Source organism: Larus michahellis, chromosome 1, assembly GCF_964199755.1.
Source record: "Larus michahellis chromosome 1, bLarMic1.1, whole genome shotgun sequence".
Classification (NCBI taxonomy): domain Eukaryota; kingdom Metazoa; phylum Chordata; class Aves; order Charadriiformes; family Laridae; genus Larus; species Larus michahellis.
Window position 1 is genome coordinate 57,183,832 of NC_133896.1, and position 68,674 is coordinate 57,252,505.

Here is a 68,674-nt window from a genome sequence, read left to right on the forward strand (position 1 = left end):
GGGGTGGTCAGGCTACAATTTCTGGAACCCTTGAACCAAAAAAGCTCTTCTTTAAGCACTTCCCAGCTGGGGAGGCTGCACCCTGCCCAGAGAGATACCCGCCTGGCCCGGGCAGGGCCCGGCTGGGAGGCCAAGCGGAGCACACCCCTTCCCCCGCCGGTCTGTCGGGAGGTGAAGCCGTGTGTGTTTCGGAAGAGAAGTCGCTGGCGAGCCACATCCTTCCGGAGAGCAGCTCCATCCCGGGGCTAAGCGGGGCGAGGGGAGGGGGGGGGGGCGGGAAAGACGGGACACACACAAAAAAAAACCCTTCCTCAACTCGCTCAGGTGAGGAGTAGCCAGAGGGTCTCCGAAAGCGGGAGAGGCCGGGGAAAGAGGCCGCCTTCGTCCCGCCGGTGAGTGCCACCGCGACCCCCGGGGGCGGGCGGGCAGGGCTGGGCTCTCCATTGCCCGGGGCGGGGGGGGGGGGGGTTGCCAGTTCCCTCCCAGTCGGCTGGAGGAGGGAGGGAGGAAGGGAGGGAAGGTGCAGCGGGGTGGGGAGAGCGCTTCAGACATACCTGCCGGGGCGGCGAGACGGCGGCGGAGCGGGACGCGGAGCGGAGCGGTGGGCAGCCCGGCTGGCGGCGGGGATGGCGGGTAAGGGGCGAGCCCCCGGCCGGCAGCGGGGTTCGGGCGCTTCTCCCCCGGGCCTTGCGGAGCCCTCGGGGGCGGCGCAGCCCCTCTGTGTCCCCTCTCCCGCTCAGGCAGCTGCCGCCGCGCCCGTCGGCATCGCTTCGGGGCGGCCGGGGGCGGGGGTTTCGCCCGGTCTCTAGGGGTGGTGGCGGGATGTTTGCTCCCCTTCTCCTCCTCTTTCCCAGCCGCCTCTTCGGGGCTGGCCTCCCGCTCGCCATTCCTCGAAGAGAGTCTTCGGGCTGGCCGAAAGGGGAAGCGCTGCCTCCCCCCTTGGCCCCCCGGCCTGGAGGGGCCGCGGCGGGCGGGAGGAGGGGGTACCCCGGGCGGGAGGAGGGGTACCGTCTCCCAGACCCCTTCGCTTTCTCTCTCTCTCTCTCTCTGCCGAGAAGCTGGTCTCTGCTTGCACAGCCGGCTTGGGTTTCTTGGAGAAACCCTTTGGTTTAAAGGCATAAATCTGCCACCGAGGAGTGGAGCTCGAAACAGAGCAACTTCTGGGACCTGCTGTTGCATCCTTCTTCTGCATACTTGTGTCCCTGTGGCGAGCGAGCCTGTCCCAAATGAGAAAGATCAGTTTCTGCAAGAAACGCAGTTTGTTTTCTTTATTCAACTTAGGAGGATCCAGATCTGTATCGGTATTTAGGCTCCTAAGCCCTTTGGTGCTGGAAATCAGACACCTGAGTATCTTTTGTGGATTCAACGATTCTCTTTTCCTATTATCCTTCATCCAGCAGACCCTAAGCCTCCCATATTTCTGTTTGGAGGATTAACTTCTTGTGCAGCTGTCTCAGCCATCCTCCTTGCTGTGTTAGTTGGCTGTCTGAAATCGCGTGATATCATTCTCACCAAAAGAAAGAAAAAAATCCAAAACCCAAAGAAAAGAAAAAAGAGCGGGAGATTTCCTTCCCTCTGCCTTCAGGCAGTGTGAACCTCTGCACTGTCCCTGTGGATGTTTGTGTGGCCAGGGTAGGACAGCTGGACTTGATGCCACCACCAGAGCGGCAGGTGATGGTGCACACTGGGGAAGAGAGGTGGCTTCTAGGTCTCAGAAGGCATTTGCTGTGCCTTGCCTTGCCAGCTAAAAGAATTTGTGGTGGCCTGTGAAGCAGATTTTATTTCTCAAGCGAAAATAGATAATGCTAGTTGAGTTGATACACAGCTCCTTGCACGTACCTGCTCCATCACAGCTTGTAGGACTTAATGGAGCAGGTTCACCACTGCTCTCAGGGTTTTCAGTCCATTGGCTTCAGGGCTCACTCTTGCTTTATTTGATTGACAGAGAGATTGCCTTGTTGCTACGTATTTCCAGGGCTCCACAGAGATGTATGGAAGATATGCTTTTGTGACTCCTCTTTGGCTCCAGTACCTGTAGCCAAGGTGCTCCATGGGAAGGTCCCAGGGGAACTATGCTTGGGGCATGCACAGGGCAAATGGATCCCCAGGGAAACCCTCCTCTCCAGCCCCAGTATGAGACCATGTCCCAGGCTGTGAAAATTCTTAGTCCTGAGAATTTCTCGTTGTCAGGGATGGGGAAAAAGGGAAGATGTGTGAGGGTCGGGGGAATTTAAGAGTGCTTCAGGGATGAAGATGACTTCTTGTCTAGACTTCCTACTGTGTATGCTCCTAAGTTCTTTGTGCACCACTGCCTTCTGCCTCCTGCATATCTAAGGCCCTGGGTGGACACTCAAGATCCTGCTGGACTGATTTGTATGTAAAATGGCTTCTGATGTTTCTGAGTCCCATTTGTAAGACTATTGAATCAATTGCAGGCTTATACCTCGACTCATGTTCTCCCGTGCCTGCTCATCTGTGCTTCTCCATCATTCCTCAGATCTCTTTCCTTTTGTCCTCCCAGCCCTGGAGAATGCCTCTCTCCAAGCCTGCAGCCTCTCGGAGCAAGAGGAGGAAGAAGACACCATCTGGGAGAAGATTGAGAGTGCACGGCACCAGCTGACCCGCTCCCTGAACCCTGCGAAGCTCACCCCATACCTGCGCCAGTGCCGCGTGATAGACGAGCAGGATGAGGAGGAGGTGCTGAATTCATGCCGATTCCCTTGCAAAAGCAACCAGACAGGTGGGAGAAAGCATAAAATTGCACTTAGATGGGTCTGGTTTGTGTGGGACAACCTGGTTTTGACACATAGTGAATGTTACCCAGCATGTGGTGTTGTGGCCTCCTGGTCCTTCCTGCTGCAGTGCTACGCCGACTTTGTTGGGTTTTGAGATGCTCTGCAGCCAGACCTCCCTCTCATCCTCTGTGGGCCTCCCCCTGGGAGCACACAGAAGAAGGCAGTGCTCCCACCCCATTCCCTCTTCTGGCCATTCCTGTTCCTGTGGATGGAAGCAGAACTGGTGGAGACGCTATTTCGTATCACAAAGCTGGTCTATGCTGTTTTCTCTCTGTTTTGCAGGGAATTCATCCTAGCTCTTTATCCCTTCTTTCAGGTTACCTGATGGACATCCTCCGGCGCCGTGGGAAGCGAGGCTATGAAGCCTTCCTGGAGGCTTTAGAGTTTTACTACCCAGAGCACTACACCCGGCTGACGGGGAGGGAGCCAGCCCAGCGCTGCTCTATGATCCTGGGTAGGGAGAGGTGCTCCGTTCCCTCTTCAACTGCGGCTTGTGTGGGAAGGGCCAGAAATCTGTCCATGTGCCTGTATAAAGCCCTGGTTCACGCTGCCTGTGCGCAACACAACCCTGTGCTCTGGAACCCCAACAGCTCTGTGCTCTGGAAGGGAGGGGACCGTATGTACATGTGTGATGGACCATGGTGCCATAAGGCTGGGACAAGAAGTGCTGCAAACCCACAGGAGAGCTTGGCCCCCCTTGACGGAAAACAGCATTGGGTTGCTTTTTTTAGGGTTACCTCTGTCTCAGCAGCCAGGACATGATTCTCCTTTGTCTCCCCCCAGATGAGGAAGGCCCTGAGGGACTAACTCAGTTTCTGATGATGGAGGTGAAGAAGGTGAGGGCTCAGCGGAAGGAGCACCTGCTGAAGGAGCACCAGCTCCAGGTGAAAAACCAGGCGTTGGAGCAAGAGCAGGCCCGGATGGAACAGCAGCTGCAGGAGCTCCTGAAGGTGCAGGAGCGTTGCAAGCGGCTGAGGGAGGAGTGGGATACCAACAGCGTGGAGCTGCTGAGGCTGAAGGATGAGAACTACATGATGGCCATGCGCTACGCGCAGCTCTGTGAGGAGAAGAACATGGCCGTGCTGCGGAGCCGGGACCTGCAGCTGGTGGTATGGCCCCAGGGAGCTCAGGGGTGGGCGGTGGGAGGTGGTAGGCGTCTGATGGCCGAGAGGGGATGCATGTGGATGTTCATGCGTGGTGGCCAATGGGCATGAAGGAGCTGATGGCAGGTGGGACAGGTGTCAGGATGTGTGCCCCTGTTCTTGATGGGGAGCGTGCTCTGAGGAGGGCAGAGCATCCAAGCTATGGGCATGGCATGGGAGGCTGGCCACTACCCTGGGACAGCTGGAGTTACATCACCAGCTCCTGCTGCAGCTGGAGATACATTACCTAGAGGAGCCAGAACCAGCTCCTCAGATGAGCTGCCAGGGCGATGACTTCCCCAGCATCCTTCGGCTCTCAGCCTGGCTGTTGGTACCATGAGATGCCCTGTCTTCTCCTGCATCTGCTCGCTGTCCTGCACTGCCTGCTCTGCTGATGGGTGCCGGCACTGTGTCCGGGCAGCACAGGCACGCAGCAGGCAGCTGATTCTATTGAGCTGCGTGTTTGTCTTTTTCACTCCTTCCCTGGGAAAGGGCTTGCGTTTTCCTCTCTTTAGCGAGGATGGTGGCTGTGCAGCCACCTGCATGCGGGGCCCTGGGTGCCTGCGTGTGCTGCCTGGAGCTGCCCAGCCCGCCCTGATGTTCATAGGAGTGTTTTTGCCCAGGCTCTGCCTCCCCCCTCCTTGCCTTTCTCCACCGCCTCCTCGTCTCATGACGTTTGGGAGACTCATGCCGCATACCTGAAGGAATTCATGACACTGCACTCCAGCTGCCAAGCTCTCACCTCCAGCAAACACGCGCCCATTTCCTGCCTGGGCAAGGACAGCCCTACCTTGAACCTATTAATAACCCAGTTTCCTTGGTGCTCTGCTGCCTTCTGGCATTCCCCCCACCAGTCTGGGCCTGGACCTTTCACGCAGCCCAGCGGTTATCTTTCATTCCTCATCCTGCTCTGACAGTCCCGGGATCCTCCCCTACCTTTTATCCGGTATTCCTGCGCCCATGCCAGCTCCCCTGGGCCTCCTCTGAGCAGGAGGCGAAGTGCTTGCGGGTGACTCTGGGGTGGAGAAATCCCTCTGGAAGCAGGGTGGGCCACCAGGTCCCAGCCTGTCTTCTCCTGGCTCCAGGGTCCAGAAGTGACCAGTCCCTGAAAGTCATTCTGGGTCTTTTTGGGCAGATTTGCAGAGGTAATCCAGTTCCCTTGGCAATTTTGGCAGTGCTGTTTAAGTGCTCCGTGGCTTTGATAGGTTTCCTCTGCCCCGTTTGCTTTCAAAGCCTTACCTGGCTGTGAAACTGGTTCTCTGATCAACCTCATCAGTCGTTACAGGTCTGTGAGGACCTCCCTTTCTCCTAAAAGTAACTGAGCTCCCCTGTCTCCAGTGACGTGTTGGTGGAGGAGTGTGAGGGCAGGGCAGGGTGGGATGATGCATCTGTGGTACCCTGCAGCCTCCAGCAGTTTGAGCCGCAAATGCTTCCAAGGCCAGAGGTCACCTCCCCGCACTGGATAGCCTCCAGCGGATTTTTTTGCTGCAAATTTCTCAGCTGTTCTAGGAGCTGGGAAGCCTTTGAGGGACTCACAGCTGCTGGCCCTGGCGGCGCAGCAGAGGTCCCAGGTCCACCCAGGGTCAAGGCCAGCTGCAGTGAGGATGCCCCAAGGTGGCAAGAAAATTGTTGCACCAAGAGAGGATCCTGAGACTGAATGTGCTTACGCAAGAACATCTTCCTCCTCTGCCCTGCAGGCAAAAAGCTTTTGTGTGCAGCTACACTAACCTTGGACCAACAGTAGGATAGTCCTTCAGCTGGTGCCCAGCCCTTGCTTTCCTCGCCTCTGGGCCCTTCTTCTGCCCAGCGTCCTCTCTGCTTCACTCTCCGGCGAAGGCAGAGGTGCAGGGCCTTGTGTGTCACACTGTGTTCCTTCCCTGGGTTGCAGGTGGACCACCTGAAATGCAAAGTGACCAGCCTAGAGGAGGAGTGCAGCCTGCTGCGGAAACAGGCATCTACACCGCCCCAGCGGGAGGCGGAGGAGCGGGGCCACCCCGACACTGTGTCCGAGCTGTGGGCTGAGAACCAGCGGCTCACGGCGTCGCTGCAGGAGCTGCAGGGCATGTTGCAGGTACCTGGCGGGGCATGGCAGGCTCCAGGTCATCTCCTTTCCTGGGGCACCGTCAGTGCTGGTGACATGGGCACTGGAACGATGGGGGAAATCAGTGTCCCGGTCTGGCCTGTCCCTTCCTCTGAGCATATTGCTTGGCTGTGGTGGCTGACATTGCTTCTGGGTCTGGGTAGTGATGGGTCCTTGTTTCCAGCTCTGTGACTCTCGGATATGGTCACAAGTGTGACTTTGTGCCTTGGAGCACCCAGTCGATTAATGCGGAAGTGATGGTGGCAGTTCTGCCAGTCTGCCTGTCACTGCCCTGGTCTGGTGCTCCCTTTGGTACTTGTGGTGCAGTGATGGTACCCTCTTGCCTCCTAGGCGCCCGGCGAGGGCCCAGTGCCAGGCTCTGAGCAGATCCTGCTGGACATCCTGGAACATGACTGGAAGGAAGCCCAAGACGACCGGCAGGATCTCTGCCAGAAACTCAACTCCCTGCAGAACGAACTGCAGTGGGCCGAAGAGCTGAGGGATAAGGTAGAGCATCCATCAATGCCCCTGTCCCCACACACTGACCAGGGCCTGGAAGAGAGGGGAGGGAGGGGGCTGGGAAGCCACAGCGGTCACTTCCAGGAGGGCTAATGCTTGCTGCTTGCTGTTGCCAGTACCTCCAGGAGGTGGAAGATCTGCAGCTGAAATACCGGACGCTGCAGAAAGACTGTGATCTCTACAAGCATCGGATGAACACAGTGCTGCTGCAGCTGGAGGAGATCGAAAAAGAGCGGGACCAGGTAAATTGCTCTCCGCTCTGGCTCTCCACCTCCCAGCAGGACCGGGGCTTTTGTCTCTGCTCTGGATGTCCCCTCCTTCCCCAGTGGATCTTCTCCATCCATGCCAGGGTAGGAGGTGTGGATTAGTAGCGCGGTTCTCTGCCTCTTCTCACTCTCAGCCTGGCTCCTTGCAGGCAATCCAGAGCCGTGATGGGGTGCAGCTACAATACTCCCAAAGCCTGATCGAGAAGGACCAGTACCGCAAACGTGTGCGGGCCCTGGAGGAGGAACGGGACGAGCTCCTAAGCAAACTGAGCCAGGCAGAAGGGCTGAACAGCACGCTGGAGGCACAGCTGGAGCGGTGCCAAGGCAGACGCAGCTTGAGCAAGGTGAGGACGGCTAGAAAGAAGGGGGAACAGAGAAGGCAGAGGGGTCAGGGCTGATTTCTGGGGGACGCAATGGGATGATGGAGTCCCTTCTCGCCCAGATGTGCAGCTCTTCCTACTCCCTCTGCTCCAACGTCAGCAGCACCTGGAGCCTCGTAGACAACCCTACCAGCTTTACGACTGGACTTGTGGATGCACTGGGGGTTTCTGCTATCCCGTTCCCAGGGGATTCGGCCATTCAGAGCATGGTGAGCGCTTGACCATGAGAGGCTGACCCTCAGTAGAGGTCATCGGTGACCCATGCTGCTCTGGAAGGGCACAGAGGCATTGGAGCAGGTTCATCGTGGGGCTGTAACTTGGTGGAAGACTGGGCATGGGGTGGTGTGGAAGGCGGGACAGATCCCAGGCACAAAGCTTTGTTCTCTCAGTTTCTGACAAACCAGACAGTGCTGCACCAAAGTGTGCAGCGCTCAGCTGGGTAGGAAAGAGGGGGAAGCGAAACTGTCTTCATCCCATATGACACCCTAGAAATCAACAGCCTCATGCAAGATGTTATCCTCCCCAAAAAGCTGTTGAATCTTCACATGCTGGGGAAGAAATCCCAGCTTTTTTGAATTCTGTAGCAGCATCGTATTGTTTTTAAGGGAGCCAGGTTCTTTCCTTTGATTCTTTGAACTGTCATTCTAGAGCACCCTAAAATGGGCGGTCCCACAGGTTACTCACACTTCTGGGTGTGTGGTGGCTATAAGTGAGATATGAGGACAAGGTTTCATATTCCCTTCATCTGCTACAACTCCCACAGCTTGTACATTGCAAAAAGATGGGGACGCAGCGTCATGCATCTCCATCCATGCTCTCTCCTTGGGAAAACAAGGTGCCCCTGGGTGTTTGGAGGGAGGTGGTTGGTCCCTGAAGAGCCATGTGGTACCCGAGGAGCTGTTTGCAACCTGGCCTGAAGCGAGGGCGAGGTGGTGCTGGGTGTTGGTGTTAGCAGGTGTCTCTCTCTCACTCTGCCCAAGGAGGTGACTCCTGACAGCGAGAAGGATATCAACCGCCTTTCTACCTTCCCTTTCCCTCCCTGCATCGGCTCCATCCTCCGTCGGCAGCGGGAAGATAGGTGCATGCCCTACAAAAGGTGATTACTGTGTGTTGCTTGAGGCTGTGTGTCCTCTGTGGGGGTTGTGGGGGCCAGGGAGAGCAGGCTGGCAGGGGAGAAGGGAACCTGGAGTGGGGACTGAGAGTGGGAAGGCTGGCTGGGAGCTGCGTGCTGGCTGGGAGGGTGCTTCTGGAGGGTGGGGGAAGGCTGTGGGGACAGGGTTGAGAACGGGACACAAACAGGCTTTGGAAAAGCTGCTGCCTCACAGCTCCCTTTTGTGTCTCCTTTGTAGCTTGTCCTGTGGCTCCTTTAGCAGCATTGAAGATGCAACAGGTACCAGGGTGAGGGCTTTCCCCAAAGGGCTTAGCTAAAAAGAAGTGGTGGCTGTGGGGAGAGGGGTTGGACAACTGACCCTGCCTCATGTCTGTGGTTTGTGCAGCTCATTGTGAGGGTCCTGTGCCCATAGCAGGGTGCTATGGACCCACACATCCCCGTGTGCTTTGCCAGGCACAGTAGCTGGAAAACCAGGCTTTTCCTCTGCAGAGCAGGTCTGTTAAATTCATGGAGAACTTGATGTGGAGTTGGGGGAGTAGGTAACAGAAGAGAGAAATGCCTTTGCCCTGGGGTGTTATTGGGTATTCCCTTCATCTGCTACTACGTGGGTGATGGGTTGTAAATCTCCTAGAGTGGAGCTCCTGGTGCTGGCAGTTTCTGTGGTGGGTGCTGGTGGCTGATCTCCAGGCACATCCAGGTGCTCCTTGCTGCTGCTGCCTTCTGACTGAAATGCTGATGAAAGGAGCGAAGATTTGCTTGTTCTCTGGAGCCATGGGAAACCCTTTCCAGGAGGGTGACCGTTCAAAGCCTCCCTGCAGCCTCAATTTCCCAGTCAGATGCTAGAAAATGCCCAGGAGAGGGTGACAGACCCTTTCCACCCCGAGAACGTGAGCTCCCTGCGGTGCTCGGAGAGGTGACGTGCCCTCTCTCTCCTTCTTGCTCTCTTTCCTAGGCAGTGGTTTTGCTAGTGCCTCGCTTGGGGCCTTCTCCTCTTCTTCCAGCAGCACCTACACCAGGGTGAAGTCGGAGATCTGCTTGTCCACGCTTCCCAGCCGCAAGGAGGTCACTAGAAGGTGACTGCTGCTCTCTGAGCTAGGCGCTCTGAGCCGGCAGCTTGGGGGGACATTTCGTGGTGCTGGGGGACCATGTTTGGGAGACCCTTCTACCTTCCCCCCTTGAGGGCTCTTTCACTAGTGGGAGAGGAGAGAAATGAAGATCTTATAGTCCTTGCTTCCTAGCAGGACTCCATTTTTTTTTTTTTTTTTTTTTTTTTTTTGTGTGTGTGTGCTGTTCCATATGTTATGGCAGGGCTGGGGATGTTTTCCTGGGCTGGAAACACATCTGTCTAGGTAGGGACAGGACCGTGGGAGCCCAGCTTGGCTTTGGTGTTGGGGCTGGTGGGGTGGAATGGGTCGTGGGGGTTCATAAGCTCTGTGTGTGTGCCCTGGTGATGGCTGTGAATCATGAGCTCTGTACCGCAGTGCTCAGCACCATAAACACCCTGTAGCTGGACACAAGGCCTGGGGGACCAGTCCTTAGAAAAGGCAGCAAATTTCAGTTGCTGGACTTGGCGTTTCTCCTTGCCAGGTCACTGGTGGTGCAGCTCACTAGTATGGGTCACCCCAGCAACCCTTCGCCCCAGGAGAAGAGGCTTGGAGCAGACATCTCCATCCTTGGAGGGAACATGACAGGGATTTACGTCCAGTGGGTCAAGCCAGGCTCACGGGTCGAGGATGCAGGACTCCGGGAAGGGTGCCGACTCATTGAGGTGAGTCTGGGAATGGGCTTGCTTTGTGGGTTTGCAAGGCACTTGGCATGACGCAAGGAGTGCGGAGTGATTCCCCAGTGCAAGCTGACCACTACCCAGCTTGAAGTCCACCTCCATTTCTCTTGGTTCGCGGGACTGCTCCCTGCCCAGAGCTTTATGCGGCACAAACACCCATCCAAGTGTCATGGCACCTGAGTGTACCTGTGCATGTAAAAATGCTGTGGCTTTCTGAAACATTTCCTTCAGCTGTGGGAGGGGAGAAACAAAAAGGAGTCACGCAGATTAAGGCAACAGTGGCTATATGTCCCTGGAGTTGTCTGTCACCTTGTAATATGTCAGAACAGTTTGCATCCCGCACGTGTCTGTTGCGAAGCGATCAATTTTGGAGCGAGGTTTCTCAGGCCTTCATGACCCTCTTGAGCTACAGAGAATAATTGCTCTGAAGAAAGCTCCTGGAGGGAGGGAAGGGTGTTTGTTTTGGCAAGAAAGACACCACTTGAAATACGGCTACGCTACTTGAATTAATATCCCACCTGTAACTGAAAATAAACCAGCTCTCCCACCCCCACTCCCACATGCGTTCATGCACGCATGTTTGCTTTCACAGCAGCCCGGCTTCCAGACTGGGTGGTGGCTGGCAGCGGGCGTTTCAGAGGCAGATGAGGGAACCAGAGGCAGACTGAGGATGCCTTGTCCTCGGGTAGAGCTCTCCCTGGACCTGCCTTGCTGTGTGACATCTCTTGTATAACCCTGGTGGGTGAGGGAGCTGCCGGGGGGGGAACCTGCTCTTCCAGCCCCTAGGTCTAATGGCATTGGGTCCTTGCCAGCTGAGAGTGCCGTCGCTGAAGGAAGAGGTGCTTTCCCTAGAGAACTGCACGCGGGAGGTTGCCTACCTGAGCCTGCTGCATTGGGATGAGCCCTCTAGTCTCGTCTTTCAGCTGGACCTGGAAGGTAAGGCCCTGGCAGCTGGGTCTCCTTTGAGCCTGAGCTCTCTGCCTCCCTTTCCAGACCCTCCACCCAGCCCTGGAGGTAAATATCAGTTATTCTCTCTCCTCTCCTGTTTGGTCCTAGGCCACCATTTCTGATACAGGGGTTGGCCGTAGCTCCGGTAGCTTTCCCTGTCTGGTGTGACATGTGCATCCTCTGAGTTACAGGATGGAAGTACAGACCTCCTGTCTGTTTGCCTCCTCTGCATCCCGCACCCCAATCTGTAGCATCATAGCTGTGCTGGAGACCTGTCTATCTTGTTGGTGATGGTTGTCTCCTATGTCCGCACCGGTGACCTATGTTTCCTGCTGCAGGATACCAGCCTCTACGGGAAGCCCTAGAAGAAGGGAAGAAGTTTTCTGGAGACTCATTCTACGTACGCACCAACCTGTCCCTCCTGGAGTCATCAGACCCTTATGCATTGTGCGTCAAGTGTCGGGAGATCCTCCATGTCACAGACACCATGCACAAAGGGCGGCTGGAGTGGTACTGCTCCCGTGTCGATCCCTTGACCATGCGGGACCTGGACAAGGGGACAGTGCCCAACTACAGCAGGTAACCAGGGTGAGGAGGAAGGCAGGGGGGTACCTGAGGTACCAACCCCATTTCTCTGTGGTGAGCATCCCCTAGGAGTCCTGAGGGGTGGGGACTTTCCTCTTGGTAGCGTGGGCTGCCCAAGCCTTGAATGGGGGACCAGTGCAGTAGTGTTTGGGTGCCCTTGAGAGACTGGGAGTTTGAGTGAGGGCTTTGACATGCCCATGCTTCAGCAGGTCTCTCTGGGGTTTGGTGAAGAGGGTCACAGCAGGCTACAGTCCCTGTGGGCTCTAGTGTTGCTTGAGGGCAACCTCTCTGTCTTTTCAGGGCTCACCAGCTTTTGAAGATCCAGGAGAAGGGCCAGATACCTGGGCAGCAGAGGGGCCACAGAAATAATGTAAGCCAAAGAAGCCAGCCAGGAGAGCCGTGTGTGTGTGCCTATGGCCACCCCACCACCTCGGCATGCACTCTGCCCCACTCTGTTGGTAAATCAACACGTATGGAGGTGGCAGCTGGGTTAGCAAGAAGATCAGGGCTTACAGCCCAGGCAGTGTTACTGCTCTGTGGGTGCTTTCCTACCCCCTTCCCACTTCCCAGACTGAACCTGATGGGTGGCAGACACGGCCCCATGCTTTTTGTATGTGTGCTCCATTCCCTTTGCCAGCGGGTGTTCTGTAGCCAGCTCTCTGTGTGTGAAATGGTCTATGTTCTCGGTCTTATTGCCCTCACTTTCTCTTCAGCTAAAGAAACGGGCCTTGGACCAACTGCGCCTGGTGAAATCCAAACCGCAGAGGAGCCCAGAACAGCCCCCTCAGCAGCTGTGGCTGGACCCCTGCTCAGGTGAGCTGTTACCCCTGCACCTGCCCCATCACCCTTGGACACACAGTTGTCTCCTGTGGGCACTGAAGGGACATTGGCATCTGGGATGCCTCAGTCTCTTTGCCCAGGATCCCTCTTATAACCCTGCAAATGCGATTTTGGGAGGCCCATGCTCCTTTTCCTAGGCTTTATGGAGCTTTCCATTGCTTCTGTGATTCTTTGGGTCATGTAACTTTTTGTGGAGAATAAACTAGTGTGTAACTCAAGAGAGTCCCAGGAAATGGGCAAGGGGGGCTACAGCCAGGGTATCTGCCTGTGGGTGAGTGTGGTAACCAGAGTAGGATCTCTCCTGGGACACAGGATGGTTGGTAGGTGCCTCTATGAGTCAGGATGAGGGGACGGTACAGGAAAAACAGGATGGTCTGTGGGCTAGTGGCAGCCTTGTCTCCCATGTTCTCACCTTTCTCTTTCTCTTCTTCATTCCTGTCTTCCAGACCCAGACGTGAGCCTGAAGCCTTACAGCCTGGTGCGCCCTGTGGTGGTCAAGACACCCCGTCCTGTGGTGCTGTCGCCTAACTGCATTGCACCACGGCTCATCAGGAACCTGCTGGACTTGCCCACCTCTCGCCTGGACTTCCACGTGTGCCCAGCAGGTAGGCAGCAATAAGTGGTTGACATGTCCCAGACTGTTGTAGGAGTCTGTGTCTGCGTGAGGTAGAGTACACAAGTCTTCTACTTCCCAGGGCTGTTTTCCCCTTTAATCTCCTTCCACTACTTAGCCATTGGTGGAAAGCCAAGATGTTGCTTGAGGATGTCACTTTTGTGGGGACCTTAGTCAGTCCAATGCAGGGAAGAGGTGCTCTTAGTCCTGGAAGCATGAGACATGGTCTCATGGGACTCTTGGAGAGGACATGAGGTGTCCCTTCAGTGGCTAAGTGTGGGGGTCTCTCAGTCTTCCCAGACAATACCCGTTGACAGGTCACCTTTTTGGGCTGAGTGTCTGCAAGACGTTCCCTCCTATTTTTAACTGTGTTCTATCCTTTTGGCTCACAAGGAAGCCAGCCCGCCCTTCTGGTCTCCTGGGTCATGGGAATTCTCTCTCTTCTCTCTCTTGAGTTGGTGGCGGTGTTGTTGCCTTGCTGCTCTGGATGGCTCTTCCCAGAGATGAAACCTCTGGCTGAGGTGGCACCTGCAGGTTGACTTCATACCAGTTCTTCCTCTTCAGCGACAAGAGGATCCAGCCTTGGTGCTGCTGTTCTCTCCCTTCTGCCAGCAGCGTGAGGCTGACACATCACTGCAGAGGCTGCTGGGGAAAGGGCTTTTTTTCCCCACGGGGAATTTTCATAGAGGAGAACTCCTCCTTCCTCCCTTCCTCCTCCCTTCTCCATCTCTCTCCTTTCCCTGTGTTTAGAATTCTCCCTTTGCCAACTGCAGGACTGAAAAATTAGTTGGTATGTTTTCTGGGGGGGCTGGTGATGGAGGTAGTGAAAGGTCTCTGGTTTGCTGAAGAAAGATGTCTCCACAAAGTTTGGCCGCTGGGCTTCTTATCGGAGTAACTCGGCCGTATATCCTGGCCTGCTGAGCCCCCTGCAGGGTCCCCCTCACATTGCATGGGGGACATGCTTCGAAGCCATTTCTACAGCCAGAGACTTTACACCGAGGGCAAAACTTCTCCCCTGTCAGTTTTGCCTGTTGCGAGGGAAGGAAGGTGATCTGGGCGCCTCGAGCTGTTCCTCTTTGCTTTGCTGTCTGTATTTTCCCTTGGAGAACTCCCAAGCCAGTGCAGTTAGTAGAAGCCAGCTGAGCTTCCACAGGAGCCTGCTGCCCCCAAAGGAAGCAGATGGCTTTGCAGGATCCAGCTCTACCTGGGAAGTACCTGTGCCACCAGGCAGAGGTAGCGGTGGATGCCCAGCCAGCCTGGGGCTTGAGAGAGCTGGAAAGTGCTCTGGATCCAATTCTAAACAGATTTTCTCTTAAATTCATTACTTTCTTTCTACCTTAGGGATGAGCAGCTCCTAAAAGCCTCGTTAGGTTCCCAGCTCATGTTTCAGTGGTAGCATGGGCAGCTGCTTAGGGCTGCAGGTAGAGCCCAGAGCCTGCTTCATCCATGCTGGGCTGCAAAGCCTGTGGCTCCCAAGTGGGGTCTCCGCGTGTGCATTGTCTTGTCTTCTGGTGGGAGTTACTGGGGGCAGCTGGCAGTCATTGCTTCGACCACACTGGCCCTCGCTGTCCTGTCGGCTCTGCCCCCGGTTCTCTGCCTCAGCATCACCTCTCCGCTGCTCTCCTGCCTGACGTTGGCTCGTCTGCTGGGTGCCGTCCTTCTGCGTCCCAGCAGGGGGGGAGGTGGCTCAGGCTGCCACCGACAAAAGGAGGTTCAGCTTGCTCCCCACCTTCTTCCCACTCTCCCGCATCAAGATGCATGCTCCCCTTGCTTCCCCATCCCTGCCGCTCACTGGACCCATCTATGAGCCCGTGCAGCTCACAAAGCCTGCAAAATAAATCACAAACCTGGCAAAATAAAGTGATTATTTTTCTGCCGTACTCTGTTACGGAGGGGGTGAGACAGTCTGGCAGCGGGGCAGGGGGGATAATGGCTGTGAGCTGGCTTAGGCCGCTGTGGTACTGCAACACAAGAGCTGCTCTTGCCCTGCAAGTTGTCTTCAGCTGTGATATCTTGCTTGTTCTGTACACGGAAAGCTGCAGGAGATCCATGCCAACATGTAATGTGGTATAATTAGACTCGCTCTCCAGAATCCATAAACAGCGAACTCGATAAGCATCAGCGCAGCAGCAAACGTGCAGGATCTGCGGCAGAAAATGCGTGTAGGAGAGAGAAGGGGCTGACATCTCCCTATTCGTGTCTCCTCTTGGCTCGCAGAGAAGCTGGCAGAAGGGGATCCCAGCGCTACCCACGTTCAGGAGCACCCTGTGTCTAGAAGTGCCCCCCAAGACCGGAGGGAGAGCGGGCGAATCCGCATGATCCGGGAGGCGATGGAGAAGGTGCTGAGCTGTTTGATGCAGGGAGAGAGGGCCAGGATGGGGCACCCCGTTCAGATTGGAGGAGAGGAGGGGACAGCTGAGCGGGGGAAGAGTGAGGGCAGTGTGGCGATAGAGGAGTTGTTTACTTGGGGGTTGGGTAATTTGGAGGGTGTTTTAGGTCCAGGTGCTGTGGGGTTGTGAGCTCAGGTGAAAGAAATGGCAACTGGGGATCCACTGGGGCGGCAGTGGGAAATTCTGTATGCAGACGTGGCCTCCCTGCTCTCACATTCCTCATCTTCACCAAAGCAGCAACAGCTTTGCTCAGGGCACACAGAAATGTGGGACTGTGGGTGACAAAGATGACAAAGGGGATGTGACGCTGGGCTGTGGCTGAGCAAGGGGTCTGGTGGGCTTGGGGACTGGGTTGGCAGTGATGGAGTGGGTGACCCCTCTCTTTAATTCTCCCCTTCCCTCTTGGCCCTGTCCATAAATCCCGCATTTAATGGAATTACTATTGGAAAAGCAATGATATTTCACAGTGTGGGGTTTGATTTAATGTAACTGTCAGGGGCTGGGGTTATTTTTTCTCCATTTTAATCAGTAAATCTATTCAATTTCCCTTCCAGAATAAACACTGTCTACTAGAGCTGGGAGTTCAGAGTGTGAGGGATCTAATTAAAAGTGAAATATACCCCATCGTTATCCATGTCGAGGTCACCGAGAAGAACGTTAGAGGACTCAGGTAAGAAAAGACGGAGAGGCATGGAGGAAGGGTGTCACAGGAGGAGAGACAAGCTCTTGTCTCTGTTCAGAGAGAGAGACAAGGACTGGTGAGAGAGCACTTGCTCTGTGTGTGTTGGGGTTGGTGGCTGTGAGGGGAAAAAGGGCAGGAAAATTAGCTTTGTGTTCGTGTGAGGGAGTTCCTGGGTGTTTTTGCCACCCTGTCTCCCTACACCAAAGGTAACGTTTGTCCCTGTGTTTTCTCTAGGAGCTTGCTGGGGAAGGCGGGCCAGCGGGACTCGGAGGTGCTGAAGGTGTGCCGTGGTGTGGAGCAGGCTCTCCATGCTCTGCCGTGCTCCTGGGCCCGTGTGGAGCCCCACGCCTGGAGCCACGCCGAGGAGCTGCCCAAAGTGGTTCGGGGATGCATCTTCCAGGAGCAAACCCGCCCACTGTGGATCGAGGAGGGCGAGGACTGAGCTGGGGGCAGCGGAGCAGGCACTGCCATCTACCGTCCCCAAGAGATGTTCTCGGAGGTCCCTGCCTCCCTAAGCTTCTCCAGGTAGCGTGCCCTTCTTCCCCGAGGGGATGATGGCAGCAAAGGCCCCCAGGGGCAGCCTTTCTGGTCCACTTGAAGCCACCAAGAGCCACGGAGTAACACGTGCTGCCTTTCTGAGCTTTCTGTATGTTATTGGAGAGATGTCTTCCACTGTTACGGTGGAAACCACCCCCATGGGTTGTTCCCTATCACCTTGGGCTGCCCTTGTCTCTGGTATGTAGTCAGATTGCCAGATGGGGAACTGTGTGGCATCAGGCTGTGTAGGAGCATATCTCACACACATTTGAAGCCCTTCTCCCATCACTTCCGTGTCCACTGCCCTGTGGCACTGAGTACTTCAGGTCCTCTCTTCCCTGGTCTACCTCGCCTCCAGCCCCATGGCACAGGGAGCACGGCTCATGTGCCAATGCCCCACCGCGGCTGGAGTGACACTAAGCTTGCAACAAACCCTCGTTTTATAGGAGCTGTACTCTTTATTGCTTGTAAATTATTAATGGAGCCTTTTATTGGCAAACCGCCTATAAAGGAGAATTAAATACCATTCATAATGGGAATGGGTGTCAGGCTGTGGGCTTGTGTGGTACTGGGAAGGTTTCGGTGGTGCACGACGGGGTGTTTTTCTCCTCCTCTAGCTGAGGCCCAACTGCCCAGCCCTCCAGGGGGAGGAGGGAGCACTGCTTTTGCTGTCGTAGGGCAGCAAGAGGTGGGGGGAGAGGACAGGTTGAGTGTGCCACAGCCCCAGCCCTTACCATTTCTACTTGCCCCCTGTTTTTCAGTCCCTTGCCTCGCCCTAGTGCTGATGTTGGCCAGGTCGCTCTGGGAAAGCCGGGGAAAAGCTCACTTGATGTGTCTGGCTGAGGCCTATAGAGCTTCACCTCGCTCTGCACCCTGGTTATCGTGAAGTGACAAGCCAGCTACCTTGTCCTCCTGGGGGACAACAGTGAGACTGAGCCCAGCCACACTGCCACGAGAGTGGGCATCCTCTTGCCTCTCTAAATGGGGGCTGTTCTCACCCCGACATGGGGCCGAGTGCGGGTTCAGGCTCTGGCAGAGAGACGATGGAGGCTTTGGGTAGCAGCAGCTGTGCTCACCCACCCTAGCATGGTCCTGACTCCTAACCAATCGCTATGGGAAAGGGGTGCCAGGACACCTACACCACAGAGAGGTGGTGTTGGGATGGTAGAGCATCTTTGCTGGGGCATGGAAGAGGAGAATGTTGTCTGTGGCTCTGGGAGGCTCTGTGGGACACAAGGCTCCTGGGGGCAACGGGAGAAGATGGGCAACTAGCCCCAGAGAGTCAAGTCCTCTTTGCCCCTGCGATTAGGGCACTGCCAGTACCATGCACTTTCGAAGCTCTGAGCAAAGATTAACTTGCTGATCTTCACGGGTCCCCTGTGAGGTGTTATTTCAGGCTCTAAACCAGTTGCCTGTGTCTTTTATGAGGACGAGAGTGAAGGGGGGGAGGAAAGAAAATGAAAAGATTTTAACCTGCAGTCACTCAAATGTAGAGCAAAGTCCCAGATCTGCCCTGGAGCGATGCAGCTCTGCTCCTGGGGAAGGGGGAACCGCTGTAACACATGGCTCCAGATGAAAACTCCCAAATGACATCCACTCCAGGGGATGCAGCCCGAGCATCCCAGCACAGCCAGCCCCCTGGGAGGGTGCTTGCCCTGCAGGCAAACAAAGTGGGACTCTTGTTGAGCTGATGAGAAGACAAATCCCAAAGCAAGCTCTCTTCCACCCCGGCATGGATTTGGAGATTACAGCCTGCATCTTTGCAGGGAAAAAAAGTAGCGCTTGTGTACCGAGGGAAAACACTCCGTGTGAGGCACTCTGATTCAGGGCTTGACAACTCCTCCTGTCCCTGCTGGCACTGGAAACCATACCCCGCTTTATGGCCTAAGCTGAGGGTGGTTACGAGCAAGCCCCCCCATTTTGGATAGTCATGCTGTGCTCCTAGCTTGGCGCTTGCTATTCCCTTCCCCCCACCACAGATAAACAGATGTCCCCCAGCACCTCCCTGGGGCATTAGTGTTGTCAGCAGGAGGGAAGGGAGGCAGAGGAAGGTTGCTGGGAGGCAGGTTGGCAGTACCCAGCTCTCCAAGCAGCAGGCGGCACTGCCTCGCCTGCTCCCAGCCTTCTTCCAGGTCCTCTCTTTATCCCTCTTGTCTCCCCTGAGGCTTTCAAAATCCAGCTTCAACTCGTTCTGGACACGGGTGAGAAGCAGGGCAGAGGGCTCCAAGGCAAACATGAATGACCTGACTCCCTCCCCTCCGCTGCCCTGCACACCCTAGTCCACCTTCTTTGTATCGCTGGGGGGGTGGCTGCCTGCTCGGAGGAATGAGTCACGGGTTAGGTAACAGGCAGAATGTAATTAGCAGCCCTGGGCACCAATTACCAGCTGTAACAGCCTTGTGCAAGCCCCTGTAAGGAGTCACCCAGAGCAAGATTTCTCCCTCCAGAGAGGCGATGGGCAAGGCGGCGCATGTGTGTCGCCCTGGGGAGCCGCCAGCCCTTTCCACGCTGCCCCCCTGCCCCAGCAGAGCTGCAGCGGTATGGGGTCTCTGTCCCATGCACTTCCTCGATGATGGGTCAGCCAGACCCATCCCGGGGCAGGATTGGGCACCAAATGCCCCCCCCCCCCATCCCTGGCACCCCAGAAAAAAGAGGTGTCTCACAGCGCGAGAAGCAGGCTGTGCTCACCTCTAGCATGGGGCGCGTTCTGGTTCGTACGTGGTTGGGTCTGACCTGTTCCGCTGCCCAGCGCCATGCGCTGTGTAAGGTAGCTTTGAATCATGTTTGTACATCTTTTGGGGATGTCACTAAGGATCCTTTGCCTGTGTCCCCCCTTTCCCTCACAGATGCTCTCTTAGGCCAGGGCTGGGAGGTGCTGCAGGGAGCCTGGGAGCCATGGAAGCTGCCTTTACAGCTGCCTGGGGCTGCTGGCATGCCGATGAAGCACTCAGAGAGGTTAATTTCTGGTTCAGGAGCAGTGGCTAGCCATGGGAGCAATCCCAGTATTTAGCACAGAGGCAGCGGATCAGTCATACCAGCTTTGCATCCCTGTAGTAATGTAAGGCCCGAAGGTGAATGACTCCCCCCCCCCCCCCCCCCGCGCCAAATCAGTGTAAGAAAGCATCACTATTCAAAGGGATCTAAAAATAAAACCTGCAGGGACCCTCCAAAGGGATATGGGAGGTGCTCTGGAGATGTTCTTGCTTCAGGGGAAGGCCAGGAGTCTTGGAGACTCGAAGAAATACATGGGAGGAGGGAGGACAAGTGGATTCAGTGGTTTCTTCCTTACAAAAGAAAAAAGTTGTACCAGGGACAGGGCTGGGGTGAAAATGTGCATTTGAGTCCTGGGGAGAGTGAGCACACGGGTTTAGCTTTGCGGGGAGGTCTTGCCCGTGTGCCTGGAAAGTGCCTGTGTCTGGAGACACGGTGGGAGTGTGGAACAGAGGGACCCTGATCCCTGCCCTGACACCCTTTTCTAAGGTCCCGTGATCTGACATGTGCACAGAGGGGCCCTTTGCCACATGGAGCTGTGTCCCCACCAAGTTTCCCCTGGGTCCTCATCTTATTACTTTTTATTTTTATTTTTTTTTTGTATGCTGAGATTGGATGCCCACAGCTTGCAGCTCCCTGAGGAGGCGCTCTGATTTCGGCAGCTTATGTAGAGCACTCCCATCCCGCTGTCCCCACGCACGCTGCCACAGGGAAGCTGGGGTGGGGGTGCGGGTATCATCCCCCTCCTGGGCTGGTTGCCTCTCTGTACCCCTTGGCTGCTCTGTAAAGTGGCCTAGAGGTAGTGTGAAGGAGACCTTCATGGTCATCCACCCCATATCCATCTGAACCAGCAACATCATGCAGCAATCTGTGCGGCTGACCCCAAAATTTCCTGTCTGCAGTGGTCTTTGTCTTAGGAGGGGCTTTCACACCTTTTGAGGATCTCTGATATCCCTATCCCTGGGGAAAGCCTTCTCCATGCAAGACTGGCTTAGCATGCTCTGTGTCATGGCCCCTGCCTGCCCTCCTGGCGTTTTTGGGAGCCAGAGGGCTGGGGTGAAGGTGGCACAGGGGAGATGTACAGCCCTGCCCAGCGGTGGGGGGGGTGTGGAAGGAAGGAGCTCTAGGTGCCAGTTTTTTCCTCTGCCTGTGGGAGTCTCTGGGAGGGGACCCCTCCTCTCTTCCTTGCCTGGGGAAGGGGAAAAGGAAACATCATCTTGTGCTGGTCTCTTCTCATAGGTAATTAGCGATAGAACAAGAGGGAATGGGTTCAAGCTGCAGCAGGGTCGGTTTAGGCTGGACATTAGGAAAAAATTCTTCACAGAAAGAAAAGAGTGGTTAGACACTGGAATAGGCTGCCCAGGGAGGTGGTGGAGTCACCACCCCTGAATGTGTTTAAGACTCATTTGTGTTGTTAAGTGGTTTTAAGCGATATGGTGTAAGGGAGAACTTTGTAGAGTGGAGCTGATTGTTGGACTTGATGATCCCAAGGGTCTTTTCCAACCTAAATGATTCTATGATTCTACGAACAAGAGCCACAAGGAACAAGTCGTGGAGGTTAGCCCTGCTGCAGGGGGCAAGTACCTGGGTGGGATATAAACCCAAGGCTGAGCCATGGAGACTGAAAGGGTGGCAGCAGGCCCTCCCTTGCACTCCCTGGGTCAGTTGTACCTGTTCCTGTGAGTGTCACTGGCTCCACAGCCACCTGGGGAGCAGACTGTCCATGGACATCCGCAGTGGGGGTGTGAGACGGGGAGGGATCATGGCTGGAAGCAGAGGGAAAGGGACCTTCAAGAGTGGGAGGGTCAGGGTTTGGGGACATGGGCGTCAGAAATGGGGGTCAGACCCTAGTTTGAGACTCTGGGGCATACGGTGGGGTGGGCAGCAGGGGACACATGGTCCTGCTTTGGGGAGGCAGGGTGGGTTTAAAGGGCAGGGGCAGCAGTTCAAAGCAGTGCCCAGAGGAAAAGTCTGGGGCTGGGGGAATTCCTGGGGGAAATATCGTTCTTCCCAAGAACAATATAGGACACTGCACCTTAGCTTCGCCCAAGCCCGCATCGGTGCCACCTTGCCCTCCTCCCGCAGGAGCGCAGGGCTGAGCAGGGCTGCGGAGATCAGGCTGGGCTGTCACAGAGGAGCAGGGCAAAACAGCCAAGCAACAGGTTCGTCCTCCCAGATCTGCTGCTTGTCACCTCGGAGATGTCCCAGCCTGGCCATGCCCTGGCGAGGGAGACCCACGGTCGGGCTCCCCCCCACCCCGCCTCCATCCTCCACCCTCCGTCCTCTTCCTCCCCCGGGGCTGGCGCCCCGCCCCGTGCCCGGAGGCGGGACCGGGACGGGGACGGTGGCCGGGGCTGGCAGGGAGCAAGAGCCAGCTGCACGGAGGGAGCAGGTGGAGAGACAGCCCCGTGGCTCCCATGGCACCCGGCCCCTTCCCTGCAGCCCTGCGCCCGCTGCTTGCCTCCGCCCCGCGGCCCCTGGCTTGGATGCACGGGCTGGTGTCTTCTGGGGGACTGATGCTTTCTGTCCAGACTCCCCACCGATGGCTCTGATCTATTTTGCTGCCCCCTCGATGCCCAGCCTGGGACCCTCGGCCTCTCCGCCGGGAGTGGGGATGCTCACTTTCCTCCTGGCAGGCTGTGCCAGACACCTGCCAGTCACCTCGGAGTGTTTTCCCATCACGTGTCCCTGCCTTGTTGGGTTGTCGAGCCCTCTCGGTCTGTGAAAAGTCCTCCCCGCTTCACCAGTATCCTCTGGGGCTGCTGTCTCTTTGGCTTTCTGCTCTTCACCCGCACTATTCCTTGGCCACATCCTATTCAGACCTCGCTCTCGGCTGGTCCTGTCCCTTCAGAGGCTTCGAGAAGAGTGGACAGCTTCACGTGGAGGTACAGGCAAAGATTGTCCTTGTTCAATAGGATACTGGCTGCGGTGGGAACAATTTGGGAGCCATGGGCCGTCGGCTCATTCGTGGTCTCTCTGGAGCTGCAGTCTTCCTTGTCAGCGTGGCTCTCCTCTCCGTGCGACACCGTGGGGCTCAGGAAACGGCTCGGTACCCAGGGCTCAGGGACGGGATGTCGGGGAAGCCGGAGCAACGGAGCAAAGCAAGCCCAGAGGATGGAGGTGGTGGCAGGGGGCAGAAGGACCTGCCGTTCCATCCTCCAGAGGGATACAGGACTGAGGGAAGCCTGACTCTTGGGGACATTTTCATAGCTGTGAAGACAACCAAGAGATTTCACCAGAGCAGGATGGAGCTGCTCCTGGACACATGGATATCCCGGGCCAGAGAGCAGGTGAGCTTAGGGATTTGGACCAGAGGGGGGGTGTTTGGTAATGGGGCAGGGACGGAGTGTGGGTGGTGGGGGGACAAAAAGGCCAAAGGAAGGGGAGGCTGGACACTGCAGTCCTACCCGGTACTTTGCCTCGTTTTCCCTAGTTCTCACTTCTGTTCCTGTTGAAAGGGAGATGCTACCCAGCAAAGTGTTTCACTGGTAGCTGCTTCATGGGAAAGGCTGGCAGAGAGGATGAAGAGCTTGTGTGGGCTCTTCCCACGAAGGCTGGGAGGACAAGTGCTCTTAGCAGGCATCACCTGCCCCTAACTTAAGTCTGACTTTTTCAGCTTGAGGTGGAAGGGATTTATTTCCTCTTTTTAACCAATAACACAGAGGGGCCACAGGCTGCCTGGGTCTGTATGAAATGGTGGTTTTCTACCTCCTAGTGCCATAAGTTTGCTAGATTTCAAGCTAAGTGTCTTCCCTTGGCCTTTTATCAGGATACCTGCATTGCACCTGGGCACCCTTTGCCCCAGGGACGGTGTGGTGCAGCGGGCAGGAGAGTAAGGCAGGAGAACCTGGAGGACCTCCTGGAGTGCAGGAGGGGTGTTTGCAGCCCTGCTCACTCCCCAGCACATCAGCACAATCCCTGCTTTGCTTCCTTGGGCAGATCCCCTCACGTGTATGATCTTGAAGTGCTGTGGGTGATTTGATTTTTTTATATATTTTTTTTTTTTTAACTGGGGGGGGTCTGCTGTTTCCACCCTCTGCTAAAGCAGAGTTTGGAGAGTTTCCTTCCTGTTAGAGGAACTGATGTGGGGCACCACGTTGGTGGTGCTGTGCAGACTGGCTTACTGGTGGGCAGAAGCACTCCCCAGAGCCCGGGTGCTTCTCTCCCTCCCTCGCAGAGCTGCTCCTCAAGAAAGAAGAAATCCTGTGGCTGCCCCAAAGGGGTTCCCCCCCCTCCAGCCCTGCCTGCGTGTGATGGGCGCCTAGAAGACAAATTCAGGCCTCAGCGAGGGAGGGGGACGGGGGCGGAGGTGTTGGGTAGGAGAGCGCTTGAAGCAATGCGGGGTTTTCTGGGTAAGGGTGGTTTTCCACTTCATGGTGCTGCAACTGTCTGGTCTGCTGCGGTCGTCACAGGAAGCCGTGTCCTATTTTGAGCACGCTTCCTCTCCTGCCTGCGTGTCCCTCAGCATCTGAGATGCCCCGCTTCTTCTTCCCCCAAGATGCACTTCTCCTCTCTACCCGACCTCAGCCCAGCAGCTCTTTGGAGAAACCAAACACAACCGTGTGGCTGCACTGGCGTTAAGATAGCGTGACTGGGGCTTTTGGAGTGGGGTGTTAAGGAGCAGCGCACCTTTTCCTCCTCGTGCCTTGGAAAAACAGATGCCCGGCCATTCCGCCGATGACAGGAATTAGATACCAGCTCCCCAGATTCATCTGACCCTCTCTGTTTGGCAGGCAAACGATCTCCAAACCTGGGAAGAGGTGTTGAATTTTCCATGCTGCTGGCAGCCTGTAGGAAAGCTTCCCAGGCTGAGCAGGAGAATAGGAAGGAAGGGTAAAGCGGGAGTGTCAGTCATTTTTAAACAGTGGTTTTTTTCATTGTTATCAATTTTTGTTGCAAGCTCGGCATTTTCCTCACCCCTCCTCAATTTTCCATGTTTTTCTTCTGCTTTTTTTACTAAATGGCCTTGAGGGCAGGGGAGCGGGGGCGGGGAGGGAGGTAAAAAGAAGTACAGGAAAGTCAAAAGCCTTTTTTTAAAAAAAAAATAAACAATACTGCTGCTGGAGGGTTATTTTGGAGGTAGGGGAAAGGGTTAGTTTTGAAAAACTGTCAATATAGAAACCTCGCTTAGCAAAAAAAAAAAAGAGCTCTCAATTTGGCAAAGGACATTTAATCGTTGTGGGGCCTGGGATAAGGCACCAGACCTCCTATTATTGCGTCTTTATGGAGAGGCATAGGCTTTAAGAGCCGGTCTTGGAGAGACCCAGATCTCAGAAGCCCTGATGTGCGGAGACTGCCTCCTCCTAGGGCTGACCCACCGTCTCGCTGTCTCACTCGCCCTTACTCCTGGCTGGAGACTGATTCGGTGGGTCCTTCTCTGCCGGTGGCCAGTGGGGAAATTTCAGCGTCTGGCCGTGCTGCTGCTGCTGCCAAGCCTGGTTTCAGAGCTGATTACCTGCATGGTGTCCTCCCGGAGGAAGGAACCCAGACCTCGCAGGTCAGGCTTAGGTGACTGTAACAGGAGGCAGGAACAGCTGCGGTTTTTACGGCTAGGACAGACTGTACGGGAGCCAAATTAAAAGTCCTCTGTGTTGGGCTCTGCCTGGGCAGACAATAAGAGAGAGACATTTTCCCTGCAACTGCTCTGTTTAAACAGAAGAGAAGATAAGCAGCTGGTGGGAGACGGGGAAGGGAAAGGTGGGCATTCTTTGCTGGACCATGCTCTGCCTCTAGAAAGCATCCACGGCAAACTTTCCACTGGAGCTTGGCGTGGAAGTCATTTCAGCGAAAGGACTTTTCCTCAGAAAAAGGTTTTGTCTGAACAGAAGTGTTGGTTTTGGTGATTGTTTAGGCTGGACAGCATCTTGGAGTGGCTTATATTCTTGGCTCCAGTAGTTTTGATGGAGATAAGTCTAGGTTTCTGATCTGAAATGGCATTTTGTTTGATAACGTAAACTAATTCTAGCACCTTCCCTCCTTTCAGAAACCCAGACATTCAACCGGTTGAAATTAAACTTTGAATGACCCATCCTGAACTGGCTTTCACGTTTTTGATGTTGTGAAGACACTGTAGAATTTGAATCTGTTCTCCAGGCAGGACAGAACAATAACCCAGCTGAGGTGTTTGCAGTTTGGAGGGGGTTTCTTCCCCAGAGAAAGGGTACCCTGGGATCCTGCGAAATTAATGTGGCCCTTGATTGTCAGATTCCTCATCTTTATTCCCTTTTCCTAGTTTCTCCTTGCTAGGCTACTTTCCCAATTTGGAGTGATGAAATCTCAAAGTCTAGTGTTTACCCATTGCATGGGCCCTTATGTTCATGGAGAGCTGCCAGGCAAAGCCGTTTGACACCAGTGGCTCCATATTACTGCTGGCACTGCAGTCCAGAAGACATCCTTTCCTATCCAGCCATCTTCTCCGCTCTGGATCGGAGGGATGCCTTCCATGCTGCATCCTTCCTCAAGCTCAGATCAGCTGCCCTGCAGCAGCAGTGGCAGCCACCCCGGGCTGCTCCCAGTGCGGATGCGAGCTGGGCTCTGTGATTTACCCCCACCCCTGGCAGGATGAACCGTGCTGGGAGCGACGGGTGGAGGAGGCGAGTGGGAAGCTGTCGCTGAACGTCTGCTCCACGAGCCCAGAGGATGCCTGACAGAGTGGGCAGGCTGTGAGCGCTGAGGCACCACGAGAGGAGATCCCGTGTGGCCCCATAGATGGTCTGGTGGAGAACAGGAGGGTGGATATAGCGGGGAGGCTGCTTCTGTCCGCCCCATTTGCCTGCAAGGGACACAAGTGACACTGGGTGTTCCTCTGTTTGCACATCCCCAGCGGGAAGGGTAGGTCTGGCGTGGCCAGAGAGATCTTCTGAATCTCTTCCAGGCTACATTAGTATGGACAACAGCAGCTGGTGTCTCCTTGAGAAAGACCTAACTGGGCCAAATGCTCTCCAGGCAGGTTTTTAGCAGAGACCCTCCTCTCTCTCTCCTATTCCAGCCATCATGCGCGGCTTTGCTGAGGGACATAAGGCAGCAGTTGCTGGATTGCCGGCAGCAGCTGCTGATCCAGATTTCCCACTCTCAGAGGCACTGAGGGATGGAGAGATGAAGATGCAGGCAGCTGCCTGTGCTGTTGTGATCTCCCTCAGGACAGAGCCAGGGCACACACACCAGCATCTCTAGAGTACTGCAGCCAGGTGTACCACAGGCATCAGAGTTTGGGAGAACCAGAGAAATGGGATTTGCCTAGCCCCCACACTCATAGCCCCTTTTTCCGGTTCTTTTGGAGAGTCTGGTGTTCCTTGTGGTGACAACGCTCCGTCATCCCTGGGTTCCCACTGAAACATGTCAGATGTCTGCAAAAAAGCATTTCCCACCTTACATCAAGAGGAAAGTGGGAACCTTGGAATATTTTTACAAGTAGAAAATCTGGGAAAAGATACAGATTCCCATTTTAAGTCAATCAGATATGATGTTTATTAGCTGATTTTATATCTGTAAGCAAGTCATTTGCAGCAACAACGTTTCTGGTTTTTTTTTGAAAGTGTCAGAAAATTTCAATGGTTTCAGAACTTTTTTCTTCAGATGAAATATTTGTCACAGTGGAAATTTCTGGCTCTGACACACTAGCAAGGGAAATCCCGTGCTGCTGACAATCCCTGCCTTGCCTAAAGGTTGTGATATGGTCCCCTGACCCAGAGTGACTCCTTTACCTTAGACTTAGCTAATTGCTTCTTGTCCCGTGATCACCTTGAAAGTGGTTTTAATTAAGAGACTTTACCTGTGGGATGGGGTAGGAATGTGCGCGTGGCATTTTGCTGCAGCTCAGCTGTTGGAAGGTAATTTGCCAAGTCGCTGTAGCACGTACATTTGAGATCATGAAACCATCCTGCCGCCTCTGCTCAAGCCAGGTGGTCTCTGAGGGTCCTCCATTGCCTTCCTTTCGTGTGCAGAACATTTCTCTTGCCACGTTCTCCTGATGGGGCCATGTCTCCCAAGTGCTGTGTGGGTGAGGGGGGAAATAGAGACTCTCGTTTCCCCATCAGAGCCTTTGGGAGTGGTGATGGCTCCTGGAGCTGTTGTCTGCCTGCCTTGTCCCCTTTGTCCCTGCCCAGGTGCTGTGTTTAACCAGCCTGTGAGCAGCTGGTGGAGAGACTGTTTATGGCTCGCGACTCCTTTTTCATTGCATGAAAGCTCATTTTCTGCCTGAGGAAAGCTTTTCTCCACCAGCCCTGATCCCCGCCTGGCCCTGAAGAGGGGGAGATGTGCCATATAATGGCAGTGAGGGGGATTAGAGAGGCCTGGGGGTGGAGGAAGAGGAGGAGGAGGAGGAGGGGAGCAGCAGGGGGCTGTGCACACTTAACACGCAAACAGATGTTCTCCTTTTAACCCGAGCATCATTCAACCACGGTGCTTTCATTTTTCTACCACTGACACCTCAGGTCTCCTTGTCCCTCTTCCCAGGGCGGTGGGGTGGGGGGGAGGAAATGAAGCCACACAAGCACTGGCGATTGTGCCATGCAGGAATGGGGAGTGTGGCCATGCTTCTGCTGAACTGCTGCCTGGGAGGGGGACATGGCAGCAGGGGATGGAGTGGGGTGACCATGGCGAGCGTGTCCAGCTGCGGGGAGAAAAGGGTGGGTGGCCAGGTGCAGCACCAGCTCCAGCCCTGAGAGTAACCTCCTTTCCTCGTCTCCCCAGACCTACGTCTTCACCGACGAAGAAGATGATGCCCTGAAAAGCAGAATGGGTAATGACCTGTCCCGTAACACCACCTCCCCACCCGCCTTCAGCCTCTGAACTGCAACGGCCTTGGGAGGGGGTCCGGTATGAAGGCTGGCTTTCCTATGCCAGTGCTGCCTCTTGAAACACATCCTTCAGCACATCCCATGGGAGGACCCCAAGCTGCAGCAGTGATGATTTTGTTTGGTTGACTTACCCCAGGGCATGCAGCCAACTGGAGCCGGGGTGCTCTCTGCCTTAAAGCATCCATGGGTGGAAGCAACTCATGAGAGAGCCCTTCACCTCTTGCACCCTGGCTGGCAGTGGGCAGGGTGGAATTGCAGTTGGCAGGTGTCCTAGTCTTGGCCAAGATGCTTGGCTTTCTCCAGGTTTCATCTCCTGGTAGGGGGAAGGATGGAGCCTACATCACTGTGGGCTCAGATGCCTGTTCAGGGGGCTGTGAGGAGGCTGACCGTGAACAAACCCCTTCCCTCCTGCCCAGAGGTCCTGCCTGTGACTGCACGAAGCAGGCCAGCTCCAAGCTACAGCCTTCTTTCTCCCGGCAGGTGACCACGCAGTCTTCACCAACTGCTCTGCCGAGCACAGCCACCCAGCCCTCTCCTGCAAGATGGCTGCTGAGTTTGACGCCTTCCTGGCCAGCAGCAGAAGGTGAGGCAGGGCTGCTGTGGGGGACCTCTGAGAGCAGGAGGCACCCTCCTTTCCGCAAACCTCTTATGTCTTCATTCCCATCTCCCCCCAGCTGGTTTTGCCATTTGGATGACGACAACTACCTGAACCCTCGTGCCCTCCTGAAGCTCTTGTCCTCCTACTCTGCGACGTGGGACGTTTACCTGGGGAAACCCAGCCTCAACCGACCCATCCGAGCCTCTGAAACGCTGCCAAACAATGAGACGGTACAGACAGTGGTGGTGGTGCGGGGGCCAATGGGTTGGTTTTAGTGCTCTGGCTCGTTGGCTGTAGATGTACCCCAAGGAGAGACAAGTCCAAAGAGCAACATGCGGCAGCTGAAAACTCACTGGTCTTGTCTGAACGTTGTTGTAGGTGTTGACTGAATCCAGTCTACCTAGTGAGGGTCCCACGTTGCTGCTCTGCCTTTGGGTACCACTCTGCCAGGAGATAAACCTGCCTCGGGCAGCTCACCTCCTGCTGCCAGCAGGAACTTGGCCGCTCCAAATATGAGGAGGTCAAAATCCATGCTGTACTTCTGGCAAGTCCTTCTTCTGGGCAACAGTCAGGGGTCTGGGGTGACAATAGGGCTGTGTTTATCCTGGTGTCAAAGCTGGGTTTCCAGCATTCTCATCTCAGGAAGCATGGTATCGTCTAAGCCTTTGCCATTGATTTTCTGTTTCTCCAGAAATCCGTGCGCTTCTGGTTTGCCACGGGAGGGGCTGGGTTCTGCATCAGCCGCCAGCTGGCAAGCAAGATGGTGCCGTGGGCCAGGTGAGCTGTGCAGCTGGTGAGTATGGGAGCCTTTGGGGACAAGGAACACGGCTGCACATTAGTTCCTGGCAGTGTCGGATCTGGATTCGTGTATGTGGTGTTTGCAAGGGTGTAGAGTGCCACATGCTACACATGTACAAGCACGTGGGACTGGAGGAAGGATGATCTGCCACCTGATTAAAAAGGCAAGAGCAGGCATGTCAGAAAACATGATCGTAGGATGACATATTCCCCTGTCCCTAACTGCTTTCAGCTCTTGGTTATTCCCCCACAGTCCTTCCCATCCCTTTCAGCTTCCTCTGACACTTCCTAAGTGCTTTCCCTGGCTGCCTATCTATCTCCTCTCCCCTTAACCTGCCTCTTTCCAACCTCCTGTACCTCCCTCCTGAGCTAATTTCCCATTCCCCCACCCCAAACCCTCTTCAGTTTCTTACAGTGGCCACTGTCATTTCCTCAGCTTGGTGCGTGAAGAACAGAGGTAGGTCCTAGGGCCTTGTGTTAGCCCAGCCTCCAACAAGATGATGTTTTCCATGATGCCTTAGGTTATATCACAGGCTCCATGCACGTACACTGATAGGCAATGGCTGTGCCAGCCGTAACCAGATCTGTGCATACCAGGAAAGACAGATCTGATCCACACTAGGTGTCTGGTTTAGCTGAAGCCCATGATATGTATTTTATGGTAGACCCAGACAGGAGGATGATCTGTGATCTAGGGTAAAATGAAAGTGGCATGGATAGATAACGCCTAACCTGGTATAAAGTCTGTTGCTACTGTGTTAAAATGCTTGAAACATGTTTGAACTAGCTGAGAGGTGTTATAGCAGACAGTGCTTCATGCTGTGTGGCTGCTTCCAGTTACAGGAGACTTAAAATTGCGTTTAGCCTGTCATCAAAGGATAGCCGAGCATGTGCTGTTACATTACAGTGGAGCCATGGATGGCTTATTCAAGCTGCAGGAGACCGTCCTGTTTTGTCTTCCTCCTGATCCTGGCCGTGTGGTCCCAGTGTTTCTCTTGTGCTGGCTTGTCTGACCCGTCAGGGTCTCAGTGCAGCTCACCAAACAGGTGGAAAAGTGACTCGGCAAACTCTGCCAGCTCTCTGCATCCACTCCCCAAGGAGCTGGATACGTATTAGGGGCAGCACCGGACAACTGGTGGGACAGCATGTCTGGGAGTGCTCAAGGAGCAAATGCATGCCCAAATCTCTGCAGGTGGAATTCAGGGATTTCTTGCATAGTTCCAAGATTTACTCTGGTTTTCAGTTAAGTCCTTCATGTGTCTCCCACCTAGGTGGATGCCTATATCCTCCCCTACCCTTATTGTAACCCACGCAGCCCTACTCTCTTCCAGTGGCAGGAACTTCCTGAGCACTTCAGAGCTCATCCGCCTGCCAGATGACTGCACCGTGGGTTACATCATTGAGTGCAAAGTCGGTGGGCAGCTGCTGCCCAACGCGCTCTTCCACTCCCACCTGGAGAACCTGCAGCTCATCCCCTCCTCTCGGCTCACGCAGCAGGTGAGGAGGGGAAATGGAGGAAGAGGGAGGTGTGTGAGGAAGGAGGGGTGGAGGAGGGGAGCTGACAGGCACATTGCCCCGTTGGTGGCACTGACGTGGATTGAAGGAATTGTCTGCTCTTTTGGGGAGGCTTGTCTGACAAATGCTTCTTTGAAATAAGGAGCAGATGTTGCCGACAGCACGGATGCCAGTCGTAGTGCCCCTAGGGTCAGTGGTGGGGAGAGAGCACACGTATGGAGAGTGATGGGAGGATTGAGGGCATCCCTAGGGCAACATGGCAGAAGGACAAGCAGAAATGGTGACTGCATGGGGAAGGGGCTTTGACATGGCACCATGCCTGCCTTGCGCGGAGACATAACAGTGAGTGTAGGGTGCTTGGAGAGGTAAGAGACTAGCGTGGTGGACCACCATGGGAAGGAAGAGAGGAGAGGTAGAAGGCAGAGGCCAAGCCAGCAAAGAAGGAACCAGAATGTCAGCTTCTGCCACCCAAAGCAAGTTCCTTGCTCCTGAACTCACCTCACCTTCCCTGCTCCTTTGTCACCACCCCTCTTTGCAGGTCACCCTGAGTTATGGTGTCTTTGAGAACAAGCTCAATGTTATTGAACTCAGCGGCCCCTTCTCACCCCAAGAGGATCCCTCAAGGTACGGGGCACGAGTGCTCTGGGTGTTGCTGTGGTGTGAGCCCTCAGACAATAGGCTGGTAGGGGAGGCAATCAAATGGGGCACACGAGGTGTAGAGTGAGGGACAGTCACAGTCACATGGCTTATTGGGTGAGGAGCACACCAGAATTAGGTTGCTTGTGAACACTTACAAACTTTGCAAAGCTTTTTGTATGAGTGAGAAGAAAAGGAGTATCAAAACATTTTATTTGGACAATTCTTGAGCCAAAAGTATTGCCATTTATTTCACATTTTGAGACTGAACAAGCTAACCTTTTACTTCTGGGCCAGGAACAGAAGTGTTCTTTTAAACTCAGGAAACAAAATTCTGCTTGCTTTTTCATTTTTTGTTTTGCTGAGAAAACTGAAGGGAAAAGAGAAAAAGGTTCACTTCAGGCTGACTGCAAACAAAAGTGTTCTTTGATTTACCTTCTCTGCTTTGAGTGAACAAATCTAAAGTTGTTCTTTGCAGAGCATGGGTAGGAAGCTCCTGGCTGGAGAGAGCATGGGTGGGAAGCAGCTAGCTGATGAAAAGAGCATCAACAGAATGATGTAGCGGGGGCTGGTGCAGTGCCCATGTCCCTGCCTGTGATCAGGGTGAGCCATGGGCTTGGGCCACATGGGCAGAGCTGGATTCAGGTGTTGGAGGGAGGCTTGGCTGCTTAGCTTTGCTGAGGAAAAGCATCTTGAGGTGAACAACCAGTCCTGGACCTCTGTAGCGCAGGGTGGGTGCCTGATGTGGGATGGGAAGTGAGGGAGAGGTCTTCTGTTCTCCAGCTGTGTGCTGGTGTAAAAACTGTCACCTGACCTTCCTTTGTTCTCTCCCCAGCAGGTTTCGATCGCTCCACTGCCATCTCTATCCTGACACCTCCTGGTGCTTGCACGCTGTTGGCTGGTGATGCCTGAGCCTCAGCTAGAGTGGCTCCTGGTGACATCCATTCACCTTGTGCATGTAGGGGTGGGACACTGAAGCAACTTGGTGCTTCCAACTTTCCCTTTTCTATGGCAGTCTTGGGGCTGTGTGATGGCTTTTTTGGTCCTTGCTGAGTATCAGTGACACAAGACAAGAGACAAGATGGATAACATGGGCTGGATACATGGATGGGCTTCTCATCTGTGCTGGGGATGTGCAAGGGATGGGAGCAGTATGCCTTACTGAGCAGATGAAGGACTGGATGGTGACTGCTGGGCATCTAGAGGTGGGGACCTGCTGTTGCTCCTTGCTGTGGGTTCCTCTTGCTGGACTAGAAAGGCCCTGGGTATGGCTAACCAGTGCCCCACTGAGGATGGCTGATGGTGTCTTGTGGCTCCAGCCTCTCTTAGCAGGCCCTCTTCCTCCCTATCTGCCTGTGCTTTCCCCACCGCCCACTCTTCCCAGCCACAGCCCCTTGGCTGAGTCTCTGCTTAGTCAAGGTCTATAGAAATGGAAAATGTGACCATTTCTGTGCCGAATGAGTGCTGGGAAAGCATAGTCCTTGCCTGGCAGAGGGGAGGTGGGCCGAAAGTACAAAGAATCAGGAATCCCCCTGCCTGCTGGGACAAAGAAGAGGGTATGAAGCAGGGAGCCAGGAGGAGACAGATTGAGATGAGGCTGGTTCCTGCCCTGATCACCGAAGGCTTGAACTTGTATGGCCCTGCGTTATTCCTCTCTTTTTACCTACTTGATATGGGGTCAGGATAATCTCTTGCTCTAATTACCAACCTGTCGTCTGAGATTAGACTCCAACTCTTACCTGTGAGAGAGGAGACATAAAGGATTAGGACTGGCTGAAAGAGAGGAGAAAAGAAGAGATGGAGAAGGAGTGCTCAGGAGCGGATTAGAGGTTACAGCTTTATAATCTTCTCTGTCCCCCAACCAAAAAAAAATTAAGTCATGAAGGAATGGAAACAGCAAGGCAAAGAGCTTTTTATCTCTGTGTTTCTTTCCTCCAGATGCTAAGAGCAGCTTTCCGCCTTCCTGCTGAGCCCAACAGGGGGAAGGAGCAGGCCCAAATAGGTTACAAGCTTCCTGGCATGTTTGTGGAGGGTCCTTTTCTCAGTACAAAGCCTGGCATGAAAGCTGGGCAATTCTGCTTGCCGGGGAATGAACTTCAGCACTATTTTGTCCCTGTGCACACGGTTAAATGGCTGGGGGAGAGCATTGCAGGGAAGGCTGGAAGGCAAAAAGGCTGTTTTAAATGGCAGGTGGTGCCACAAACAGGTATTTCTCTTTAAAGAGCTTTTCAAAACGCACTGCTGGGATCTGTGAAAGATTCCTGTAATCTCCAGATGAAAGGACAAATGCCCTTTCTCCAAAGAGCTGCTTAGCTTTGATGCTGCTGATGTGACTAAGCCTGCTGTTGGTGGGCTGGAAGAGCCAAGGGTGACTATCACTGTGCCTCTACCGTTTTGAAAACTGGCCACCCCGTCACCTCCTCCCCCCTGAGCCCCAAGCACCAGCATCTCCTACACAGCACACACGAGGTTTAAAGGAAAGGCGTCAGAAAGACCTTCCACCTCTGCAAAGTAGGATGTGGAAATAAACGAGCACTTTAATTTCTGGAGAAGCAGAAAGCAGGAGCCTGTAGAACTGTTTTCCAGCCTGGTCATTCTTACCGGCATTTAACCAGCTTGTGAAGCAGCAGAGAGCCCTGCTTTCTTCTCTTGCACAACATGCCTTTGAACTGGAAATTCATCCAGAGCAGGGACAAGGGCCAGCTGATGCCAATGACCGTTCCTTGAGTCGTGCAAAGCGCTTGGCTCACACAGCTACAAGAACCCAGGAACAATGCACAATGTGGTTCAAAAAGAGACACCCAACTACTGGAAGACAGGTGCAGCGTAAAGAAGTCCTGCCCCACAGGGCAAATGATTTGGTTTGAACTTAACCAGAAGACAGAAAATGCTTCTGTGAGAAGAAATGGGAGTCTTCAAGACAAATCTACGCTACCCAGATATCATCTTTTTTTTTTCCTCCCATTCAAACCCTCAGCTGTGTTGTTAATTGAGTCTGTGAGCTAAAAAGCCAGTCCTATCTGTAGATGTCCTGGTGACAATCAAAGCAAAATGTGATTCATGTGCCCGGAGAAGAAACTGATAGAACGGTCTCCCTTTGCTGTGGAAAAGCAAGGCAGAGAAACTGGAAGCCCGCTTTGGATCCTAGCCTCAGCTAGTTTGATTTGGCCTGGTCCCTTTTGCATGGCTGAAGATCAGATGTTAAATGGGTTGAGTCCTTGAGTGGCTGCACGGGGACCGGTTTAAGACTGAGCTTCATTGCTGGAGCAGTTAATAGCCACTTCTGTGGAAAATGTCTTGTCTCATAAGGAAACCGAGAACAGACGAGGAGATGTCTGGGGCAGGGCATCTCTTGGGCTGTAGAGAAACGAATGACAGAAAAGTCCTGTTATGCCTGCGACGACAATGCGCTGGAAAGAAAATAGCTTCTCGGAGTCGACAAAAGAAACCAGGTTTTCTCTAAGAACAGAGAGACAGCTTAAGGGGACATTCACCACATGAAATCTGATCAACGTTAAAACCTGAGTTAAAATTAGTTTCAGGAATGGTTCCTGCCCCTGGGGCTTGCTGTCAGATGTTGTGGTTTTACAGTCTCATTTTCCTAGTTTATTAAAATGTTTAGTTGCTTCGGAAAATGAGAAACAATCTCACGTGAAACTTTTCAGGGGACTGTCTTTTTTTATTCTCCTTCATGATCTTCTGATGTAACTGTTAAAGTTTTTGGGAAGGTTCCACTGGGTCTATTAAATTCTCTTGCTTTTTTTCTTTTTTTTTTATATACCCCCCTCCTTCTCTCTCTCACACTCCCTTTTCTCATTGCAGGAAAAAAACCAACCCTACCCCAAGAATGAAAAGGGATGAAGATGTGGTGGTTTTATTTTATTGGGAAAAATGGGGTCAAAGTCAAAGGTGTTGGCATGACCCTGCTGTTGTACAACATTAAGTGTAGTTCAAGGTTTCAAGTACAGAGACCTCCGCCTGCCCAACACCATAGCAACCAACACTATTAATGATGTTTAAGCTGTATACTGAAGATTCAGAAAAAGGAGAAGGAGGGGAAAAAAAGCAGTTACAGTATTTGAAATGTAAAATATTAAGTGAGGCTTTCATGTTAACAATATCCTTTCTTCGCTTTCCCCTTAGCTGTGAAGAATTTTTATAAGGAAACCCCTATTTGACAGTGCAAAAAAAATGCTAATAACTATCCTTTCTTTAGGGGGAAAAAGAGAAGTTAGTTGAAATAGGTGGGAAACTGCAGTTGTTGCTAAAGCCTTGAAGGGGAGAGAGAAGAATAGCAATGCTATACAATGCTTCTGTCGCTGGTGCCAACTCCTCTTAACAACTCTGCTGCTGAAAAAAAACAGATTTCTAAGCCACTGTGGGATTTACCCAACTTGTACCCAGATTACAGCCTTCAGCTCTCTCCCCAGGCCTCTTGCTAAAGATGCAGCCTTCAAAAGATGAGTGGTTTATTAAACAGAAACCAAAAGGTGAGAAATAGGAACAAGAAGAAAGGAGACTGGATGGAAAGAAACCATGAAGTGGGACCTTGGAGGAGAGCTATCCATTGAAAGGCCTCTTTGGGAGCTTCCCAGCAATAGTGGGAAAAGGGGTTGTTGCCTGGACCCCCAGCTCTGGACATTTTTGTGGTCAGGACAATTGTAGCCCACCAGTGCCAGAGGGGATGCCAGCCTGTGAGTCAGAGTTCACCTTGGAAGAGGTGAGATCAGCTGTGTTGGCCCTAAACCTCTTCTTTCTTTTTCTTTCTTTCCTTTTTTTTTTTTTTTTAATAACACTCCAGAGAAGTTGATGTATTTTAATCTGATAGGTATACTCAATTCCTTACAGAACATTTGGCCTCTTAATTTCGAGGCTTCATCTGCCCTTGTTTACAATACAGGCTCTTCAGACAGTCCAGGGTTGGGATCAGCAGCTCTTTTCCTTCATGTATTTGATTTCTTTTGCCTTCAATCCCTGAAAAAGCCTTCAAGACAGCTGGCTTGCCCTTTTGCACCACTGGCCACCAGGGCTCTACACACCTGAGCACACTTCTGGGGTGGATTCAAAGGTGAAGGAGGGTGACCGAACCCTCCATTCGGTAACTGCATGGGCACAGAGAGGCATGGACCATCCTTATGTTCTTCCTCGAGGCACCTGCTAGCTGCTGGTGCCAGAGATGGGATCTCATACTAACTGGGACTTTCTTCTGTCCCAAATACCACTGGGCTTATGGCTCCACTGAAGAGGACACATTACCAGAGGCATAAGCAAGGCCAGGAAGAAGAGCAGCATCACAAACGTGCAAATAACTGTGCCTGTTCTTACCAGCTGATGCAGGATTTTTTCCTCTAGACTTTCTGCCCACTTTCCTGGGAGGTTAAAGGAGTGAAGGGATGAGGTGTTGTTACTCAGCTGGCATTGCCTCTTTTAAGGCTTTGACAGTCTGAGATTTTTGTTGCTCCCTGTTTGATCCAGCTTGGACTCCAAGAAAGCTGGGAACTCATCTCTCTCCCTCTTTGAACTGTATGTGATTAATTACAGACCTCAAGAATGGGCTCCTGGCCTATCTCTCATGTTTAAATTGCCTTCCAGGATTTTGCAAGGCTAAGGAGCCTCTTCAGATATTACATCTGACTGTGCCTGCCTCGGTCAAGTCTCCCTTGGTTTTGCTGGGAGCTGCATCTGATTCATGGTGAACTTTGAGGACAAATTAAATAGAGTGCTTTGTACATGGATTTGCTGGCCCTGACCCTTCTGCTTGAGAAGAAGACGGTGTTGATTTTAGCAACATAAGAAGTGTAACTAAGCAGGGCAATTGGATGGGGAGAGATGCAGCTATTCTAAACTCCTGCTTTCCCGAGCCCACCCTTAGAAGTGGGGCACAGAGAGAATCTGCAGCTGGTGCCTTTGGCCACAGTGTATCAGGTGGAGGATATGCCATGAAATATCCAGCATTTGCACTGGCAGAGAATCCAGCAGCCCCTGTTGTGAGCCAAGGCCAGCTTGCACTTGGTGCTAGACAGAGAGACAAATGGTGCCTACCACAACGCACCTAGAAGCAGAGACAGGGTGGGAAGGAGGGGAGGGCTTACAGGATGACAGTATTGTCACATCTAACGAGGGGGAACAAGATGGTCCTTGGGACAGTGAGGGAAAGAGTTCAGGAGCAAGGATCCCTCTCCACCCAGAAATACCATGAAGCAACAGATCTGAAGGATGGCTGATATAAGCACATGGGAAGGAAGAGGTGAGGGATGAAGAAAGTGGTTTGCATAAGAGAAAGAACCAGAACAAGATCTACATCCTCTTCGTGGCTGTGTTGGCAACTGATGAATGCTGGCTTGAGGACTGGTACTTTGGGCCTTAGGGATTCAACAAAATGAGGGGAAAGCTGGGAAAAAAAAAGGCAAGGACTGTCTTCCCCTACCCACACACTCAACGCTTGCCTATAGCTTCTTGCTCATGGCCACCCTGGTGGCATAGGAGTAGATGTGGGTCTTGGAAAGAGCATTGACCTCTACTCTGTGCTGTATGTCTTCTGCCTGGGGAGACCAGACATAACTTGGCTTTCATGAATGCTCAGAGAAGCGGCAGACTGGGGCAATGAGCAGGATGGATGTGCTGAAAAGATACTGCCCCACCTTCCCCACATTACCATCAGCTTTGGCTGGAGCGAGACTGACTGCAGAAGCTGGGCAAGCTCTGTTTGTGATGGTGATTCTTCTGGTGTGCAGGGGAGAACGCTCCTTTCTAGGCTCTCAGAAAGACCTCCTTCCCAAAGGCATGGTGTGGTGTGCAGACAGACAAGGTCTTGGTGCAGCTGGTAGGGAAGGCAGGGCCCCTCCATACCCCCCTCCCTTTCCCCAGCATTCAGCTACTGTTGGACGGTGTCTGTTTTTAGAAAAAGTCACAGAATCAACAGCTGAGCTGATTTTCTAAAGGGACATATAAAACAAACAGCCTGCCATCTGCTCTATTGTCCTGGAATAGTGGATTGGAGGGTGGGGGAGAGGGAAGGAGGAGAATGAGGGGAATGCGAAACTGAGATGGGAATGGGGGGGTGGGAGGGAGGGAGGTGGGAAGGAGGGGGAGCGGAAGAGAGGAAAAGAAAGGCGAGACAGGGAGGTCATGGAGGATAGAGGAGCGTGAAGGTGAAGGCTGAGGGGAGAGAGACAGAGGAGGAGGTAAAGAAAAAGGGGAGCCATCTAAAAGCAGGGATGTGGTGAGGGGAGAACACCAGGAGACAGGCATGGGGGCAACCAGGGCTTGTTTGGGATCATCCTGGCTGGATCCCTATCAGCACTGTGAGCCACAGGGGCAGGCATTTCTGGCACCCCTGTGCTTGCTAAGCCAGAGCCTGAATGCAAAGGAAACAAACTGGACTTAGTGGCCTGGATAATCGCTCCCCTTCCACCCACACAGCCCTGCCTGCTCGCCTGCCGTACCGCCTCCCCCCCCTCCCCATGTTGGCTTTTATTGAGTGCCGCAGGGCAGGGATTGAACTCCAGGTTTGGCAGCAGAATAAATAACAGCAACATTGGCCTCTCCAGCCCGGGAGGGAGGAGGGCTGGTTTTAATCAAAGGTAAATAACAGTCGGTATTCTCTGACCCTTAATCCAATTTCCTAGAACTGGAGAATAACGTTCCAACTTGGACACGTGGCACTGGCCCACAGGAGAGGGATGGCTACTCAGCCAACCAGCTGCTGGGCACAGCACAGCCAAGGAGAGCAGAACTGGGGGAGATGCCACAAGGCAGGTAGTTCATCCTGGCTGGTCTGGGACTGTGCTGCTCTCTTCTGACTCTTCCTCATGCATTTTCCTTGCTTCAGTCATCCCAAAAGATGGGGCTGGTGTGCTGGCAGGCAGCACATCCCCATGAAATGTGGGCCCAGTTGATTAAAGGCTCCCTGATTTGCTCTGTTGGCAGGAGAGTTGGGGCCCAGCTGCTGCTCTGCTTCTGCATCCCTGAAGGGCATTTTGCCTTCCATGGTGGCCCGGAGAATGGTGATTATGAAGTCTGAAAGAAGGTAGTTTTAGATTAGGTATAAGGAAGAAATTCTTCACTATGAGGGTGGTGAGGCACTGGAACAGGTTTCCCAGAGAATTTGTGGATGCCCCATCCCTGGAAGTGTTCAAGGCTAGGTTGGATGGGGCTTTAAGGAACCTGGTCTAGTGGAAGGTGTCCCTGCCCATGGCAGGGGGGTTGGAACTAGATGATCATTAAGGTCCCTTCCAACCCAAAGCATTCTATGATTACATGATTCCATGAAGTTGTGCTTGCTGTTATATGGTCATGGCAGGAATCTCTATGGGTTCCTGCTACATGTCAAGTGTGAGCAAGATTTCAGTGTTGGAAAGAAATGTTTGTGTTGTTACTAGTCTGGTAGCACAAGGGTCTGTTTGGAGAGTTTGCCCTCTGACTTGGTCACATATTAGAATCACAGACAGTTAAGGATGTAGTGTTATTTACCTATCGGGACATTATCTAGTCCTGCTGCAGGGCCAGCCAACTTTACACCCTTTCTGTCAGATGTTTTTCCAACCAACTCTTAAAACATGTTCTGGTCCTGACTATTGGCACCAGATTGGAAAACCAGGTTGCTGGTAACAAAGCACTGGTACCAGGTTGATCTCTGAAAGACAGGTTTGTTTTGCAACTCTGTGCTAACACTGATTTGTAGCTGCCCATGGAGCAACTCTGTCAGGCTCATGGGCACTGCTTTCTCCTCTGCGGGGCAGACAATTCACAATTCTCTGGAACAAAAATGGTCTGGTGAGACCAGGACATGTTTGGAAAGAGTCAGAGGCACATACTAGAGCTGAGGATAGAGGCGGCCAGCTCCTTTTCAGCCCTTTCATCTTGCAAAATGACCTGGCAGTCCACAGTAGAGGCTTGAGCCTCTGTGGAGGCAGAGGACTTGACCACCCTGTTGGTGGACCATAGTTTTAAGACCACTTTTCAGACTAAGCCCTTTGTAAGCCTCAAGGCCATGAGCTCCCTTGTGGCGAATGTGGCTCAACACACACAGCACTTGTGTGACTGCTAATTCCTGGTCATGCAATCTGGACAGACCAAATGCAGGTGGGACAGCCAAGTCTATCCTCCCATCTCAGTCTCTGCTCTTCCACTGTTAATGCTGAGAGCCTGGGATCCAGCAGCAATGGGGACAGAGAGCATTCAGACACATCCCAGACAACACAGGCTAGGAGTACTGTGAGCCTAGCTCATGGAGGAGGTCTGTCCGGCACAGAGAGGCTAAGAGGATGACTGATCCTTACAATGACCTATCCAGACAGGTCAGATGTGCAACTCTGGAGATTCTTAATCTTCATTCAGCTCCCCAGCCATGAGCGCACACTTCACTACCAGTCATCCATTCCTGCCTTTAGAGAGTCCAGTCCTGCTGCTGAAAACAGTGGCAGGAGAGAGGAAGGGGAAAAATATCTTTTGCATCTAGCTGACTGTGTATTTCTTTTCTCCTTGCTCAGCTCACTCCAGGAAGCACACTGCCTTTGTAACTGTTCGAAGTCCCCAGAATGACCCCTGCCCTCTGTGGCGGGAAGGGGGCAGGGGGAGGAGAGGGGCTGTGGGGCTGGGAGGCGGCAGGCTCTGGTCAGCACCCTGGACAGGGACGGGCCCGCCGCGCCCCTGCCTTGCCTGGCCCGGCCATGCCTCGCCTTTCTTTGCCTCCCCCTGCCTTTCTTTGCTTTCCTCTGCCTTTCTTTGCCTCCCCCTGCCTTTCTTTGCTTTCCTCTGCCTTTCTTTGCCTCCCCCTGCCTTTCTTTGCTTTCCTCGGCCTTTCTTTGCCTCCCCCTGCCTTTCTTTGCTTTCCTCTGCTTATCTTTGCCTTCCCCTCCCTTGTCTTGCCTTCTCCTTCCCTTGCCTCGTCTTGCCTTCCTCTGCCCTTGCCTTGTACTTCCTTGCCTTGCTTTCCCCTCGTCTTCATCCAGGCTGGCAGGCAGCCTCCTGGTATGGCATGACCCTGCTTTGGCTTGCAACCTGCACCAGACCTTTTTTTGTTCTTGCTTAAGAACAAATACACAGTGCTATGGCTCTGTATGCAGCTGCTCTGGAGCTGTGGCTTAGATCTGGGTTATTTTTTGCAGATAAATCCTCTTTTCTATCAGATTTGACATCAGGCAATCCCTCCAGATCTCTCCCTTTCTCCCTGTCTGACTTCCCTTTTTTTTCCCTACCGTGTGTTCTCTTTCATTGCATCTGTGCCCTTCCCTCTATATGCCTCCCTCCCCTTTTCTTTCCCTATAGCCAGCTCTCTGTGAATACCATTTCATCTGCTCTCTTTCTGCTGCTCTGTATCTCCACATTGCTCTTCATGTCTCCACTGCCCTCAAATGTATGTCTTTTACTGTTTTCCTTTCTATGTCTCTTTTTTTTCACTCCCTCTCCTGGTTGTTTCTCTGTGGTCATTTCCACAGTTCTGTGAGTTTTTCAGAGCGCCCTCTCTGCCCTGAAGTTCTGCATGTTGAGATCAGGTCCAAAATACCTAGTAGGTGCTTTTTTTTTTGGGGGGGGGGGGGGGCACAAAACCTGCTATAGCTGATGGAGCTTGGAATCTTCTCCAGGGGTCTTAAGTGTTTCACACTCTGTCCCTTGCCTTCCAGCTGAACTGAGAAGGAACTTCCAGTGTGGCGAGGCAGAAAGCAGTCACAGAGAAGGAATTAAAGCTACAGACAGTCTGGGAGACAGTTGGACTCACTGCCTGATGGATGGGTCAATTGTGTAGAGCTCTGATAAAAAATATTTCCTGTATCTCAGAACTCTGGTCTTTGTTTCCCTCACAGTCTGTCCCCACACAGAAAAAACAGCCTAGGAAAGGGGCAGAAGGCCATAGAGACCTGGAGGGAAAGAGGAGGCTTGCACAGGTTTGTGATCAGGGCTGGTTCCAGGAATCCAGTGCAGTTTTCTATCTCTCCTCTCTTTGGATCATCCCTGGCTTCCACTTGGGAGCTTTGCAAACCCTGGTGTGTCCCTGAAGCAGGTCCTCAACAACTGCTGCAGGACACCAGTAAAGTGCATTGACTTATTTGGTAGGAGCTGGTACCCAGTGGGCAAGAAAATGGACTGAGGGCTTCGGTGCTACTTGGAAGTGATCCAGTGTGGGATAATGGGATCTCAATTTCAGTCACAGAAAATAATTTTCATTTACAGGAGCCCAGGGATCTCCCAGCCTGACATCACTTTGGTTGGGATTTAGCCAGGGGACCATGGAGAGTGGAATCCATGCCAACACCTCAGGCATCCGGATTTGAGTAGCGAGGAGAAAGGAAGGAGGTCTTGGCTGCTTTTCACTTTTTTTTTGGTACCTTTTAAAATGGTGGCAGTGACAGTCCTATCCACAGGTGAATGGATAGCAGAAGCTGGGGATTGAGTAGATGGGTCTGGAAAAATAGCAGTTGTGTTCCACCTTGCTTGCTTGCTCAACAAGCTACAGCATGACATCCAGAAGAACTCACAAACTCTTTGGAGGAGGCAATGGTTTTTCTGTCAAGCTGGAGTTGTCCTCTCTGAAGTGACATTTACATTTTTACCAGACAAAGTTTTTCTGGCCTGTGATTTTCCCAGCACTTTGGGTTAATAGGAGCAGAGACTGGCTCCGCATTGTCTGTGGCTCGACATTTAGATGACTGTCAGAGGGGGAGAGAGGGCAGTGATTTCAGCAGTGTTTAATGAAAAGCTGAGGAAAAGTAAAGTTTTTGCTCCATCTTGGATGCTAACAGTTTACTTTTTACATTACTCTAACCAAGGCCAGGGAAGAATCACATCCACTCATAGCTCCCTCCCTGGCAGAGAGCTGCCATGCACGGCATTTCAAAACCACAAGCAGTCCTAGTGAGGGTGGCTACACTATGTTAGTCCCATGCTGAAGCCTTTTGATGGACTGCATGTCTAAGCAATTTCAGTGTCTTCTTCTAGTGCAGGACACAGCATTGTTCCACTTGCTGAGGCTGCAGGACACCTTTCTTTGCTCCTTTAAAAACAAACTCCTTCCCCTTCATATGTTCTTTTTGCTGTCACTGTTTTGTAATATTTACAAAAGGCAGTTCCTGATGGAAGCACTCACAGGGCTCAGCTGCCTACCCATGACATGTGGGAGGAAGTTTTTCCTCAGAGACCCTCCTCCAGGACTCATCTGGGACTCCTCTCTGCTCCATCAGCCCCCCTGGCACTGGCACGTCCAGCACCTCACAGCATCTCTCCCTCATAGGCCTCCAAATACCTCAAAACAGAACCCCGGGCTCAAACCCAAGCCACCTCCCTGGATAATCCAGTTTCCATTACCTCTTTCCAACTAAAAATTGCCCTGAACAGTAACCAGACCTGGTATTCAGCATTTCGGCAGCACTTGAGCTTGGAATGAGCTCGAAGAGAGCTCTGCTAATTAGCTCACATCTTATCTGTCAGGTCAGTGTTATCCCTGCTTGAATGACTTAGATACCAAAGCACAAAGTGACCAGCTCCACAGAGGGACCTGAACTCCTCGAATTGTAATCTCGCTCTCTCCTTCTCTCCTCTGCTGATAGCAATAGAAGGTCACCTCTGTAATTTTGTAGCCCAGACATAGGCTGTCAGGTTTCCTTCTGGTCTAAATCAGCATAGATCCATGGGGACTTCAGACCTCCATTCTGTGTGTGCAGTCTTGGGAGATTTCGTAGCACAACCTGGGAATCCACCAGCAGGTCTGAACCAGGGTGCCCTGGGTCCAGGCAGAATGATTCCATCCTTCCCTGCTGGTTTTGCCATGGCAGATTGGGATAGTCAAAACACAGGGAGCTCTGGAGGAAAATTCAGGATGAAGAATGAAGGCAAGCACATCCCAGTGTATTGGAGGCTCCCAGCCACCAGAGCAGGTGAATGGCCAGGGTGTTTTGCCCCAGCTCTGTGGAGTCATAGAATCATTTAGGTTGGAAAGGACCTTTAAGATCATCGGGTCCAACTGTTAACCTAACACTGCCAAGTCCACCACTAAACCATGTCCCGCTCATTCAAAGTGGCCAGACCACCCTCTTCCATCACAGGGTCAGCCATCTGAAGGGCACCAAAGCCTCAAGGGAGCGACTGTGCTCCTCCTTGGCCCCTTTTACCACACCTCTGATTTTCTTGCCTCTTGGAGTAAAGGCGCAGGGGATGGACTTTCCCTCCCATGGAATCGGGAATGTATCCAAAAAGCCCCTGGGAGTCCCTGCCACGTCTCCGCAGCAACACCCGACAAATGTGAGCGCGATACCTGCACCTCACACCCACCCACCCACACAGGCAGGGCCAAATGCTGACTTAAAATTGTTTCTGTCCCAGCTTCCCCGTCACGCTGGCTCCTCTGGGGCTGTGACCCAGCACTGACAGGACTTCATGCCGCTTGTGGCCTGGCTCACATTCCTGCTGAAGCAATGCCCACCATGACGGGGGCGTCAGGGCCTGGCGGGGACAAGCCTAGCCCCAACTTTCCGGGGGTATTGGGGGTGTGCAAGGCTTGGACAGTCCAAATAGTCCAGAAATGGGGCCAGCAGAGGGCACTCCGATACCACCGCTCACCCACCGGACCGAACCCTCAGACAGGGGACTGAGCCACCCCCAAAGCCCCACAGCTCTTCTCGGCTTTGCCCTGGGTGTAGGAGGCAACGGGGATGAAGGGCAGCAGCCTGCAGCCCCGCTTTCTTCACTGCGGGAAGGAGAAAATGGGTGAGGAGGCTGCAAGGGAGGGATGTCCCAGACACAGCTGAGACATGGATGGTGGATGAAGTGCATACAGCTCCGGGTTTTCTCCTCTGAGGTGATGGGTTCAGCGTGGGTCCAGCACAGGGCAGCTGAGGGAAGGCACTGCCTTTGACTCCTTGGAAGGTCTGCTGAGCCTCAGGCTCAATAGCTACATGCCCATCGGTCCCCAATGCCTAATCCTGGCACTGTCCCTCCTTCCCCAGCTACCTATCCTGGTGGTACCCCTGTCACTGTGATAGACCAGCTCTGGTCAGAGCAGATCTTGTAGAGAGCCTGTATGAGTGTCACCAGGACTGACTTGCAGGTGGAAGATGGTCGAGGCCGGTCCCTTAGCAGATGAGAGGATTGCCCTTAATGCAGGGGACAGCGGCCATTTCTGCCCATGGTACAGGGTGGTCATGGCAATGGAGAGGGCCTGGTGAAGTCCTGATGGGTTGAGACATCCTTGTGAGAGGTGCCTGGCAGCAGAACCTTCTGGTTTTGCACAGGCCACAGTGCAGCAAAACCTTTCAGGAGACTTGCTGGCAAACCTTGCAGGAAGACAAGGATCGCTGCGGTGAGTCCTCTCCTGTCTCCTTAACACCTGGAAGCTCTTTGCAAACAGCTCAAGGAGTGCCGCACGCCGGCGCAGGAGGGATCGCTAGTGCTGTGCTCACAGCAAAAGGGAGCAGCGTGGTGCCTCACAGACATCGCTGGGCTGCAGCCACAAAATCAGAGGTGCCTGAACTGGCCTGCCTGTTTTGGCCTGAGCTCTGGACACCTTCCCCATCCTAAAGCAGCATGACAGCAACATGGGCAACCGGGATTCCCTGGAGCTCTCGGGGAAGGGGGTCTCCTGGCTCTTCCGCAGAGACAGCAGGAGCCGAGCACCTTCCTACGTGCTCTGAGAGCCTGAGCGCCTTGCGGTTTTGCTGCAATAAATCTGGAGCAGCTATAAATCTGGAGCAGCTGGCTTAAGTTCCTCCAGGGTTCAGAAGAAAACACATCCAGCCTGATGTGTTTTGTTTGCCCACTCACTGTGTTTCTAATTGGAATGTTTGTAGCTTGGGAAATTGCCTCTTAGACTACAGTACCCACAGTCCTTCACTGGCAGCTCGGCATAGCCTGTTTGGGCAAAGTAAAACCCAGACCTCTGAACTGGGTCTTTCCTTACCTGACCCATGCAGGCACCTGGAGGGCTTTAGCCAAGCCTGGCCTACCAGCAGGTGCATTTGCTTGGTTCATTGAGAAAAAACTGGTGAGATCAGTGAGTGAGAAAGGTAGCTGTGCTTTCTTATCCTCTCCCAGAGGCCATTTCCAGACTCTGGTCCTCACAAGCAGGGTCTCCTGAGTCTATTTCTCTTCCATTCCTGCGAAACCCCATCCAGAACTTTTTTCTAAATGAACCCTGAAGTCCAGTTTGGGAGCGATCACAAGGCAGAAACAACAAGCATAATGAACCATATTTAAAATGATATTTTTTCTGCCTTTGGAGTTTGGTTAATTTATAATCTATAAAAGTCTCTGCATAATTGTGTCTTGATTAAAATGGTATAATTAGGCGCTCTGGATCTCTCTCCCCTTTCCCTAAGATTATTTCTGTCTAATTGCTTTAATCTGTGTTTTCATGCACCCACTAGAAAATCAAAGCATGCTCCCATGAGGACGCGGGTGAGAGTGAATAAAGCTGACGACTCATTAAGTGCAGCAGAGAGAGGAAACTGCATCTAAATCACCACTACATTAATGAGGTAAAATAAAAAATCGAAACGAATAAATAACAAAGAGATAGAGAATTTAAAAAAAACCCACAACAAAAAAAACTGACATAGATTTTAATATTAATTAAGAACATATTGAATAGCAAATTGTCTGTTGTTAAAGCCAACTTCCTCCATTGCTGATGGAGAGCAAAAGGTCTAGGAATTTTAATTCTACAAATCTGGGGGTGTTTTGTGGAGGGGACAACTTGTGCAGAACACATCCTTGCTAGGGGCGGAATAAAGTTCGCTGAGCAGGGATTGAAGGACCTGGGTAGGAAGGGTGTCAGTCCAATGCAGCAGTTTAAAAGCAGTGCCACGGTTAGCCTGGATTTGAGTGGGAACTGGATCAGACTCCAGGGAGACCACCACTTGCAGTGGTCTTGGCCCTCGAGAGTTGACCAAGTGTGTCCTCTGCCCCAAGACCAGAACAACTTTACCTGTTCTTTCCAGGTGACTTTCTGTCTTCTTATGAGTGATGTTCAGGCTACAGACTCTGACAGCTAGCCCCGGTAACCTACAAACAGGTCACTTATTTCCCTCCAAGTGAGATATCATGAAAACAAGATATTTAAAAAATATGTGTATGGTTTATTAACACCTGCTCTAGTCTCCTGAGGAGAAGACCAAGGTAGTGCTGTCCTCTGGTCTCTCATTGCAGGGGAGACTAACTGTGCTGTTTGCTATTTGCCTAGCTCAAGTGCAAATTCCCACACATTGTAGTGTAGGTAGAGAGGCTGATTTTTTAGCCCAGATGTGATTGAAAAACTTGGTCGCCAAGCTGTGCACAGCACTGTTTATTTTCAGCAGTGATAAGCAGCCGAGGCAGGGCACTGTATGGGTGCAGCTACTCTGCTCTGGGATCTGGAGCTCTGCACTGTGTAGCACAGACGTGGTCCATGGCAGGGTTGGTGACCCAGCTGCCCAGAGCATGGGTGAGCACCATGATTTCATCTCATCAGTGACGGCATGATTTGCCCTTAACCTATCCGTTCCCTCTGGGATGTCATGGAGATGTGCATTCACATGTGGTTCTGTAAAGGTCCTCAGCCAGTCACTGTGGTCAAAAATTGGTTGGTCTCTGTCTCCTCGTGATCTTCATACTCATTGCTATACTCCAGCTCACATGGATAAACAGGTTTCAGAAAGTGAAGGCAAAAGGCATGTGAACGTGGCAAGGGCAGCTGAAGAGCATTGTTTGACCATTGAATAAGAGCTATTGTCTCAGCAGAAAGTTCGTCCCAGCTGCATTTCCTGGACCCCCGCTGCAGGGAAGGCTCCAAAGCTTCTCCCTGACTGAGGGAACGCTTTGCCCCTGCTCCATCAAGTGGGCACTTCAGTGCAGGGTTAGGGGCACATATTTAAATGCTCTGATGGGTCACTGCCTGACAACAGCTTTTGGTCCCCCAGGGTCTCCCTGTCAGCATCCCATGAGGACCAAGCACGGAGGGAGGACTGATGGTCATGGCAGCATGGCAGCTGACAGGATAATACCGAAAAAGGAAGGAGGATCAGCTGCTTACAGCCTTTGAGTTCAAGAAGAGCCTAATCTAATTAAGTGGAGACCACTATCAAATTACCAGCTCTCTTTTAACGTAGCCATTTTAAGTGGTTTGGTGTATTTATAGTAGGCGAGTTAGGGAGGGCTTTTCTCTCTTGAGGTTGTGCTTCTGTGTAAGGGAGAGATGTACAATGTTAAGAGTCCCGCTTTGAATTAGTTCTCATCCTCAGCCTGGAAAACATTTTGCACAAGATCTAAGACACCAAAATCTGATCCCAGCTAGCCTCTTCTTATGCCTGTGAAGGGAGTGTCTGTCCGGGTTGTTTCTGAATCTTGGCCCAAGCCTGCAGCACAGAAGTTTCCTTTTGGGATTAAGCTTTCCTTAAAGCAAATGTATCTTGCACAACTATCTCGGGTCAGTTGACAGCCTTGAAAGGGCAAGAGGAGGGGCTGGCCCCTGTTGTGGTCAGAAATCAGTGGCCCGTTTTCTGCTGAACTTTGATAGGAGTGGGATGGACCTGTCGCTGTTGGTTAGAGGGTGAGTGGAGAGGCTCTCAGCCCCACAGCCTGGTGTGGGCTGCTGGTTGACGGAGTGCCCCCAGTTTGTCTTCCCCTGATTAGTGTCTCTGGCAGCCTCCAGCCTTCTCCGTTACTCTCCCTGTAATTCCATCTCTGGGGGAGTTCCTGTGCAGCAGGATCTGTGTCAGATGATCCCCCAGGCTCGCAGGATGGAGGAGGTGGGAAATGCTTGTTAGGAGCTGTTTCCATGCATAACAACAGTAATAATCCTTAGCCCTTTATCTAAAGCTTTTATGAATGTTAATTCATTAACCTCTCGAAATCACCCTCTGAGAGGTGAGGATTATTATCCACAGGATTGGACAGATGGGGGAAGCTGAGACACAGAGCACCCAGTCTGGGCCCTCTGAGCCTGTGGGACGAGGCAGTTAGATGCCACCAGGTCCTCCCTTGCCCTCCAAAAACTTGTCTCTCCTTGTCCGGTCAGGGGTGGGCTGGCTTCTTCGGGTCACCCTGACTCTGACAAGGACAGACCTTGCTGGCGATGTTTGCTGTTCATCTCTAGCCCCGAAATAGCCTTTCAAGATGAGTTGGGGCACCGAGCCTTGTGCCTCTGTGCCCCCGCAGATTGTCACCATGGGACGGCTTGACCTGCATCACACAGAGGCCATGGCACTGCCCTTTCTCCAGATGCCAAGGCCCCCAGGGTGTTTCTGGGTGTGCCAGGTCACTACCTGTATTATTGCTTCTAAGCACAGAGGAAAAAGGAAGGGGGAGAGAGAGAGACACAGAGAAAGGGAACAAGGCAGAAGACCTAGAAATAAGACATCTTTTTCTTTCCTTCACCATCCGCATCTTCCTTCCAACTGGGATTTCTTCTACTCTTAATGATGTGTCTCATTCCTGATGTGAAAGATTGAAAACTAAGAGATTAAAAGATTACACAAAGTGGATGAGATGGACTTTGCTGCCTCCCTCCCTCACGCTGGGACAGACCTCTGGGAAACCTCTCTCTCCTGCTTTTCCCATCATCCTTTCCCTCCTTTCCCCTCCCTTTCCCCTCCCACCCCTTGATCTTTACAGATCAAATGGCCCTTGCCTTCTGAGCGTTTGAGCCATTCCAGCCATTTCAAGGCCACTCTCTGATCTTTGCACAGGGGCAGGTGGAGAGAGAAAGGATATGTGTGAGCTTGGGAAAGCCACTGATATAATGTCCTAGCTGTCCATCTTCAGTAAATCTATCATTTCTCTTCTGAGGAACCCTCCTTCCCCAGGCAGTCTATATTCTTGGAGACAAGGCAGGAAAAGGCTCCAAGGTATCCTGAACCCATTGCGATGAATTTACCACTTATGGTGATATGAAGCCCCTCTTGGTAGGTGAGTGGGTGGGAAGAAAGCTGGAGCAGACCAAACTGGTGGGGTGTTCCCTTGGCTACTCCTCCTCTTGCAGGGCAGGTGCCAGCACAGGTGGGGGACCCCTTGAGTAGATATTCAGCACTGAGAAAGGAATTTTTCAGCAGCAAGTCTGATAGAGCGGATGTTTGCTCCTGTTCACTCCTGAGGTGTTGGGGTTGTGGAGTGGAACACGATACTTGCCTGCTGACTTGGTCCCTCTGTTCTCTGTTCTCCTTGGGACACCAATTGCTCCAGACTGCCTTCTGCTATTGGGGCCTTAGAGGGCTTGAACTGTCCCACTGTGGTTGCAGACTAGGGCTGGAAAAACTAACAGCTTTCTGCCCTTTAATTTCACTGCTCCCTCCTTGGTTGAGTTCACTGTTGCTCTTCTTCTTGACGGCACAAAAATCAACAGAATTGGGACTGAGCCTGGCTCCCCCTGAGCAATGTCTACAACATCCACATCCAGGAGGGGGAAGAAGGTAGATTCCATGCCTGGAGGTGCTTCCTCATCCTGGGAGAACCTCCTAGCTGTGACATGCTCAGAGACCTCTCAGCTTGATGGAGACAGCGGTGTGCAACCCTGTCTCCAGATGGAGACAGCGGTGCGCAACAGCTGGTAGGGGAGAACCTGGAAGAACTTCCACGCTGGAGGCTCTGAGCAGATTAATGCCCAATGCATCCATAGGATGTTATTTCCAAACATGTTGCTCCTTGTAATGAACAATGGGCTCCCCTCCTTTCGGCAAGGAATGAGGCATTGGCATAGGAGTGCAGGAACCTTTCATGCTACGTAGCGCTTACGCAGAACTTGCCGTCTCCCATGAACACTGCAATGTGCAGTTACCCATGTAGAAGAAGCCTCATGTCTTTATTCCTGACAGCTGTCAGTCCCTGGAAAACAATCCCTTCCCTCCCTCCTCCTGGCATCCGAAAGCCAAGCTGGAAGGCTGGGAGCACACGAGCAGGGAAGGAAATCTGCCAACTTCGTCTTTCTGCCTCTTGCTCTCTCTTTAGATCCCTGTGAGGGAAGTTGCAGGAAAATAATGAAATAAAAGCCAAGGCCCAGAGAAAGCTGATTCATCCACAGCCCAGGGCCAGCGGCCGGCTCCAAGCAGAGCTGTAAAATCAATCTGTCACTGCTCACCGCAGTATAGATCAGCGGAGAGATTCTGACTGCAGCGAGGGCAGAGCCCAGCCTTCTCCCGGGGCCCGTTTTCCCCAGCCGTGGGACCCGGTTGTATCCCTGGGGGAGACGGGCAGATGGGCAGGGGAAGAGGCAGAGAGGGAGAAGGGCCGATCTGCCAGTTCCGTGAGCTGGAAACGCTCCCAGCGAGACTCCGTTCCCTGGCAGCACATGGGGAAGGCAGCGCAGGCAGACTCCGTGGCTGCCTTCCCTGCCTGACTCTTCCCTCCTCACCCAGGCAAATGGCATACGGGCCAGATGATGGAGGAGAGGGGGGAATGTCCATCTGTGCTCCCAGTTCCTATTCCCTAGAGGTACCGTCTACGCTGAACATTACCTCCAGTATTCCCCAGTCTGGGCACCGAGGGTTAAAAATCACTTTTCTCATCACCTTTGTGACTCCCAGATTCTGGGGTATTCCGGGATTTAACAGCTCCCTGGCATATGTTGGAATAACAGTAGGGAGTTGCTCTAATAAGGTCAGGTCCCTTGTTCACCCCTAACAGCATCTCCAGTCTTAGAGGATGTAGCAGCCCAACAGAGCAGCAGCTGAGCAGAAAGGTGTAAACCAAGGTGCTTCTCGGGGCTGTTCCCACCCCTGTTAAGCGGGCAGAGAGGTCAGGCCTGGCTGGAGGTTTGTGGTCTCAGAGACAGCAGCACAAAAGAATTAGAAGGTGATTTTTCTTCTGTAGTGCTGGACATAAGGAGTGAGGCGCCTCTGCAGCTGACTTAAAGTACCTATGACGTCCTTAGGAGGCTTTTTTCTTGGTGAAATTTTTTTTTTTTTTTGACTTGAGAAGTAACAAACAACAGAGTCTTTCTAGGGCTTTTGCCAAGGTCAGAGCCTTTGAGAAACAAACATGGGGGTGAGCTTCTGTACCCTCTGGATGATCATCTGCAAAGGGACGAATAAGCATCAGGGGCCTGGCTTCCAATCATATCGAGGACCCAAATGTCCCACACCACTGAGGATGTGGTGCTTGCTTTTGCTTGTCTCTTGGGGCTGTTCTGCTGAATTTAAGTATTGTTCCTGGGTCAGCGAGAGTATGAGCAAGGTCCATGTTAACCCCACAGGCCCTGGCAGCACAAGGATCCTGCCCCAGCACCTCTGAGTCCAGAACAGATATGTGGCAGCAGGAGAGCCTCTGGAGACCCATCCCGAACAGACTGCAAGATGACCCTGTAGGAACTCAAGCAGGAGCAAATCCTGCATTGATTTGGAGTTGGAAAACTTTCCTCCAGCTTCAATGTCCTCCAAGATTAGATAGTGTCTGTTCTTGGAGGAGGTAGAAAAAGATGGAAGCAAGTCTCTGTTCCTTTATCTTCTAGCTTTAACAGAGCTTGGAGGAAAAACCCCATGGTCACAAGTGATAAAGCCAAGGAAATCAAAGTCTTTAGTTGCCAAGAGAAGCTGCCTTCTCCTCTCACCCCAGGTGGAGTTAGAAGCTTTGTCATTTAATCCACTGGGAATAGACATCTATAAATGGTCCAGGGAACATCCAGAGTGTCCTCACAGCTGCTCACCTCTTGTCTCTCTGAGGAGTGTGTGTGTGTCTGTGTGTTTTTTTCCACTTGGGTTTGCAGGTTTGGGGTAAAAGCGGATAGAACAAGCTTCCTATGTGTCAATTTCAACAGGGCTGATGCCCTTGTGTGTTTGTACCCGGTGGACCAGCTTGTTGCTTCATGCCGTCAAGGCGGTGTGTGATGCCTGTGGCTACTTTTGTTACACCTTTGGGATTTGATTGTGAAGAATGTAGATGGGATCTTTGCACTTGTTGCTTGTGTTTTGAGGGAGGCAACTCATTCCCCTGGGGCTACTGATTGTTTGCGCCCTGTACTGTGTTTATGGGCTTGGTGTCCTCTCTCTGAGGCTGTCGTATGCACATGAGAAGGTTAGGGGCAGTCCTGTACTTGCTGGGTTTTAGTTTTCCGTGAGGTTATTTCTCTCCCAACAGAGAGAAAAATTTGCAGAGGGTCAAAGGAGCTCGCTCTCCTCCATAGGTCTGCACGTGTGAGGTAGATGGGGTAATTACATCGTTCTGCACTTGTACAATAATGAGCAGACTGGGGAGGTGGGACGCAGGTGAACTTCTTTAGACGCAACTGGACATCACCATATAAAGCTTTTAATAATAGTGCTACTTCCAGTGGGGGCTGTGTGGCAGAGTAATTCCTCTACGGTTCTTGGACTGCATGAAGAAAGTAATTAGTTTCCCATCAGAGGGTACATGTCTGTACCTGTGTGCCTGTGAGTGCTGCAGGTGGCAGGATTAGGTGTCTATTTTCCTAGAAGCTGTTGCAAAAATGTTGGTATTTATGCTGAGGGGGATGTCTTTACCCAGCTGTAGCGTGTGTGTATGTTTGTGCCAGGCAGGGGTGCAGGTGGTGTCTGTTCAGCTGCAAGCAGAGGTTTCAGAGCATCTCCATTTGATCTTGCAACCTCTACGTGTGCCACTGTGAAGGACACAGTCAACCGGCACAAGAACATGTGGGTGTGAATTGGTCATGAGTAAACGTAGGTGCTGGGGCAGGTTTCTAACATCAGAGCGGCCAGGGGCCAGCACAGCCTCTGAGCAGGGAGCAAACAGTCTCACAGCGCTAGGATGGACCTTGAGAGGTTTCTGAGCAAGATTACACGATGTGGTTGCCTGGAATAGCAGGAGAGTGGATTGCACATCCCAGGAAGCCAGCTCCCATCCAATGTCCCATGTTCCTAAGTTTCTTTGCAGCTGTTGCATGTCTGCGTGTGTCTGGGTGAGACAGGCAGTCCCTCCACAGCTGCGGTGAGTGCGAGGGATGCTCTGTGTCCCTTCAGTTGTGGTCCGTGCGTCTGCATGTCTGTGCAGGGATTATTTATGTCTAGCTTGTCGTGTACGCTTGTGCTTTCTGCGAAGGGGCTGGGGAGTCATTTCTTAAGAGTCACCATGGGTTTGGCAAGGTGGTTTCCTAGCAGCTATTGCCCGTGTACATGTTTTGGGGGCTGAGCTGTGCCTGGCTCCCCATCGCCTGGTGCAGGTGGATTTTTGTTTCCCACTGTAGGCAAGATCTCCCTCAGCGATGGCACGTGTGGGTTTGGGCATAGGGAGATGGAAGGTCTTCCAGTAAGCTGTTGCGTGCACATGAGGGTGTGTGGTTACAGGTGATTCCTGAGGAGCTGTTGCATTTCTGTGTGCGCTCATTTGAAGGGCTGTACGAAAGACAGTCTCCCCAGAGCAGTCGCATGCGTGTGTTTGTGCACACAAAGGAGTTGGGTCCCCCCCAACTCCTGTTGCATTTTTATGTGTTGATTTTCTCCGCAGATACTGCAGGGGCACGTTTCAAGGTGTAGTTCCCCACGGCTGTTGCACATACCTGTGTCAGTCGGTGTACAGCTGTTGCATGCATACATGTGTGTATGTAGCTCCTCAGGAGCTGTTGCTTGTACGTGTGTCGTTCCTAGAAGCTGTTGTGTTTTCATGTGGGTGACTTGATTCTGAAAAGCTGTAGCCTCTGTGTGTGTGTGTGTGTGTGTGTGTGTGTGAGATTCCCCAGCAGCTGGTGCTTGTTTGTGCTCCTGGGAAGCTGTTGCATGTTGTGTGTAGCTCTTCAGCAGCTGTTGTGAGGAAATTGTGCGTGTGTGTGTGCGTGTGCAGTTCCCCAGCAGCTGTTGCTCATGTGCATGTGTGATTTCGGAGGTGTGCAGCTCCCCAGCAGCTGTTGCATGCGTGCTCATGTCTCCGGTGGAGGCCCACCCCTTTCCGCCTGCACCGGAGCGGTGGCTGTGCAGGCGAGGAGAGCTCGGAGCTGGCTCCATGGGAGAGGGACCTTCGCCTGTCACAGCCTTCCCAGCTGGGAGAAGCAGTGCCGGCTCTGGTCCCGGAGCCCTATCAGCCGAGCCTGTGGCGAATTAATCACTCGCGTTTTAAATGCCAATACAGCCCTTTCTGCCTTCTTCCCCCAGTGATGCGGATGCGGCGAAGGCAGCAAATCCTCTGGCTGTGCGTGCCCTCCCCGGACTGCTGCTCCGTCCCCGCCTGTCGTGCTCGCCTGTGTGCGTGGCTGGGGGGGCTGCCTAGGTGCAGCCAGGAATGAGACAGCTGTGGGGCAGGGGACAACACAGCTCCAAGGGGTGACATAAGGTGCGGGCATAACCCCCAACGGCCCCCCCCCCCTTCCCCCATCATCCGCAGGGCTGCAAGTTGCTTGAAGAACAGGGGGCTTTTGTGCCTCCACTTCGTCTCTGTCATGCCCCGTATGGAAGCTGGGAGCAATCGCCCCTCCAGAAGCAGGTATGTGTGCATGTGCGTGTGTGTGTGCATGTGTGTGTGTGTGTGTGTGTGTGACAGTTTTTGTGTGCAGCCCTTGTGCAGCTGCCTCGCGTGTCCTCGGCTCCCTGTTGTCGTCTGTGTCGCCTCTCGGAGAAGCGGCTGAGATTGGAGGGGCAGGACCGAGTAGGGGGAGAAGGGCAGGATGGATGGATTGCCTTTCTCCTCCAGCCCGTGCATGCACCCCCTGGGGGGGTGGATGTCTCTGATCTGAGGATGAAGGCAAGGGGTGAGTGCAAGGGAGACGGAGAAGTGGGTGGTGGGGGGGGGAGAAAAGCCGGGGGGAGAGATATAATGCCCACATGGGGTGATGGGAGGGAGAGAGGCTTGGAGACGGGTCTCCCTTTGAGAGTGTGTGCGTGTGTGTGTGCTCTTGCTTAGGATCGGGATGCTGAATAGGTCCAGGGCTTGCTGCACGCAGCTGGGTTTGACTGGTCTGCTTCTATCCAGACCTTGCAAGAGGAGGGGGGACATGTATATGCATGTGTATATATGTGTGTGTCTTTCTGTGTGTGTGTACGTATACATGTATAGGTATAGCTATAAGTATATGTATATACCCCCACATACGTGCATGTGCATATACAGATATAGATACACATGCATATATGCATAGTGCCTGCAGTTTTGGGAGGGAGAAGGAGACAGCCTCATCCCACAGACCCCTGCTCCCTGCCTCTTTGCAAACTTTGTCAGGGAGCCTTTGCAGACAGTGATGTGTGTGTTTGTGTGTGTGTGTGTGTGTGTGTGTGTGTCTGGTGTATGAACATTTGCCTGCTTTGGATGCAGGGGAGTGAGTAAATCGCTGCTCTGCTTTTACACTGCTCTGCTGGGAGGCTGACTGGCTGCAGAAAAGTCATTGCGTGGTGTCTGTCGGGTGTGTGAGAGTGTGTGTGTGGTGGTGGGAGCTGGATATTTATGTAGGGGCCCAGGACAGCTACTGAAATGCATACGTACGTGTATATGCATTGCTTGCAGGGTGTCTACGTACCCATTTATTCCACCAGGGAAAGCATGCCCACATTTTTATGCATAAGGATCCTCCTGCTTTGGGGCATGGGATGGGGGGAGGAGAAGCTGAATGAATGAATGGGAGCAAGAGGAGGGGGAAGGAGGAGGCGTGGGGGTGGGGAAGCAAGACGAACAGACGCATCCTATTCTCATCCCAGGACAGGCAGGAGTGCACAGCTGCTGCTGTTCCCATTCCAGAGCTTGGATCTGGCTGGGGAAAGGCAGCATAAATCTGCTCATGCTGCAGCAGGCAGCATATTCGGGAGCTGCTGTGCATAATGCCCTCTCGTGTGTGTGCTGGTGTGACTCCCCCCCTGCCTCTGCATGCGAGCACACATGTGTGCATGCGTGTATGTGTGCGGAGGCGGGGGGGGGTGGTGGGTGTCTGTGCACAAACAATATGCTTGCAAACATCCTTGCAAGCACCCAGGGAAGGAGGTGTCGGCAGTGGGGAGGAGAGCATTGCTCCTGCGCTGCGGGTGCGTGCGTCTTGCAGCCGTGCACGGCCCGCGGTCCATTTGCACCCACTCTGGGCTCACGCAAGCATCGGCTGCTGGGGGGCCGGTGTGTGCACACAAAGTGGGTGCACATGTGCAGGCCAGACTTGGGAACTGCTCCCCCTCCTTTTTCCCCTAAAGGCTGGAGAGCACAACCCTTCTCCCCACCCTGGAGGTAGGGAGCTATAAACCAAGATATGGAGCAGGGAGAGGATTGCTGAGATTTGACGGGGGGGGTGACGGGGGGACGGGGGACACACAAAGATTATGTAGGGAGTGGGGAGGGGGGTCCATGTCCCTGGGGCTGGGGGGGGGCCTAGGGGACTGGGGAGCCTGGCTGCATTGCATGCTGCGAGCCAAGGAATTTGCCAAGCACCGGGATGTGGGACGGAGCGGGAGTGTGTATGATGTGGGGGAGCTGGGGTGGAGGGGGAGAAGCGGGGCTGTGCCAGGGTATGAGGGGATTTCTGGTCCCCCGCACCCCTCCCCCCCCCTCCGCGGTCCCCACACACACCGTCACTCCTGGGTCCCGGGAAGCGCAGCCTGACAGCATCACTAATGTAATATTCAAAGGGAGATTCATTTGCATGGAGCATGCATTATTAATATATTTAAATACAGCCCCCCTCTCACCTCCCCCTGCTCTGTGCAGACCGTACCAGCAGCAGTGAAGGAGCTGCAGGGAATGGAGGGGTGCCGATGCAGTGCTGGGGGTGAGAAACAGCCGCTTTAATCCCACTGATTTCCCCAGTTTGGAAACCTTTATTCCCCGTCCCCCCAGCCCCTTCCCCACTTGCCACCCTCCTCACCCCATTGTTTTTTTATGGGAGGTGGTTGGCTTTCAGGGCATACGACCTACAAGCATGCAGATTTGTCGGTATGAAGCAAGCTGCCCTCATTGCTCTTCCCCCATCAAAAACTATAACACCGAGGGAAGAACGGTGGATGTGTGGCCTTTCCCTCTCTTCACCCAGCTCCAGGCAAAGCGGGTATTTGGGAATATGCTGCCTGATCCCCTGCGCCGGTGCAAAGCTAAGCTGTGGAGCAGAAGCTGCTTGGAGGGTAGAGAGGGCGTTTGGGAAAGGGGGGCATACGGGGTGTAGTTTTTTGCTGGGGGGCAGCTTGTGGTTAAAATTGGAAAGGTAAAAACCACAGGCAGAGGGGGAAGGCAAGAGGGAGGGCAGCTTAGCTGTGATGGTGTCTGTGATGTTTGTTCCTACCTGGGTCATGTCAGAAGCCAGCTGCAGCTCCAGGCAGAGTGCAGCTGCCTCATCTGACCCTGTTGAAGAGTGATGGAGAGCACTGGTCACCTGGGAAAAAAGCTAGTGGTCACATCAGGGCCTGTTGAAACCTCCCAGTGCTGTCAGCAGCTGTGTCAGAAAATATCAGCACATTTGCTGAGAGAGACCCGGCTGTTCTTTCCCTCATCCCAAATGCTGTGTTTTTTCCCTCAGTCCCCTGTAAGTGTGAGCCTGGGCTAAGCTGTTTCTTCTATTAGTGTGAGGGAGGGCAGAGGACATGCAGGGAACACCTCTGTCCTCACACTCTTGTGAGCTGATGAGAGTCACCCTGCTCTGGGAAAGGGATGTGATGTCCCCCAAATCCACTTGCAGCCCCCACCATTGCCTGGGCCCCAGAGTAGTACAGGAGCAGCTTAGGTGCAGAGCAAATGTGCTTCAGGAAAATATCCCCTTTTCCAGGAACAGAGGAATTTTCCTTTTCTCTTCCATGGAGGAAAAGAGCTGTCTGGAACAGTGAGGGATCCCAGGCTGCCGGCAGGTATGGGGAAAGCTGGAGCTTGCCTGGTAGCACTGCGGGCTCTGCTGGTGAGGATTGTCCAGGTTGGTCCCAATGCTGAGTTACAGCTCTCTTCCAGGTTCTGCAGGGGCAGGGCTCTGTGTCCCCCGATGCCTTTCTGTGTGGGAATAGGGGTGAAGGAGGATGTGGAGTTGAGCTACTGAAGGGAGGCAGGATGAATGCATAGGAGCTAGAGTCCATGCTGGGGGGATGTGTAATCCCCTTTCTGGGCTGGAAGGAGAGTGCAAAGCTTAGGGAGCAGACCAAAGGGCTGTGACCCACCTCCAGCCCTTTCTGTCTGTTGGGTCAGGATGGGTTTCCTGCAGCTGTGAACCATATGAAGGCTGTATTTAAAGCCCCAGATGAGCCAAGCTTGGGACTTTGGAGGTGACAATGACTGTTGTGCTTGCTTCAGTGGCAAGATGGTCTGGCAGCAGTTACAGCTTCACTTTAGCAGAGCTGCATTCACATCCTGGCTTTCCTGTGCTCCCCAGCTGGTGTTAGTTTTGTGTCTTGCTTTGCTGTTCCCTGACCTCCTCTTTAAGGGATTATAGCAGCTCTTTGGGTCTCCTGGGGGCTCAGGGGTACCTAACCATTGCCTGAGATGAACCACTTTTCTCACAGACAGGACTGACCAATTAATTTTCTGTCACTGAGGAGAAATGACCTCATTTGCTCAACACTCATAAGCCAAGAGGAAACCCAGTTCCAGCTGACCAGCTGAGGTACAGAAGGAGGGAAGGGCAGTTGTCACTCTTTTCACGGCATTATAAGGGGTGGGAAACAAGCTATTAGGAGACAGGTTGGGGTGAATGACTCAGTGGATTTGGTCCCTGGATGTTGCCTCTTGCAAAGAGCGTTTAAGATTCCCAGGCGTTGCTCTGGGTAGACACAGTGGCTACATGGTACCTTATAACATAGCACCAGGTGCCGTGGAGATAGGCACGGGATCAAAAGCCCGTAGGAGAATCTGTTCTGCTGTTGAAGGTGATGCCCATTCATCCTCCTGGGCTGACCCAACTGATATGCTGGGGCCGTTCCTTCCTGTCTGCAGTCACCCTAGGGAGCGCATCTCGAGCTCTTCAGCCCTTTAGCATAGAATTTTGTTGCAGGTGATGCTTTGGGGAACTGATGGTGCAATGTGAATTTCACAGAGGTGAGATGATGTGTCTGGGGGCCAAGAATGCCTCCATTCTTCCCTACGCGGAGACATGCACACACAAGCTTAACACCCATCTGGTTTTGGTAAGCTGTAGGGGAAGGACTGTGTGCAAGAAACTGTGGGTGCTTTTGACCCCTGTGGGTGTCAGTCTGATAGCAGAGAGATGGAGCAAATACTGTTGAGAGGAAGGACCACCAGTAACGTGACGTGGGGAGAGGGTCACAAAGTAGCAGGAGGGATGCCTTGCTCTGCCACAACTGGCCTGTGGGGAAATCCCTTCCTTCCTCTCTATACTCCTCACCACTCGCCTCACTTCTGAATGGCTTGGGTGATAAGCTAATCATCATGGAAGGCGCTATAGATGGGCAGACTGTGCCTCAGGATGGTGTACAGGCTACCAGTTGCCTTAAGGCAAGGTGTCATATGTTTGTATTCATTCTTTACATGGCTCATGCACTCAATCTGTAGACCAGATGGGTCAGAGCTGCCTGTGTATTTTTAGGTTACTATGAGGACTCCGTGAGCTATTCTTCCTCTGGGAACATTGGTTTATGCATGAGAACATGTATGTTTGTAAACAGGGAGAGAACCATTTTCTGCTAGGTTTTGTCTGTCCTGTCCTCTTGTGTGCACAGATTACATCTGTGTGGGCACAAAATCTGTGTGCTCATGTGTGTCATTCCCTCCTCAGCTTTGTCTGTATTATCCACGTATGTGTGTTCCTGTGTGCATTTGTGTATGCGCCTGTGTGTGATGCAGGTAATTGTATGTGGGTTTATTTGTGAACACGTGTATGTGTACGTATATGCACCTTTTCCATCTCTTGGGCTGGATGTCTCTTCTTGAGGTGTGTACGTAAGTACTTGTAGTTGTGTGCCATGTTCAGCTGGAGGACACCTATCCTACCTGTCCATGTATCTTCTTCTCCCCACCTCTCATGAAGCTGCTTCTTCCTCTCCCTGGGGAGAGGTTCTGTGCTTTAAGAGATAGTCTTGAGTGCCTTGTGTAGGAAGTGAGTTAGCTTTCCTGACATCTGTGCACTAAAGTACATCCAGAAACATCAAACCTCGAAGCACAAGGGAACCCCGATTCATGCTATTTCCAAGGTTTTAGTGAGACCAGTCTGGAAAACCTGGCATTCAAACCTGGGTGTTACACTAGCTGAACGAGGGTGATAAATTGGAGGGAATTCAGAGAAGAGCAACAAAAATTATGAAAGGGCTGGAGGGACTTATTTATGAGGAGAGATTAAAAGAACTAAATATGTAGAGCTTGGCTAAATGATGATATAATAACAGTTTACAAGTATTTGAGGACTGTAAACACCAAGGAAAGGAAGAGATTATTTAAGGTAGCAAGAGATGGGCAAAGTCAGAGGTATGGGATGAGGCTGAGCAAAGAGAATATTTGGCTGGCTCTGAGGATACATGTGAGTTTCCTGGTGTGAGCGCTCAGACCGAGTATAAAATAGTCTGGCAGGTTTATGGAGAGGCAACTGCTTGCAGCAAGGAAACACATGGTGGTGAAAAAGGGTGGAGGGAACAGACTTGGCCAGTTGTGGAGGTGGAGTGATCTTCCAGACCTCCTCTTCATATGCAGCATGGCCAGGAAAATTTTGAGAGATGTTTGATTGTCTTTCACCTTTTATTGATTTCCTGTCTCATGGCTGGGGAGAACCTTCAGACACTGCTGTGGATGGAGCAGAGAGGTGGTATGGGAGGAATGAGTAAACGGAGTCTGGTGGAGGTGGAGGACATTATACCCTCCATCTCTCCACCCCCTCTGGCTGGAGCGGTAGTCTAGGAAGAAGTCCTGTAGGAAGTGCCTGCAGGTGAAAAGGGGCTTTGCCACAACTCTCTAGGAGGTTACAAGCTGAACCTGCTGAAGCGAGTTGTTTCCTCTTTCCAGACAAAGATGGCTTGGCATGGTGACAGTGGGGTCAGGAGGATCAGTCTTCCCTCCTCTGAATTGCTAGTCACAGCTGGTCCAGAATTGGGACAACAAGGTCAGAAGGATTAATACCCCTCCTTTTTTTCCCCATTGCAGTCACAGGCCAGGAAAATTGAGTCAGATCATAATAAAAGGATTAGTGTGGAAAGGCTGCTGTGAATAGTGTGATAGACAGGTCAGGGAAATGGAAGGGAATTCAAGGGGGTTGGCCCTGTTACAGATGGTCTGCTGAAAGGGCTTTGTGTTTATCAACAGGGAAAGGGGATTTGGTCTTAAAAATTCTGGAACAAGGCATCGAGGGGGCTAGCACTCAAACACAGATGTTATTCCCAGCAAGGACCTGTACCAGGATGACTGGTTTAAATGACCTCAGACCTTGTTCCAGCTTTAGGGCAGAAGAAAAATAAAATTCTTCTTGGCATGGGCTCTGTTCTTTGCACCCTTGTCCATCCATCTCCAATATGATCAAATGCATCAAAATGATATTGTTACTCATAGCTACTATTTGCCAGTGACTTCTGGGTCAGCCTGGTTATGGAAAGCCATAGGACTATAAGAAGGACCCTACTGAGCCAGGTCTGAAATCCTCCCAGTCAAGTATCTCCAACAGTGGCTGAAAGAGGGAAGAGCACAAAAACAGGACCACTGTGTTGGAGCACTTCCTCTGAGCACTCTTCTAGCCTCCAGTGATGTGTGGCTGAGGGACCTTGTGCTAGAAGATCTGTTATACATTTCATAGGTCTCTATGGATTTGTTTCTTCCCTGAATTTCTCCAGCGGATTTTTGAAGTCAGGGAAAATTTTGAGATTCACAAAACCTCACAGTGGCGAGTTCTGCAGCCTAAACATGCAGTGTGCAATGCAAGACCTCCTGTCGTTTGTCTTGAACCTGTTACTTTCTGGTTTAATTTCCTGACCCTTGATTCATGGATGGGAAGAGACAGTTAACACCTGTCCCCTCTACCCTTCCTGTGTCATCCATGGTTTTATAGACCTGTCTCATTTTATGGTCTGTATTGTTTCTTTTCCAGTAGCCCTTCACCTTTCATCTTTCCACATCTATCACCTGCCTCTTTCTTGGCTAAGGCAGTACAGCTTTATAGTGACAGAAGGACATGGGGCATTGCTAGGTGGGAAGTGACATCGCAGAGACGAGCTGTGATAGGTTCCACACAGGTGAAGACTTTTATGTCAGCTGCAGTGGCATGGTGTAAGAGGAGGTGAAGAAGCCGGGCAAAAACTCTGAGACGAGTTGAGAGTGCCTTTGGCCATCGAGACAGGACTGGGCAGGATCCTAGGAAGCTTGAAAAATAGGAAAGGGAATTTTGAAGTAGACCTCAGGATGTGGGGGTAGCTTCTCTGAGTGTGGGTGGTGGTTGTCAGCACAGGCAGGAGTTGGGACTAGTCAATACAGAGCGAGGGAATTGAAAGGCCAGAGTTGATGGAGATCTGATTTGGGCTCGCACTGAAGGATGGTCAGATAAGCAGATCGATGGTGGGACAGTCTGTAGACACGAGGGTCTTGGGAAAATATGGCTTGGATATTCTGCTGGTGTGATGGGCAGTGGAGGAGAGTGTGAGAAGAAGCTAAGAGGATGTGGACTTCCTATAAGGAGGTTCTCAGGCTTAAGCACAGCACAGGGACATCTTGGCCCACTTGAAAGTCAGATCCCAGGTCAAGACTAGGCTCTTCTATAGCAGATCGAGAGATTTAGCAACAAAACCCTCACCAAAAATAAGATTTTCTCATATTTCCTGGCTAGCTGAGACCCTCAGCCAGGTGATGGGGAAAAGATGAATAAAAATGAAACATCAGCCATCTTGTGAGTGGTCTTCAAACAGAATAGATTCAGAGGGAGGAAACAGGCTCATGCCAGGAAGAAAAAGGCCCTGGTGGGGTGCAACAGCCTTGTGATATTGAGGGTACAGGGAAAGAAGAAGGTGCCCTCAGTAGCTGTTTGGACCTTTCTTACAGAGGAAAACTGTTTTGTGTAACCTTTGAATTAAGGGCTGTAGGGGACAGAGATGAGTGGTGGAAAGTCTGCTTAGATGCTATCAAATGTGACCTGGGCCGGGACAGGCAGCAGAGAGAGTGAGGGACAGGACTGTCAGCAAGGGGAGGAGATGAGAGGAGAAGTTTGGTATGAAGGAAGGAGCGAGGGATGAAGGCAGAAAGGCCTGAACAGCATCAGAAGGAGAGACAGTGGTGGTGAGATCTCTGTACCAGCCATTTATGCCTCAAGATTTCAGTCTTTGCTCCCCACTGGGTGCCTCTCATGGGACAAGGAGCTCTTCTCCAGCCCCAGCAGCCTGTTCCTAGCCTGGTCACCCCACAGCACAGTGCAGCTGCCTCACTCTTCCTTACAGACCAAGGAAAGAAGTGGGACATGTTGTATTACACCATGTGTGTATAGAGCTTTTCTGCCAGTAGTCAAGTGTGGAGATGGTGAGGGAGAAGGTATTTTTTCTGCCTCCCCTCTCACTTTCTGTCCTTTTCTTCCGTCTCCTCCCCCATGCTGGTTGTAACCTTTCTTCCCTTCCCTGTCTGCTCACCTGACACCGGCTGCATCCTGTGTCTCTGTTTGTTTTCCTTTAATCCATGCGATGGATCAGTGACAGACCCCTACTGTAATTTTTTAAATCAAAGCCCTTTATCTTGAATTGAGCAAGGTCAGGGGAAGCTTCTTAAGGCATCGGTTGTATTTTCTAACTCTGCCTCAGAGCAACTTAAAGGATGGCTCAACAGGATTAGTAGAAAGCGCAAGATTGGACAAATGGATTTGGCAGGGGCTGGCTGGTGGGCCTGGGGGAGCGGGAGCTTGCTGTGCCGGAAAGTGGGAGAGCTGGGCTCTGCTCAGGGCCTCCATCATTTCCTCTGGGCACGTGAAGGCAGCTGGGCTGATGCTGAGCACCGTCCTGACTCTGCCCTGGGAGAGAGCATCCTCAGCTCACAGCACCGCTCTCTGCTAAGCAAGGCTCCTTAGTGCCGTCCGGGTGCTTTAGGGCCACGGCACAGGGGATATCGCTCTGCGCTCCAGGGATCGTCGCCCCCAGCGCAAGCATCTCTGCGAAGCCTCGAGGGACGCGTTGAGCACAGCAGAGCCATGTGCAGCTGGAATAGCGCGGGTCAGGCCCCAGGAACAAGGCAGAATGCCACTCCCTGCAGGTCCAGGTCCCCATGGCAAGCTTCCCGCTCCCTCCCCAGCCTGCTGGGTGCTGCTGGAGGTGTGAATTATCAGTCCAGAGGCGCTGTCGTTAGACCCTGCTTCTTTGGCTTGGCTTCTTCTTCTTCCCTCCCTCCCCTGTTTTGTCTCATGCTTTTCCGAGCGCGTGTTTTAAAAGAAAGTGTCAGGCTTGCGGGGTGGCAGAAGGGCAGCAAGCCACACGCGAGCTCTCCTCGCACAGCCTGGCTGGCACACAGTGCAGCCCCCACCAGTTTGTGGCCCTTGCTCCCCCCTCAGTGCCTCGCTGCTGCTGGCAGCACCAGTTCTCCCCTCCTCTCACCCAGGGCATCTCCTTCCCGGGGAGAGGGTCTGCACCAGGCTGCTCCTTCACTTGTGACAACCAAGATGATTTGACCGGCCGCCTGCGCACTCAGCCACCAGCCTGTCCCAAGAGGCGCCTGTCCCTTCCCCACCGCACTGTGAACCTGCACCAAGCAGAAGCCCTGGTCCATTTATTCTCTCATCCCTCCAGTGACTGCTTCCCTCCCTCGCCCGAATCCCTCTGTCCTGTACTGGGTACTCAGTGTACTGGGGCTCAGTGGTCAGAAAGGAGTCTCCTGAGGAGCATCTCCCCTGGCTGCAGCCAGCTACTACAGCCAGTTCCCCACCAGGCAGACACCCCCTCCTTCCACATTGTGTTCAAGGGCATACGCCCACCGTGTTATCCCATGTGCACACATACGGCAGCGTGAGTCAAATGTTCAAGGGGAACGGAGATTCACACAACCTTAGCCTTTGCTTTCCCAAGCCTCCCAGAAAGATGGGATGGCTGGATTAACCAGGGACAGGACTGCTCCTCCACAGTGCAAGGATTTCCCTCACAGGGCTTGCTACACTGTCATCCTCTCATTAGCAGGAGCTTCTTTTCCCAAGCAGGTGACGGCTCTCTGTGATCCTGTTTCCTCTCCACCATCCTCCTGCACCAGCCTGGCTGCACGTCTCAGGGCTCATTTTCGGTCTGGGGCACCCCAGCCCCTCTGCGTGTGCTGCCTTTGGGGAAGCTCCCGCCGCTCCCGCACAGAAGAGGATTTACATGCATGGTGGGGGAGAGATGGCCTGGCCTGTTTATTCTTAATGCTCTGTATTATCTCCATTAATAATGCCACCTCTGCCTCACATGCTAATTAAGGCTCAAGATTGTTAATGTAATAGGGAATTTGGGCAGAGACCACACAAGACTGGCTGGATTAAGTTAACCTTATGGACTGTTAATGGATCTCCTGGAGGGGCATTTCTGCCTAATGAGAATCCAGCTTGAATGATAATCAGGGGCTCACTCTCTGCATGCCCGGAGGAGCTGGGAAAACTGACAAGGCTGCAGGGCAGAACACGGGAAAGGCATCAGCAGGAGCTGCTCGTAGGGAAAGGGGGAGAAGGGTGCAGGGCTGGGGGGAGAAATCCCAAGGCGAGGGAAGAGTTGGAGTGAGTGGAATGGTGATGGTGGTGGTGCTACACAGGGGAAGCCCCGAACAGGGGCTGAGGCTGGCCCTGTGCTTTTTGTAGTGGGCGTTTAAATATTAACACAAAGTGCTATTTTTTGCTGTCGTGATTGCCAGCACTGAAAAGGTCACCCAAGCTACGTTAGCCATGAGCAGGGCTCCTCTCTGGGGAAAAAAAACCTGGGAAGAACCTGGCATGGCTCCCGGAGACCTGCACCGTAGGTCGTGGCTGCTGCTGCCCAGTGGATCAGAGAGCTGGACTTTCCCAGCCTGTTTTGTTGTACAGTGTGGGGAGAACGTCGGGGAAGGGACCTGGCTCTGAGCACTCTTACGCGTAAAGAGTACGCTGCCTTGCTGGTGAGCAACAAGGTGAAAGGCTGGGTCGCTATTCAGAAGAAACATGGAGATAAATTAAAGGGGATAAAATTGAGCGTAGAGGCTAGGCATTCAGTGTATAGGGTTGGGTGAAGTCTGGGGATAGCGCAGGTTCAGGATTGCAGTTAAGGCAAAACAGATGGACCTTAAGTTTTAGGCTGCATTTTTAAGGCAAACCTGTGAGATCCTGGGTCTAGATCGAAACTGGGTCTTGCTGGGAGCCCGTGAAGTCTTCCAGGGAAGGCGTGCATATTTTCACATCTGGCTCCTGTGTGCTAGTTTTGTCCTCCAGAGGGAATAGATGCAGACTAGGATATAGGGCAAAGGCAAAGCCTGAAATGGAGGCCAGTTGTTTGCATTTCAATTTGGGGAGTCGAGTAATTTAGATCAGCCCTTGAACAAACATGTAGAGCTGAGGGTAGGATGTTTGGGAGGAAGGTAGTGATCTGCGGCACTGGTTAAGGGAATAAAGAAAGGGCTTTGGGCTTTTCTTCTTGGTCAAGTCCCACTGCCCCAGGAGGTGCTTCAGGTGAGCAGGCTTCGTGCTTTGGATCCTAGCCTGGAGGTTACTCAGTCCATGTGGGATCTGGCCAAAGATTTAGCTGCCTGATGTGGGAACGATGACAGAGCAGCTAAGATGTGTGGCTCTGGCTCCAGAGGTGTGAGTTTGAGCTGTGCTGCCTGCAATTTGTGCGAATGGTTTCTTATACCAAACCCAGCTGTGGGTGATTCTGGCTGGGGAAATGAAAGTCAACCAGGTGTCACCGTAGCTTCCGGAGCCTCTCTATATTCCTAGCTATAGGGACTGCTGCTTCCTAACTCTGTTACTTTG

At 52.7% G+C, this 68,674-nt stretch overlaps 3 protein-coding genes across 8 annotated transcripts in view; all 3 read left to right on the top strand.

Annotated features, from left to right (window-relative positions):
- Positions 1-296: 296 nt before the first annotated feature.
- CARD10 (caspase recruitment domain family member 10) lies at positions 297-17,208 on the top strand. Of its 3 annotated transcripts, none has more exons than XM_074572722.1 (21): positions 297-392; positions 2,522-2,740; positions 3,112-3,249; positions 3,579-3,904; positions 5,826-6,008; positions 6,369-6,524; positions 6,653-6,778; positions 6,952-7,146; positions 7,245-7,391; positions 8,163-8,278; positions 8,532-8,572; positions 9,246-9,366; positions 9,881-10,061; positions 10,889-11,012; positions 11,363-11,603; positions 11,910-11,979; positions 12,323-12,422; positions 12,896-13,054; positions 15,280-15,401; positions 16,007-16,122; positions 16,369-17,208. In XM_074572722.1, exons 3-21 carry the CDS (start codon positions 3,120-3,122, stop codon positions 16,574-16,576), a joined length of 2,862 nt encoding a protein of 953 aa, XP_074428823.1. In that variant the 5' UTR covers positions 297-392; positions 2,522-2,740; positions 3,112-3,119; the 3' UTR covers positions 16,577-17,208. The 3 variants fall into 3 exon arrangements, with proteins under 3 accessions (XP_074428823.1, XP_074428820.1, XP_074428822.1); XM_074572719.1 differs by lacking the exon at positions 297-392 and adding an exon at positions 546-633; XM_074572721.1 differs by lacking the exon at positions 297-392 and adding an exon at positions 546-633 and having other exon boundaries at positions 8,166-8,278.
- A 4,768-nt stretch (positions 17,209-21,976) lies between these two features.
- On the top strand, positions 21,977-35,768 carry MFNG (MFNG O-fucosylpeptide 3-beta-N-acetylglucosaminyltransferase). The gene is made up of 8 exons (XM_074579541.1): positions 21,977-22,952; positions 28,354-28,402; positions 28,941-29,043; positions 29,135-29,288; positions 29,750-29,835; positions 31,188-31,353; positions 31,910-31,995; positions 32,846-35,768. The coding sequence occupies exons 1-8, from the start codon at positions 22,611-22,613 to the stop codon at positions 32,910-32,912; spliced, it is 1,053 nt and encodes a 350-aa protein (XP_074435642.1). The 5' UTR covers positions 21,977-22,610; the 3' UTR covers positions 32,913-35,768.
- Positions 35,769-55,779: 20,011 nt separating this feature from the next.
- Positions 55,780-68,674, top strand: part of ELFN2 (extracellular leucine rich repeat and fibronectin type III domain containing 2) — a 53,969-nt gene continuing 41,074 nt past the window's right edge. For 2 of the 4 annotated variants that reach the window (XM_074579570.1, XM_074579578.1), the window contains exon 1: positions 55,837-56,352. The gene's annotated coding sequence lies outside the window, so the exon portion shown is untranslated. Of the gene's footprint in view, positions 56,353-56,429; positions 56,618-68,674 lie in introns of those variants that run through there. The other 2 variants (XM_074579553.1, XM_074579561.1) reach the window with 2 other exon arrangements.

Excerpts from the sequence above, each read along its gene's own strand:
- MFNG (XM_074579541.1), top strand. The coding sequence starts at position 22,611 with ATGGGCCGTCGGCTCATTCGTGGTCTCTCTGGAGCTGCAGTCTTCCTT. Across the intron at positions 28,403-28,940 it reads TGCCCTGAAAAGCAGAATGG|GTGACCACGCAGTCTTCACC; the intron begins GTAATGACCTGT and ends TTCTCCCGGCAG. Across the intron at positions 31,354-31,909 it reads CCTCTCGGCTCACGCAGCAG|GTCACCCTGAGTTATGGTGT; the intron begins GTGAGGAGGGGA and ends CCCTCTTTGCAG.
- CARD10 (XM_074572719.1), top strand. Across the intron at positions 10,062-10,888 it reads AAGGGTGCCGACTCATTGAG|CTGAGAGTGCCGTCGCTGAA; the intron begins GTGAGTCTGGGA and ends GGTCCTTGCCAG. Across the intron at positions 11,013-11,362 it reads CTTTCAGCTGGACCTGGAAG|GATACCAGCCTCTACGGGAA; the intron begins GTAAGGCCCTGG and ends TTCCTGCTGCAG.